The 54,604-nt window shown below is 38.4% G+C and overlaps 2 protein-coding genes across 7 annotated transcripts; both read left to right on the top strand.

Annotated features, from left to right (window-relative positions):
• The first annotated feature begins 850 nt into the window (after positions 1-850).
• LOC306870001 (FSD1-like protein) lies at positions 851-37,731 on the top strand. 3 transcript variants are annotated; one of them, XM_079417009.1, is made up of 14 exons: positions 873-975; positions 13,166-13,261; positions 13,791-13,922; positions 17,678-17,779; positions 18,262-18,284; positions 20,118-20,239; positions 24,895-25,104; positions 25,191-25,289; positions 25,727-25,856; positions 28,187-28,222; positions 29,638-29,735; positions 34,038-34,289; positions 34,999-35,087; positions 36,697-37,731. In XM_079417009.1, exons 1-14 carry the CDS (start codon positions 961-963, stop codon positions 36,880-36,882), a joined length of 1,590 nt encoding a protein of 529 aa, XP_079273135.1. In that variant the 5' UTR covers positions 873-960; the 3' UTR covers positions 36,883-37,731. The 3 variants fall into 3 exon arrangements, with proteins under 3 accessions (XP_079273136.1, XP_079273135.1, XP_079273134.1); XM_079417010.1 differs by lacking the exon at positions 28,187-28,222 and having other exon boundaries at positions 851-975; XM_079417008.1 differs by lacking the exons at positions 873-975; positions 28,187-28,222 and adding an exon at positions 11,688-11,829.
• Positions 37,732-42,698: 4,967 nt separating this feature from the next.
• fktn (fukutin) lies at positions 42,699-52,482 on the top strand. Of its 4 annotated transcripts, none has more exons than XM_079416594.1 (10): positions 42,699-42,820; positions 42,989-43,152; positions 44,744-44,800; positions 45,228-45,428; positions 45,561-45,838; positions 46,478-46,610; positions 46,738-46,867; positions 48,672-48,805; positions 49,694-49,818; positions 51,987-52,479. In XM_079416594.1, exons 2-10 carry the CDS (start codon positions 43,033-43,035, stop codon positions 52,177-52,179), a joined length of 1,371 nt encoding a protein of 456 aa, XP_079272720.1. In that variant the 5' UTR covers positions 42,699-42,820; positions 42,989-43,032; the 3' UTR covers positions 52,180-52,479. The 4 variants fall into 4 exon arrangements, with proteins under 4 accessions (XP_079272720.1, XP_079272719.1, XP_079272722.1 ...); XM_079416593.1 differs by having other exon boundaries at positions 42,714-42,820; positions 51,966-52,480; XM_079416596.1 differs by having other exon boundaries at positions 42,719-42,820; positions 44,744-44,762; positions 45,289-45,428.
• The last annotated feature ends 2,122 nt before the right edge of the window (positions 52,483-54,604 follow it).

Below are 54,604 nucleotides of genomic sequence, written 5' to 3'. Positions count from 1 at the left end.
CACTGTGTGGCAGTAGATGTTCATTTTCTCTGGATCAGGTCTCATCACTGCTCTATCGGGACTCCTCGACTGGTCTTCGAGGAGAGCAAGGGTGAATGAATGCTCACTGATCTTCACTGAAGCGTGTGCTGTTTTTTACACTGTTCCAGATGGCGGTTTTGTTGTGTATTGATTCAAGTTAATTATGTGCTGGGTAGATTTAGACTCCTTATTTGTGGCTATACTATCCTTAGCTGTTTAAACGTGCTTTTGTGTTGACAGTAGCTTATTTTTTATTTTTGTTGAATAATATTTATTGATTGTTAGATAACTTAATTAATTTTCTTTTGGTTGCCGTTGGTAATTTTTGACAAATCCAACATCATCTTCAGATGTGACTTTTTAACTCGTGACATTCAGTGATGCTCAAGTTTTCATGACCTCCAGACTTGAACATTGTGGTTGGATATCCTGCAGATGTGAATAATAAGCTATAAAATAAGCCATTGACTTCCATTTTTTTCCATAATGAAAGTCAATGGCTATATCTGTTTGGTTACCAACTTTCTTCAAAATATCTTCTTTTGTGCTTTGAAAAGAAACTCAAACAGATTTGGAATAACCTTTGGGTGAGTAAATTATTACAAAACTTTCATTTTTGGGTGAACTGTCCCTTTAAACATACTTCAATCAATATTTTAACATATATTGACATTATGTTTTATGTGTACAGCCATTGGAGAAGGTCCCCTGGTGTGTAACCCGACCAGGCTCCACCGGTGTAGTCCTCCTCCGAGACGAGTCCACACACTTTGGTGACGTAATGGCGCATAGATTGCTGTATAGTAGTCCTCTGTGAGCGAGACACACTGCGCATGCTCAGTATCCTCCTTGTTCCAGAGGGAATCATCGAGCGCCTTCATTGCTGGCGACATTCTCAACAGTTCATGAGCTGAAGTCAGGTCTTCTGCGATCCTCGTAATGGACTCTCAGAAAGTAAGTGGCAGATATTTAAAGTGTTTAGATGGAATCGAATAGCTGAAATGTCCATTGTGATGGAATCATGTGTTTATTACTCTATCATATCGCTTTTATTCGCAGCACCGTTAATAATCGCCCGGCTCTGGAAATAGACCCTGCTTTACATTCATACCAATGAAATGTAAAACGAATATGCACACAGTGTCAACTGGTCTTGAGGCCTTTATGAATTGACATTGGCGTTTTAAAAATAGTGTTTGACCTGTAGGCAGCTATATTCATGAAGAGCATTTATATTAGACCGACTCTGGCACCCATGTGTTTTGTGTTGCCGGTTGTACAAATGTTACCTTTATGTCCCGTTTTATGAGCCCTTGTTACATAACACGAATGGGCTATATTCTGTGCTATATATAAATTACAGTAGCTCAACGTTGTGTCCCATTCTATAAAATATGTTATGTTGATCAACGATACAGATTATGAGAGAGTAAAATGACTAAATATTAACATTTAACTGAAAACACAGGTTGCATGAGAGTAGTAGGTATTGCATGTCATAAGTTTTTATAATTGCAGAGCACCTGCGCTCCCATGTTTACTTAGTAAAAGTAGATAAAGAGAGGGGAAGTGAGGAATACATAACATGAACAGAAACAGATCTCTAAACACACACATGGCATTTAATTCCTGCTACTCTTCCACATTGTGTTATGATAGCTGTGATAGACCTTCGAGGAAGCAGTCGAAGTCATCTTTGTCTTGAGTGTTTGCATAGGTGTGTTGCATCTCTGTATATTAGTGAATGCTCTTACTCTCTCCTCACTCAGCAGTATTAAATGCAAGTCATGTTGAGAAGTTTAACATGGTGTGTAATGACTAGTTATAATGCAGTAATTATTATGCTGCTTTTTTGTGGTCATGTTTTTATTATTGGATAATTTGGGAGAGTGTTGTATGTAAAAAACCCTGGAAATACACGTATGTGCATGTTTGCTGTATCAGGGCTAATCGAGGAAGGGAATAGCACACGAGTGCAATCTGACTGTATTGTCAGGAAGTGGGTCATACCGTTGTGGGTCTTCAAAGGAGTCAGATTTCAAAGGCGATGCAGGGTGTAACATTGGACTTTTCAACGGGTGGCCGTTGTGTTCACCTGCAACTCAAAATCCATCTCATCTGGAGTCTGGCAGTCAGAGGAAACGTGAGGGGATCAGATTGCAGCCCCTGAAAGTTAGATCAGGTTTACTGGCCTCCATAAACTCCTTAGTGATAAAGTGTAAGCATGTGAATCTATTACAATCTATTGGTTTCTAATTCTGCACTTCAGGGTGTGGATCTGGTGTGGTCAAAGAGCAAATTACAGATAGTTTGAATCAAATCTGACTTATATGTTTGAACTAGGTCAGCTATGCCCTCTCGTGTTTCCCTTTGCACTTGGCTGTCAATAGTTTTATGTTGACTAAGCTTAGAGTTGTAGAACTGCAAGCTGAATGTTACAGACAGACAGTTTCAAGTGTGTGAAATCTTTAGCCATTTTAAAACTCATCTGAATGGCAAACATCCTCAACAGATCGAGACAAACACCAGGGCCTGCTCACATGATGTTTATTTGGTTATTTCTTTGTTTTTCTTCACACATCACATGTCTCATTGTCTCATATTTCATCTCAAGCATGTTCTTGACTACAAGATCTGTCACTACTTTCATTGCGACTTTAAACATGGAATAATGAGTATTTGGTAACATTTTATTTTTATTACGTTATAGAACTAACAGTAGTTTATGCATAATTACATGCAACTGACTGACCCTAAACCAAACTGTAATCCTAACCAATATAGTAAGAGACTTGCTCTCCTCAGCAGTATTAAATGCAAGTCACGTTGAGAAGTTTATCATGTTGTTAATTAATATTGATCAGTATTTAATTGTATAATTACACTGTAACAAGGACATCTTCAAATAAAGTGTAACCAAATATTTATGATTGATTTTCATAGTTGCAGATCAAACATTTTGGGTCTGGCACGAAGGTAGAATAATAAAAGCATCTGAAGAGTAGCAAAAGTGTAGGATGAGGGCATAATGAAAAAAACAGTATTGCTATAGATAGTATTACTTTGTTCTTCATATAACAATAAATTCAATTGAAATCCCTCAATTTGAGAAACACGATTTTGTGATTTTGTGTTAAGCACCAGACGCATTCAGCCATAATGATAAGCATTTAGAATAAGTTCAGATGCATCTTGTGCATTCCTAGCTTTGATAATGACAACAACACAGTTGATTACTTCTGTTTTTGGAAATGCAAGCTGGGACAAACCCAACTAGTGTAAAGGTTGTGTATTTGATGTGTCTATATGATTAGAGTCTGAATCTGAGAGCAGTCTCTCTGGATTAGGCCCAGAAGCCTTTATCCTTAACTAGCACTCTCTCTACAGAGTGTGGTGTGGATTTGAGGGAATTAGGCACCGTCTCACCAAAATAGTATGCTCTACGTCATTCAATCTCGACCCTATTGTTGACTTTGTGTATGTATCTGTACAGTGCTTGAAAAATGGTCATCTCTGTGAAGAGTGTGTGTTATTAACCCCTGTGAATGTTATGTTTTTGTGTTTTATATTGAGAAGAAGTAGTTGTGCAGTACATTATAATTAGAGTTATATTGTGGCATAGCCTAGCATATGAGATAGCCTACATTTCATATCTTGCTTGTGCTACCTTTTTGCATAACGGTGTGATCTCCAACATACATAATTTCATTACAAAACAACTGGCTACCTCAGCAAAACAATTTCGGTGAAATATGTGAAAGCTTGAAAATGCAGATTCACACATCTGAAAATATTTTGAAATTTGTGAACACGCTTGCGTATTTATTGTTTTTCATTTGTATATTGTATTGTGTGCAAGTGAGTATGTATCTTTTTTTTGTAAACATCCATACTGATAATATTATGACTCCATATGTTTAGTGTAATATATAGATATTTTATATAAGAAATAAATCCATATTAGTTCATTGAGAGTGATTGTCCTTTCTGCTGAACTAATCCCTCAGCTTGCTTAATCATGACATGCTTCTCTCTCACAGCATCTGATCTGATAAGCATTTACTCCTCTTTGTTATTCATGCATATTGGGTTTCTTTGACCAGCCTCTACTGCAAGCACTAGGCATTTTGTACAGAAACCTGTGGATGTAGTATCAATAATTCAGTGTTGGTAGGGTACAGGTATATATAGCAGAAGCAACAACAACTTTAAAAGTACCAGTTACATTTCTGTTTAACATTCTTCCCTAAATTCCATGACAATTCTGTCATTATTTATTCACCCTCATGTTGTTCCAAATGCATATGACATGCGTATGCGTATAATTGCTGTTGCTTGACAGAAAACAACAGAGACATGAAACAGTAGCTCAAGACCTTGTCTTGAAGGTTATTTTAATTGGTCATAACTTCTGGAGAGAAGTCGTGCAAATACTGGACACTAGAAGCTACTGCGCACACTATCAAACAGAGAATACTTTGAAAGGCTGTGTGTTTGATTTGATGCATACACTAAGATTGGGATGGAAGACCCAGGGCAGTCATTGCCCATTTCCTTGACTGAAGTTGCTGAGGTAGTTAAAAAGTCAAAAGAGTGGCAAGGTGCAGGGTGTGGATGATATTCACCTTAACATACCGGAAGGCCCTGGATGTTGTTGAGCTGCTATTTGTGGATGATGCTATCCTGATGGGGTAGCGTGCGTGCACTTGGGTGGTTTGCAGCCAAGTATGATGATGTTCTAGGATTTCATCATTAGCAGGCTTATTGCTCTCAGTGAGGATTAGGGTTGGCTACCGAAACCCGGTACCAATGGGGCCTTTCGCACTGCTTTAGTTCCAGAACTAAAAGTACAGTACTAAAGATTTTGCGCGAACTATTTCCCAGTACTATTTAAAGGGTTGCATTCGCACCGACAGTGGGTACTTAGAAGTGACCTAAGCCGGTTGACAGCGACGTCATTTGTATGCGGCGTTCAACAATATAAACAAAGAACAACGTTAACAACAGGAGGATGGAGGATGCTGTGATCGGAGCTGTGTTTTTGTCGTGTCTTGTCGTTTTGTGTGATGGCACCCTCTGGAGTCCAGTATGAATGAAAAAGACATCATGTGTTTAGTGCTAATGGCCAATCCAAATATTAATTATTATTATTTTTTTTATTTATTAGTTTTTTTATAAGTATCGGTTCAGGCACCGTTTAGGCACCGGTACCATTTTAAAAGTATCGATTTGGCACCGGTATCGAAAAAACCCCAAACGATACCCAACCCTAGTGAGGATGTGAAGCACATGCCCTTTAACATCTCTAAAGAGACCATAGTCTAGTGACACTTTCTAAATTGGAATGACTGCTCACAGAATCTCACAAATGCTAATACAGTGGTTGCACTTTATTTAACAGTCCTGTTCTACGTCAGTGTACTTATTATAATAACTTAGTAACCCTAAAGATAACCATAACCTATGCTATATAAGTTATTTTCATTGTAAAGGCCCTTGCACACGGAGTCCGAAATTTACGCATGCGTTTTTTTCGTATTCGTCATCCTAAAAATTTCATCACGCACAGAAACCTTGCACACTGAGTCCGATGCGTATTAATTAATCGTTTGCGAAAAAATTCGCAAAACGGTACTAAATGTGTCTTCAAGCAGAGAGGATGATTTTGTTGTCCTTAAAAAGAAAGAAAATATTGGGTCCATCCAATCCTGATATATAGAGAGGAAAGAGAGCTCTTATTAAGGAGCAGCGGGATTATCACGGGCAATTCAAAGTTTACTTCAGGATGTCAGGGGCTCAGTTTGATGTTTTGCTAGTGATACTAGAGCCACATATTAAAAAGAAGACCACCAATTTCTGTGAACTCAGTGTGCAAGTATCTTTCCAGTGCTTTGTGCTGCGAGACGAAGTGGATGAACTTTACAATCGCCAAAATGCTTGCTGGATGTGAAAAACATCTCATCCGAAGGACCCCGTCACTATAATGGGGCGTTAGGACCCACACAGATCACAGGGTGAGACCCCCCTGCTGGCCTCACTAACACCTCTTCCAGCAGCAACCTAGTTTTCTCAGGCGGCCTCCCATTCAGGTGGGCAACCAGTCTTGGGCTACAGGGTGATATGGCTGCTGGCTATTCATACAGCATTTCTTACATTCTCACAGCAGCGTGCTTAGCAGATCTAGTCCTGTACTAGTACTAGTAGTCTAGTTCTAATCTAGTACTAAAGTTCTCTGTGCTAACAGGGCATTGTCCGTCAACAGTCGGGTCTTTGTGACGTCACTTTGTGTAGATTTTGCGAACGAAGCCTTGTTCTGCGACACTACGACACATGATTTATGGGGAATAAAAAACGAGTGGGAGGAAAAGTGAATTTTTTTTACATAATAGGTCCCCTTTAAGATGCTCTGAATTACAGCGACTTACCTGATCCACAAAGTTACTGGATCACAAGCTTCTCCTTTCGCTTATTTTCCTCCTTTGACCAGAGCATTGTCTCCCTCCACTTAAATTTGATTAGCTTTGCATTTAGCCATGTCATAGAAACCTGCAGCGGTGGCATTACTGCACTTCTCCTTAAAGGGACCATATGGAGAATTCAGAAGCCTATGTTATGACACCGGTGGGCATTACATAAACTGTAGCCTGTGTGCACATACTTTATAATGAAGTGAGCAAGCATCATCAAAATTTTTTTTTAAACTAAACTAGATTAACCAGCATTATGTTGGCAGATGAGGAAATTAAAATTACACTCTTATGATAGCTTGTCTATAAACTATTTATGAGACTACAGATTGTATTTGACTCTGAGATGAAAAGAATGTCTTGCAGGCAAATTCTCTAGCACTGCATTACCTAGAAGAGCCAGCATTTGTTAGCTGCACAAGTTCACAAGTGGAAGCAATCCCAACAGTGAACTTGCAAACTCTGCAAACTTGTGATGGTTCACTAGAGAGCAATCAGATAAAATAATGCATCTGTGCTGCACACTTCAAATGACCAACTCCCATCTCTTATAGCTCCCTGTCTGTGGTAGCAGTTATTGACCTGGTATCAAAATTAGTTAATTTTTTCAGGGTTTATTGATCTCTGTTTGGTGCTATTAGTTTTTAAAGACGGTCTGTATTGTATTTCTGTATTGCATAGCAAATAAAAACCAGTGTTATTCCTCAAGCAGAGCATCTGAGAAGTTTCCACATGAGTAGCCATATGGGACACAGTGAACAAGCCTTAGAGGACAGAGATGAATATATATTAAATAGGTCAAAATTCCTCTGCTTTATAATAGCACAGCAATAGCAAAGGCATATGAATAGTGTTTTAAAATATATTAAAATATTTATTTTTAAAATATATATAATTTGTGATATGGGATGCAATTAACTTGAGATTGATGTGTCATCAAATAAATGTGGACAAGCAACGTATCCTTTGGTCATTAGACTTGAGAACTGAAATAGCACAATTTCATTAAATCCTGCTGAAGATCGTCTTTTTCTGGTCTTCTCTGCAAGTTTACATTACTAGGTATTCCGTTTACAAGTTTAACACAAAAGTAGTGTGTTTTTGACTTACAGAGAACATGAAAGAGATTGAAAATGTATGGATGAGCCCTACGAGTTAGCAGTGTCCCAATTAAAAAAAATATTCCAAAATGGCAAAATACACGGAAGGAAAGGTGGCTGATCCATTAACAAAGTTGATGTTCATATACTGAACAAAGTTGAGGTGACAGACCTCTGCAAGAAAGACTTTGCAATACAGAATGCTTAGATATCATCTAATTTGCTATGTTTTCTTGTTTGATTTTATTTACCGCTTATTTGTTGCACTATGGGTTGGAGGTCCTGGGGCATGTTATAGGGCAGTGCATTTTGTATGTTGTGTTTAACTTGGAAAAAAAAAAAACAATAAACAAAATGTTCAAAAAAGGACTTTGCAATAACTGCAAGAAAGGTCAAAAATTTAGAAAAGGCAAAATTCTCAGAGGTTCTCCCTAGCACCAGTGCAAACAAGAGGGGCTGGAACTGGAAATAAGAGAGTTGGAGGCTCAAGAAGTGCAATGCATATTAAAAAGCTGGCCACATTGCAAGGCATTGTCCAGGCAATGTGAGACCTCGTCAAGACTTGTGTCATGCAAGTAGAAAAATGTGAGACATGCAAAATAAAAATGGGTTATCAATGTGAAAAAGTAATTGCCCCTAAATCTAATAACTGGTTATGCCACCCTTTGCAGCAACAACTGCAATCAAGTGTTTGCGATAACTGGCAATGTGTCTTTCACATCGCTGTGGGGGAATTTTGGCCCACTCTTCTTTGCAGAATTGTTTTAATTCAGCCAAATTGGAGGGTTTTCAAGCATGAAAGCACTGTTTAAGGCAGTGGTTCTCAACCCGCGGCCCATGGGCCGCAAGCAGCCCGTCACGAATCCAAATGCTGCCCACCATGCTGAATGTTACAGTCTATGTGCTGAACACAATTAAAAAACAACTTTCAGTTTTACAATTCATTTTAGTTTTACATTACTTTAAAAATTTACTAAACAAATATAAGCTATAATGTTTTTATGTAAAATAATTTAGTTTTTCAAATATTATTTTCAGACATGAGCAGATCTAGCCTATGTACTCATGTAATCAATGTTACGCATTTAATGAACACTTACAAGCACACACTTTGGCAGAATTCAGTTCAAATAGTCATCAGCAGCCATTAGTTCTGTAAAACTGAGCATCAGAATGGACAATTTTGTTAAGGGAGAAAACGAAATGTGGAAAATGCCAGTGAAGGAACGCATTCAAACAAGAATAGTCGCAGCATCAGCAGTGAAGAGAGTACTTTCGGCATCAACTTTCGGTTTGCCCCCCGCCACTCACTTGAAGATGTTCAGGTAAAAAGAAACACCCATAGACTACTACTCAGCAATCATCCTTAATTACAGAAATGTGGCAAAACATATCTGGAGAGAACCTCAGATTATTAAATTCGAAAATGCTTTCCATATTTGGATCAACATAGGCTACATTTGTGCACTTTCTGTAATGTCGCGTGTCAAGTCATGCTTCCGTGCGCAGCAGAATTTCACAAAATCGGTCAGCTCCCGACAGCATCAGGTGTTTTATTAATGGTGAGTAGAATTATTTATTTATTTATTTTAATAAATGTAATCGTTTAGATATCCTAATATTTAGGCTATAAATAATATTATAAATCTGGTTGTTTTGTATTGATGACGTAATATGTAAATGACATGCATGCGGCCTGTGAGACTTGCACTTGGACCATAGTGCGGCCCGGTGGAAAAAAAGGTTGAGAACCACTGGTTCAAGGTCATGCCACAGTATCTCAATCGAATTTAAGTACGGACTTTGACTTGGCCACTCCAAAGCCTTAATTTAGTTTTTCTTGAGCCAGAGGTGGATTGCTGGTGTGTTTGGGATCCATGTCCTGCTGCATAACCCAAGTGCGCTTTGAGCTTGAGGTCACAAACCGATGGCCGGACATTCTCCTTCAGGATTTTCTGAAGGAGAATGATTTTCATAATCAAGATATTTTTTGGTAAATGTGAGACAAGCCTTTGTGTTCTTTTTGGTCAGTAGTGGCTTTTGCCTTGGAACTCTCCTATGGATGCCGTTTTTGCCCAGTCTCTTTCTTATTGTTGAATCATGAACACTGACCTTAATTGAGGCAAGTGAGGCCTGCAGTTCTTTAGATGTTGTTCTGGGTTCTTTTATGACCTCCTGGATGAGTTGTCGTTACACTCTTGGAGTGATTTTGGTAGGCCAGCCACTCCTGGGAAGGTTCACCACTGTTCCAAGTTTTCTCCATTTGTGGATAATGACTCTGACTGTGAGTCCCAAAACCTTAGAAATGGCTTTATAACCCTTTCCTGTCAACTATTTTGTTTCTCATCTGTTCCTCTTAAATTTCTTTAGATGATGTGTTGCTCTTTAAGCATGCTTCAGTTTGTCAGACAGGTTATATTTAAGTGATTTCTTGATTCAGGTCTGGCAGTAATCAGGCCTGGGTTTGGCTAGTGAAATTTAACTCCGCTTTCTACAACCCGAATTCCGGAAATGTTGGGACGTTTTTTCACTTGAGCCAATATTTTATTCACAATAGAACATAGATAACATAACAAATGTTTAAACTGAGAAATTTTACAATTTCATTCACAAAATGAGCTCATTTCAAATTGGATGCCTGATACAGGTGTCAAAATAGTAGGGAGGGGGGCATGTTTACCATGGTGTAGCATCTCCTCTTCTTTTCAAAATAGTTTGAAGACGTCTGGGCATCGAGGTTATGAGTTTCTGGAGTTTTGATGTTGGAATTTGGTCCCATTCTTGCCTGATACAGGTTTCCAGCTGCTGAAGAGTTTGTGGTCGTCTTTGACATATTTTTCGTTTAATGATGCGTCAAATGTTCTCTATAGGTGAAAGATCTGGACTTCAGGCAGGCCAATTCAGCACCCAGAGTCTTCTAGTGCGAAGCCATGCTGTTGTAATAGCTGCAGTATGTGGTTTTGCATATGTCAGAGGGGAGCATATGTTGCTCTAAAACCTTTATATACCTTTTAGCATTCATAGTGCCTTCCAAAACATGCAAGCTGCCCATACCGTATGCACCCCCATACCATCACAGAGAGGCTGGCTTTTGAACTGAACGTTCATAACACGCTGGAAGGTCTCCCTCCTCTTTAGCCCGGAGGACACGGCATCCGTGATTTCCAACAAGAATGTCAAATTTGGGCACGTCTGACCATAGAACACTTTTCCACTTTGAAACAGTCCATTTTAAATGAGCCTTGACCCACAGGACACGACGGCGCTTCTGGACCATGTTCACATATGGCTTCCATTTTGCATGATAGAGCTTTAGTTGGCATCTGCAGATGTTACGGCAGATTGTGTTTACTGACAGTTGTTTCTGGAAGTATTCCTGGGCCCATTTAGTAATGTCAATGACAGAATACCGATGAGTGTCGTCTGAGGGCCCAAAGACCACGGGCATCCAACAAAGGTCCCTCGGCCTTGTCCCTTATGCAAAGAGATTTCTCCAGTTTCTCTGAATCTTTTGATGATGTTATGCACTGTAGATGATGAGATTTGCAAAGCCTTGGTTTTTCAGCCCTTTGTTGCCCCCCTGTCATTTGAAATGATCTCATTTAGTGGATAAAAGTGTAAAATTTTTCCTTTTAAACATTTGTTATGTTCTCTGTATTCTATTGTGAATAAAATATTGGCTCATGTGATTTAAAAGTCTTGTAGTTTTCATTTTATTCAAAAAAAATGTCCCAACATTTCCGGAATTCGGGTTGTAAAATAATGTGGTCAATCACAGATCTTTCATGATTTAACAGGAGGGGGCAATTAATTTTTCAGGTAGGGCCAGGTAGGTTTGAACAGCTTTTTTCCCTTAATAAATGATTCATCATTTAAAAACTGTATTTTGTATTTACTTGCATTATCTTTGTGTAATATTAAAATTAGTTTGATGATCTGAATCTTTTAAGTGTGACAAACAGGGCCTGAAATTAACACCCGACCACGCGCCAAATGCGGGTGAATTTTGCAATTGGCGGGTAAAACTGTCAATCTACCTGCCACATTGGCGGGTAGCCAATGAGAATTGAGTTGTTGTTTTTTTGCGTCTGTTGTTTTGTTTTTTTTTAAGTCTGCCTTTTCGTTGGATTTTAGCTCAAGGTACAAACGAACGGCTGAAACGAACAACCAACAAAAAGATGAGGATGAGTCAAAGAAAAGTAAAAGACAACGTTTTAATACAAAGTGGCGACAACGGCAAGGTTCGTGAGTGGCTGATTTATGACCGCAGTACAGATTAAATGTACTGCAGTGACTGCCGTATGTATGGCTCAGAGAAAGCGAAGTCAAATCCTTTTGTAATCGGGACTAAAAACTTAAAATTAGAAGCAATTAAGGACCACGAGTCATCAAAAAGCCACCTACACACAATAAGTTGCTAAATATCAAAGACTGCGCTTCCGGAGGAGACCGCTGCGGTCAAGGCACTGACGTCCATGAAAGCAGCGCAGTTTGAGAAGATGCGACTCCTGTTTCGGAACGATCACGCGATCGGCAAGAACATGATGCCCTTCTCTGACTACGTTTGTGTGTCACAGATGTGTGTGCGTGTGTATGTTGGGAGTTGGGAACCAGTCAGAAAATGTCCGGTACCCAGTAACTTTACCAGTAATATTCATTTAGTTCTGCTTAACGGTTCCTGAAGGCTGTAATTAACAGTTGCCAGGAACTGTCTACAGACTAAATCAACCATCAACACAGCCGTGTCCGTGTGTGATGTGTTTACATACGAGCTGCGGTAACTTAGGTCTAACTTATATCTGTTGAGTTAGCACGGTGTGTGTGTGTGTGTGTGTGTGTGTGTGTGTGTGTATACCTGTTTTTCTATCCCTGTGTGACTATGACATATGACTATGTCTGTGACACAGCAAATCAATGAATAAAAAGATAAAAAATATATAGTCTAAGAGTTATTACTTATAATGATTTCGTTAATAACTTGACAGCACTTAAATGTGTATTCTTACAAGTTAAAGAATAATGTTTGTGTGATTTCTATTTTTCACCTTTATGAGGCAAAAAAAAAAAAAAAAAAAAAAAATGGCTGGTAAAAAGTTACTGTGGCAGGTGGATTTTTAAATCCACCTGCCACAGTGGCTGGTGGTCAAAAAAGTTAACTTCAGGCCCTGGTGACAAATATGCAAATAAATAATTAAATAAAAAACAGAAAGGGGGCAAAAATCTTTTCATGGTATTGTGATTGGCACTCTTCTATGCCTTCCCATATCGGTGCATGAACAATATGGCTGATGCTGTAGTCAGAATCTTTAATTGTGATAGAGTTATCTGGTATTTAGATATCTGAGCAATCTCACAATTATTGATGCCAATTTAGTATCATGTGAAACATGAATAAAAGGCTAACTAATGTTGGTAAAATATTCTCAAGGAATTGTTGAAGACAATTAAACAGTAAGCAATAAAATAAGCACAAAGGAACAAATGACAAGCAATAGGACTGATACAGTAAATACAACAAAACAAAGAGACAAATGCTTAATGAGCATCAGTATGATTTGTTTGTTTGTTTTTTTGCAGGATGCCTTACAGAGGATAATTGCCACATTAGCAAACAAAAATGAGGAAATCCAGAATTTCATTGAAACGCTGAATCACACTTTGGGTCGAGTTCAGGTGAGTACACTAAAAGCACTCGAAAATGAAGTTACGATATACAAACTCAGCAACACTGTATTCCACTGCATACATTAGCTACTGTATACAGCAGCAAATCTGTTTACACCACCAGAGTTGTTAGGAGGTATTTCTAATCCTGGTGGCTAGTAACAAATGTCATTACCAAACAAGTTAATCAAAAAAATGAAAGATTTCTCATATTCTCATAGTTTTGGCTTTTTGTCATAATTATGATGTCTATTAATTTAATTTCTTATCTCTGATGATGTTGTATCTCATAATTATGAATACGTATCTCAACTTTTTATGTCATGACTATGATCTACCATAGATTTAGCATTTTAGCAGCATTGGAAAGTTGCCTAGCCTATTTGAACATGAATGAGTTTAGGTCACATTGTTACTGCAAGTTTCTGGTGGTGTGAGTGGGTTTGGCAAAAAAAAAATCCTTTAAGTTTTAATTACTTAGTAACTGTGGTAAACTGATTTTGGTTTCCCTTCATTTTTAAATTTTGTCATGTTTCAGGTCAACTCCACACAGGTGGTGTCGGATTTAGAGGAGGAATTTGACACGATTTACTCCATCCTGGATGAGATGAAGGAGAGTATGACAAACACCATCAAACAGGAAACAGTCCGGAAATCACATGAGCTTCAGGTAACTATCTCAAACAACTTTGGGAATGGCACATGTATTTACACGTAGTAAATCTCCAAACTATTATAGAATCAACATAAGTAATTCAAATAATATTTGTTTAATATCAATCCTAATACAGACTCTTCTTAAAAGGATAGTTCACCCAAAAATGAAAATTATCCCATTAATGTGCGTATGAGAGTTATAGGAAGCTAGATATTACGGTTTATAAAGTTTTAAATATAGATATTTTTCCTACACAAATGCATTGATTCACTTCAGAAGGCCTTTATTAACCCCTGGAACCATGTGGAGTACTTTTTATGATGGATGGATGCACGTTTTTGGGCTTCAAAATCAAAAGCACCATTAGAAAGATTTTTATATTTTCTTATGTGAAGATCAGCATTAGTACTAAGAAGATATGTCCGTGAATACCTGATGATTTAATAAACCATTCACAGTTTCGTTGTACCGGCTGCACTTACACCTGCACACCATTATCAGTTGCCTGATTTCGGGAAAGATGTATTTGTAATTATTTTCAAGACTTAAGGAGCCTATATTAATCACAGAAATTAATACATTGTTTTCCCCAGCCCTATACTTATATGCTTATAAAATAACACTAGCACTGCTCATATTTCAAGCAGAATTATAGACTTAGTTTTAGCATAACTTTGATTGCATGTGCATGCAGTCAGAGGTTTTGTTTAAGTTTCTGATAAGTGTGTGTGTGTGTATAGTTAGCTTTGGTTGGGCTGGTGATGTCATGGTGCTGTAATGGCAGTATTGTGCCCAGCCCTCTAAGTCCACTGAACAGGAACAATACCAGAGAGAGAAATGAGCTCAGATAAGTGATTAGCCATCAGCACCCTTCCCATCCTTAACCGCATAACAGTACGTAAACATGCCGGCTGTTGTTCATTACTGACAGCAGCGGGAACCTTTTATAGGGTTCTTTTTAAGGTTTTTGTTTTAGCATCCGTGTGTCTTTCATGTTTATGTTCTTCAATTTGTAAATATGGTTGATCACTTTTTATGTCCACATGAATCAGTCTTATACACCACTGTCTTAATATTTGTCATTGACATGGCTAGACATGGCTTTCTTCTTCCTAAATTGACCATTATTGTAATAGCCTTTTTTTCTTTTTATACCTATTTCAGAACATTTAATATTAAGGATGCACTGCTATAAACATTGTGATTACCAGTGTGATGGCAGATATGTTTTACTATTTAAGTTTACTAAATTAATGTTATTATGTACAGTAATTTTATTATTGTCAAGTCAAGTCAGTATTATTTGTATAGCGCTTTTAACAATGCAAATTGTGTCAAAGCAGCTTTACATCGGCTTGATATAAAGCTGGGGGGCTTTATATCAGCTTTACAGTATTTAGACAGGGAAATAGTTTGTCGAAATAGTGTCCTTCTCCTCTGGCCAGACAAAATCAGCAGTTTAAATCTAGGCTAAAGCAGAATCAGATTGTGCAAAGGACTCATCTGGTTCCTGTGGTCTTGTCCCGATGGCCGCCTTGGAGACAGGGTCTTCACTGGGGATCAGTCTCTGGGGCTCATCTAGGTGTCCTGGCTGTAGAGGTCATCTCTAGGTGCTGATCCACCATCTGATCTGGATACAGTCTGGATCTGGGTGGCTACGGTGACCTCGGAATAAGAAGAAAACAGACTAATATTAGCGTAGATGCCATTCTTCTAACAATGTAACAAGTACATCGGGTATTTTGGGAAGTGTTCCCGGTTCCGGATGACCTAATTAATGCAGCCTAACAATCCTTTAATGGATTTGAATTATAGAAATGCAATAGTGTATTATGTGTAAACCAGGTTAAAGAGATGCGTCTTTAATCTAGATTTAAAGTGACAGAGTGTGTCTGCTTCCTGAACAGTGTTAGGTAGATTGTTCCAGAGTTTGGGCGCTAAATAGGAAAACGATCTCCCGCCCGCAGTTGATTTTGATATTCTAGGTATTATCAAATGGCCAGAGTTTTGAGATCGCAGCGGACGTGAAGGACTATAATGCGATAAGAGCTCACTCAAATACTGAGGTGCCAAACCATTCAGGGCCTTATAGGTAATTAGCAAGATCTTAAAATGTATACGATGTTTAATAGGGAGCCAGTGCAGTGTTGACAGAACCGGGCTAATGTGGTCATACTTCCTGGTTCTAGTAAGAACTCTAGCAGCTGCATTTTGAACCAGCTGGAGTTTGTTTATTAAACGTGCTGAGCAACCACCCAATAAAGCATTACAATAATCTAGCCTCGAGGTCATTGAGAGCATATGTCGTAATTTAGATATATTTTTAAGATGGAAAAATGCAGTTTTACAAATGCTAGAAAAATGTTTTTCGAAGGAAAGATTGCTATCAAAAAGTACGCCTAGGTTCCTAACTGATGACGAAGAATTTACTGAGCAGCCGTCAAGTATTACACAGTAATTTCGGTTATTACATGCAAACGTTTTTGGTCCAATAATTAACACCTCTGTTTTTTCAGAATTTAGCAGGAAGAAATTGCTAGTCATCCAGTTTTTGATATCAACTATACATTGCGTTAGTTTTGCAAATTGGTAAGTTTCATCAGGTCACGAAGAAATATAGATGATATCTCCCAAGGGTAACATGTAAAGCATGAAAAGTATTGTATTAGGTTGACTTAATTTTGGCTCTCATTGCATCATCAACAAACAAAGGTTTTAAATTATACACAGAAAGTCAGCAAAACCATTTTTTATAGTTACAATTTCGGAAGCTGTCATTCAGTTACTGTAGGTTTACATGTGAGCTCACAAATACTCCCATTTTAATCAGTTAAGTGTCCTACACTACACAGTAAATCTGTAATTTACATGTGTCCCCCTTTTTTTTTTTAAATAGGAGTTTTCATGAGAATGCGGTAGTGTGTGTTGGTCAGGGAGCTTGAGCTGAACAAACCTCTGGTGTCGTGAGCAGATTTCTTCCAGTTCAGTGGACATTTAGGGTAAAGCTTTTTAAGTAATGTCATGTTTCTATACAACTTTTATGCACAAGTAAAATTGAAATGTAAAACGAGAATCTGTGGATCAAACCACTTAAACCTCACACCTCCTGAAGGATTTGATTTGAGAATTCTTAATAGCAACCTATATGCTACTTTGACTCCATTTACCGACAGTTGGATGACTCGTATCACAACCATGAAATTTATCTTGCTCAATAACAACAGTGACAGTTTCTGTGCTCAGCAGATATGAGATGGGTCTTTAATCCGGCACAAGTGGTCACTGAAGATGCATTGGAGACAAATGCAATTGACATTGTGTTACAGCTGTTCACTTGGGATCAGATCACCCAAAGTAGATTCAGGTCTTAACAGGTCCTTAGTGGTCAGGATGTTTCATTGAGTTGCATTAATACCGTAGGTGGTCTTTTATAGGTGAGTCATTGCATCATGCACTCAATTGATTTGTTGAAAAACAGATTAATTCATGGATTCAATAATTGACTGAGTGTGTCATTGAATAATTCACTCATGCAGATTCATTCAGGAACACCACCGCTGGGCTTTTTTGGAGCATTTTTTTTTGTTGGTGCATATTTAAAAAAAATACCTTTATTAATTTTCATTCCAGTTTTAATTATTTTAGTGAAAGCTTTGTATAGAAAAAGATTATACTCTCTGGATTAGAAAAAATAAGACAAGATATATTCAGCTAACACAAATCATTTCAAAAACACTAATAATGATCAACCTTTGTCTCTTCTTCAGAACCAGCTGACCCAAAGCACCAATGCATTAGAGAGTGCAGAGGAACTTTTGGAGTTTGCTAATAATGCGCTGCACATTACAGACGAGGGGGAATTCACAAAGGTAGACATTTGATGCTTTTGATAAAGGATACTTGCAACTTAAGGCATCATTTATTTAATTTATTAAAATACTGGGTTTGTTGTCTTTTCAAATTTCCATTTAATTTTCTGTGGCTCATTTAAAAACTGCAACCAAAGAATGCCAAGAATTAAACAAGAACTACAATACTAATCCTACTTATTGTCTGGAACTTGATTTTTATGCAAATGCAAATGAAAAACAGAAGTCTATATTTCTATCATCTGTTAATTAAATGTGAATCTATTAAAAACTCATATGTATATAAAAAACAATCTGTTAAACTGCTCATCAACTTGTGCTTTATATGTTTAAGATCCTGATTTGCCCTCTTTGTGTGCAATTCTGTGGTTGTGCATATCCAGTCCAGCACTGAGTCGAATTGCATGCTTACACTTCACCTGCATGGCAATACTAACGACCTGCTCTTTTTTCCTCTCTTCCTCTTTATCTTCATCCTCAAGGCTGCCAAACAGATCAAAGATAGGTACAGTATATGTTCCACTCTCTGTATGTGGTTGTGTGACCACTGCATGACACATACATTCAAATAGTTTGTTTTGCACTGTTGATCAACCCATGTGTGTGTGTGTGCAGGTGTCTGACCCTAGGTTGGTCTATGTGCCTTTAAGTAGGTCATTCAGACACATTCATTAGGATTTCATGTAATATAGCCTGATTATTGGAAGTGGTAAGGCTTATTACACAGTTCTAAATCGTGATGAAATTATTCATTTATGCAATGGGGATGTCAACTAAAACTATGGTGTGTTAAAAATGAGTAAGATGAATGAAATAAAATCTGCTAACAGATTATATTTTACTGCTATCCAGCACCTGTTTCACACTGCATGAGCGAGGCATGAGCGGTATGTGAGTAGCTTTAGTTATTTGGCGTAGGAAACTGCTATATATAGTAATAACAAAAAATATATATAAAAAGGTTTTGAGATGGGGTAATTTTTGGAACTACTACAAATTTGATTCTCATGAAATAATTTGTTGAGGGTGAAAACCTTACACCACATTGGTAAATAATTTACATAGACCCCACCCTTTGCGAAGGCTGTAATATGGAAAGTGAAATGAATACACACTGCTTATGGTTTTATGACTCTGAAGCATGCAAAAATTTTGTTTTTTCCTGCGAAGGGTTGGAAAATGCAAGGAAAGTTATATAGTTTGCAACTGCTGTAGCTACACAGAGATCTGAAGCACAAGTATAAATCACTTGATCAGTGGGATCCAAATGTCGGAGAGCATGTAAAAATGTGAATATAGCATGAACATAGGTCATAGAGTGCTGCAGCGATGACATTTTTGTAGGCCAACTGGTATGTTTGCATCACCCTGGTATTTTTTCCAATGGCCTTTGATTATTTCTGAAAATAAGGTCTGTGACCAACAAAAGTTTATTATTCTTACACGTTGTTTATCATGATAATTACCAACGGTCACCAGAAGTAAAAAACTAAATGTATGCTGTAAACCAAAGGTGCACAAACTTTTCACCAAAAATCAAACTTGATTAAAGACAGAGGGCTAAAAGTAAATGTTGCATTATATCCATTTATATTAACATTTATTTATTTGTTCTGTATGTTGGTTAGCATGTTCTCTAATGTTAATGTTAAAATGCAAAGAAAATTTAGAAATGAAGAAATGCTCCAATTACATGTTTTTTATTCCAGTATGGCATGATATGATGGTATGGCGGGCCAAATGAAAGGTCATTATGCTTTGCCCCTCAGGCCCGGGTTTGGACATCTGTAGTCCGAACTAACTAAACCACGGTTACATGACTTTTCAGTTTCACCACCAGTTAAGCGTAAAACAACTCTTTCAGTCTTTATTTAAAAACATTTTCCCTGAAAGTTAGAGTTAGAATAGTTTGCAGGACATGAGCATAAACACAATGAGGCTGTTGAAGTGAACTAGTAAGTAGATGATTTTACCTGCTTGGTGACTGGTAGTCCCATTGAGGCACTTGTTAGCAAACGCCTTTTTAAGACAAGTAAAGCATTTAAAAATCATAAGGTATTACTGATGTATTTTATGTCATAGAAAAAAACATGAAACTTGAACTTGAGCTTGTTTTCACCACAGACCTTTTTTCAGGCATTTAACCAAAAACCCATTAAAAAATGTATTGATTCGGGACAATGAAATCAGTAAAATGCTAACTCTTTTATGGGTTTTGGCCTACAATAATCAATCATCAATGCAACACTCTACAGATCGAAGTTCTGAGCAATGAAACGACTCAACTTAACTGTAGTTATAACAAATATATCTAAACTATTATATTTTGCTCTTTTAGGGTCACAATGGCTCCTGCCTTCCGATTGACTATGAAGCTCAAAGCCACAGATAATATGACCCACCTGATGGTGGACTTCAGTCAGGAGAGGCAGCTTCTGCAGGGCCTCAAGTTCCTCCCTGGTAAGCTAATTACTAATGTTATCTAGCTGCTTGTATTACAGGATCAACCCATCTTGAGTTTGAACCTACAACCTAAGACTTTTCCAACCCAGCATCTGCCATCTGTGCCTATGTTACTAAACCTGTGATAGAAGAATCTACCTGCTCTGTAAATATGATGATTATAATTCTTATCTTCATAGAAATGTTTCCCCACCCAAAGGATATTAACATTCATTTAAAGGAATGTTATTGTTATGTTTACTGAAACATCAAAAATATGCCATTTTACATATTAAAAGTATAAACGTAATACTCGGATATTACATGTGACTGATGTGTTGGCCTGACTACTTTAAAAACCTGTTAAATTACCTCCAATCTTTTGTTTCATGCCAGCTAAATAAGTAAACCCTGTCACTTTTCACTGGTACTCAGTACAAAACTTTAATAATAGAGTTATTAAAAGAATAGTTCACCCAAAAATTAAAATAATGAATATACAGTAAGTCCTACTGTATTGCACGGATCTAATATAATGTTACACATCAGATGTTTTCCCTAGCTGTTCCCCAAACATTCACTTAAGACATCACAGATTATGTTTGCGTGAATAGCCTACTTAAATACTGTAATTCTGTACAGTATGTGTATATTTATCGGGATCTCGTGCTGGCGGAAGCGCCTTTATGTGCGCCATTCATATGTGAGTCAGCAGCAGCGCAAGAAGCGAGCAGCAGAGAAAAAGGTACTCCTTTTAGAAATTGTACAAAAAAAGATACATTTAGATGTTTAATTTCTATTTGGAGCATTGGGGTTACTAGACGAGGGCTCATTTTTGTGAAAACCTTAAATTCAATCAAAATCTGCAAAAAATTTTCTCTTTTTTTGTCTGTAGCTCAAAATTAGCCCTTGCGCATTCCGACTCATTTTGTCAGCACGGGTCACATATGAGTTTGTTTCTTCATCATAGAAATGTAGCATTCGATCTCTTGCTCACTAGTGGATCCTCTGCAGTGAATGGGTGCCGTCAGAATGAGAGTCAGTCCAAACAACTGATAATAACAACACAATAATCCACAAGTAATCCACATGACTCAAATCCATCTATTAACACCTTGTGAAGTGAAAAGCTGAGTGTTTGTAAGAAACAAATCCTTCATTAAAACGTCTTAAAGGTGAATTTGTTTATTACAAACATGCAGTTTTCCATTTCACAAGATGTAAACTGATGGACTGGAGCGGTGTGGATTATTGTGATGTTTTTATCATCTTGGACTCTCATTCTGACGGCACCCCTTCACTGCAGAGGATCCATTGTTAAGCAAGTGATGGAATGATGGAATCAAGTACATTACACCAAATCTGTTCTCATGAAGAAACAAACTTGTCTACATCTTGGATGGCCTGAAGGTGAATAAATTTTCATAATTTTTCATTTTATTAAAATGCATTCATGGCAGAGGACTATAGTAAAGCAATATGCCCCGTGAAGCCGTGGTTTACAGTGAATTTATAACAGCTAAGGGGCGTTGTTAGGCACAACATGAAACCCCCTTAGCTGTTATAAATTCACTGTAAAACACGGCTTCACGGGGCGTATTGCTTTTATAAAATGGTTTCGTATTTGTTGCAAGGTTTCACAAAATAAAACAAAGCAAATAAAATGTAATAGTATTAATAAAAACATTATTCTTCTGCCAAACAATGTAGTTCCTCAGAAAAGGTTGTGGTTGCAACAAAGTGGTTGCAGAGCAACACAGATGTAATCAAAGGTGTATGTTTGTAGAGTAATTTACAACAGCTTCTAATGCAGCTCAGCCAATCAGAATCAAGGACTGGAACTATCCATTTTATAATAAGCATTAGTTTTCAGTGTTAAAGTTCAGTGTTAGTTTTAGAATTGCTTTATCAAATGATTCAGTGTTCTATTTGCATACGTTATGATAAGCTCTACTGATTTGTGGTTCATTGCATGGAGTGACTGCACTGAACTGACTGCTTGTTTCATCTGCTGTTCACATGTGTGTAATCATGCGTCAAGATGACTCTCTGCACTTTTGTGAGTCACTCTGGCTTTCGGGTCTACAAATGCACCAAATCCAGACAAAAAATGTTTTTTAAATAGCACTGAAAAATAACACCCCTCTCAGCTCTATCATCACAGTACAAGAAGAGGATATACTTGACTAAGTGTTTCAGATATCAAATCAAGACAAGTTATAACTATTCTCTCTGTCTAATCACTGATGTGCCTAAGTCTGACAACCCCTGATCTAGACTATATTCTGATTCTCTGTTTTTAAATATCTCTCTGATTCTTTGATATGACACCATTATAAGACAAAATTCGTGAATATTAATTTGCTGACACTGAGGTAATCTTCCAAGACTGTGCTAGCTTAACATTTGCACGGATATTTTTTAAATTAATATTAACAGTCATTTGGAGATTAAGTCTGTATAGAGAGCTCATCTCTGATATGTCAAAACTCAAGACATGATTCATTTAGATAAAAATGCACAAAACCATTTTAACAGATAAAATTGGATTTTTCTTAATGGAAGTTGTGATTTGTGACGTTCGTTCTTTCACAAGCGTAAGTAAACAATTTATTTAACAGCTTATATTGATAACCAGCCAGAATACAGAAACTCAAATGTGAAGTTTACTTTGATATGTTTTACCACACATTTTCCACACATCTGCCTTTTTCCTTTTAAAAACGGCACTTTTCCCTGTCTGAAATGCTATAGGCTGATAAAACTATAGTGAATTATAGCCAATAACAGAATTGTGTTTTTAATACAAATAAATCCTTTTTTATTATTAGTTGATGGGCATGTGGGCTAAAAGTGGGTCACCTACTACTGGCACCTCTGGCTCTGATACTTGGTGACCTGACAGCGTGTTTTTTTTTTTTGTTGCTGGATAGGTTGAGCAGAGTTCATTTAGAAGCATAAAACTCAAATCTGTCCCCAGTCAACCTGAGAAGCATGGAGAGAGGATCAGAGTTACTGTACAGTGTAGCTGCATTAGAAGAAGAGAAGAGTGGTGTTATTTATGACTGGATGTTATCTTTGGACAGGGATCTTTAACAGGATATTTAGGATACGAGACAATCTCATATGCATGACATGATTTCAGAGTATATTTTTACTCTCTATATCTCTACTCTCTGTATATGCTCTGACCTTCGTTCATCTTCGGAAAACACATAACGTAGTAAATACATCGGTAAAACAGTCCATGTGACATCAGTGGCTCAACTTCAGTTTTGCGACGCAAAGAGAATACTTTTTTTTTGCGCAAAGAAAACAAAAATAACATAATTTACTCAACCATTCTTCTCCCCTGAATTACGTCGTCTGCCATTTTAGAGAGTATCACAATGCATACGCACGCTTTCTCCTAAATGTAAACAACGCTTAATACGCAGATTACGTTCATGCGCACGCTGTCCCCCCCGAACGTAAACAACGCTGATTACGTCAAATATGTTCTTAGGTACTCTCTTTGCGTCGCAAAACTGAAGTTGAGCCACTTTACATACATACACATACATTTTACCGATGTATTTACTATGTTTATGGACCTGGGAACATTTCAGTTGCGTTGCTGTTTATGGAGGGTCAGATAGCTCTCAGATTTCATCAAAAACATCTTAATTTGTGTTCCAAAGATGAACGAAGGTCTTACGGGTTTGGAACGACATGAGGGTGAGTAATAAATGACAGCTTTTTCATTTTGGGGTGAACTAACCCTTTAACATTTGAAAACATTATTAATTCAGAAAAGTAATCAAATGTAATCAGTTACATTACTTTAACAAAGTAATTGAAATAGTTACATTATTTATTACATTTTAAATAGAGTAACTTGTAATCTGTAACCTATTACATTTCCAAAGTAACCTTGCCAACACTGTTGATTAGACATGCTTTTTGGTTATTAAATTATAATTAAACCATTAAAATGGAATTAAAAATAAATTGAAAAGAACTTGGGGGAAAAAATAAAACAAATTTCATTTCAAGCTAAATAAAAAAATAAATAACCTTCTTAAAACTAATGTTTTGGATCTAAGACTTTTGGACATTAAGGGTACATTAAGTAATTTGCTGTTGAGTTATAAAGATCTCTGCACATTCCTGTCTGTAAATATTCTAAAACAGTTTAATGTAGCTTTTTGATCTCAGGCATTCCTCCCTTTTTCAAAAAGACAATCTAATTAAATGAAGTTGTAACATGCATTATGACTGCCCATATTTGTTGAGTCACTTTGTTGTAATAAGGAGAAAGTAAAATACAAGCTGTTGTTAAAAACCAGGATAAATGACAATAAGATGTTACCTACCTGTAATGCCTGTAAACCGGCAGTGTACAAGTAAATGTAGAGAATTGCTGTTTTTGTTTTGAGCACTGCAACTCTTTGAGCCCTGCATAAAACACTGCCTATTTAATGGTGAAATTGGTCATAAAACACTAAAATCTGACTGATTGGGTGCAAAAAACTTACAACTTACAGGTGCAGACAACCTAAGTGGACCTCAAAGACATAAATATGTATGCCAGTATATGAATAAGTGGACAAAAACATTTATGATATGACTCCTTCAAGGTAATAAATGTGAATCAAAATTCTACATGCCCTGTTCTGATCTTCTGCACATAGTGCCAAGAGCTCCAGAGATAGTGCTCGGGGACTGTCTGGTCATAGATAATGATGTGACCGTAACCTGGAGAATGCCGATGGAGGACAGCAAGATTGACCATTACATCTTAGAGTACAGAAAAACCAACCACGAGGGTCTGCCGCGTGTGAAGGATGAGCAGTGCTGGGAGGTGGTGGACAACATCAAGACCACTGAATACACCCTACAAGGTGCTGACAGCACTGTTCTGCTCAAAATATGTTACATTTCCCACTTTTGTGCATTAGGAAATCTGATTGCTCTTTTCATTTGACAGGGTTAAGATTTGACACCAAATTCATGAACTTCCGGGCAAGAGCATGTAACAAAGCAGCCGCAGGGGATTATTCAGATCCGGTCACCTTGGAAACTAGAGGTATTAAAGCATGCAAAATCATATGTACATGTGTATATATTAAAATTTTTGTGGTCAGAAAGATTTTTAATAGAAATTAATACTTTTATAAATCAAGGATGCATTAAGTTGATAAAAAGTGAGAGTACAGACATTTATTATGTTACAAATTTTTATATTTATTATGTTATGTTTCTTAAGCATCAAATCAGCATATTATAATTATTTCTGAAGGATAATGTGACACAGAAGACTGGAGTAATGATGCTGAAAATTCTGCTTTGATCACAGAAAAAAAATTACATTTTAACATTTATTACAATAGAACAGTTGTTTTAAATTTTAATACTATTTCACAACCTTACCAACCCCATTTTTTTTTATTACTAAAAACATATGTTATTGAACTGTCCTGTTAGTATTTCTGTGATATTGATGGTCGTGCCTCTCTGTGTTAGCGTTTAACTTCGGCTTTGACTCCACGTCATCTCATCTGAATCTGAAGCTGGAGGACAGGAGCGTGGAATGGGATCCTCAGGGAGGAAAAGGGGTAGACAGCAAAGTCAAAGGGAAGGAGAACAAGGGCAGGTAAGAAATTTAAGATACAGCATCATTCTTTCATTGAGTCAGCCATGGATGGGATGAAACATACATGTTCTTGTACTCTCTGATGAGATTTTAATATAGTTTTAACATTTCTGCTTCATCACACTGAAACCTGGTGTGTTTTTTCAGGTTTGTGTGTTTTCAGAGGTTTTCTAGTACTGCTAGTACTTTGGCTGTTAGTCATTTATTAATCAACACATCAGTTAGTATAAGGCCCTATCTGGAATGTGTTGTTATTGTTAAAGGAATAGTTCACCCAAATTCTATCATTAATTACTCACCTTCATGTCGTTCCAAACCCGTAAGACCTTCATTCATCTTTGAAACACAAATTAAAATATTTTTGATGAAATCCGAGAGCTTTCTGAACCTCCATATACAGCAACACAACTGACAAGTTCAAGGCCCAGAAAGGTAGTAAGGACATTGTTAAAATAATCCATGTGCTATCAGTGGTTCAACCGTAATGTTATGAAGCTACAAGAATACTTTTTGTGTTCAAAGAAAACAAAAATAATGTCTTTTTTTTCTATGCTAATTTAAAATGAGTCTAAAATAAATATGCTTCATACATTTTACAACCTGAATTCCGGAAATGTTGGAAAGTTTTTTTAAATTTGAATAAAATGACAACTAAAAGACTTTCAAATCACATGAGCCAATCATTTATTCACAATAGAACATAGAGAACATAGCAAATGTTTAAACAGATAAATTTTACACTGTTATCCACTAAATGAGCTCATTTCAAATTTGATGCCTGCTACTGTTCTCAAAAAAGTTGGCATGGGGGGAACAAAGGGGTGAAAAAGCAAGACATTTTGAAAAGATTCACCTGGGAGAACATCTAGCAACTAATTAAGTTAACTGACATTAGGTCTGTAACATAGTTAGCTATAAAAGGGATGTCTTAGAAAGGCAGAGTCTCTCAGAAGTAAAGATGGGCAGAGACTCTCCAATCTGTGAAAGAGTGCTTAAAAAGATTGTGGAATACTTGAAAAACAACGTTCCTCAACATCAAATTGCAAAGGCTTTGCAAATCTCATCATCTATAGTGCATAACATCATCAAAAGATTCAGAGAAACTGGAGAAATCTCTGTGTGTAAGGGACAAGGCCGAAGACCTTTTTGGATGCCCATGGTCTTTGGGCCCTCACACGACACTGCATCACTCATCGGCATGATTCTGTCATTGACATTACTAAATGGGCCCAGGAATACTTCCAGAAACCACTGTCGGTAAACACAATCCGCCGTGCCATCTGCAGATGCCAACTAAAGCATGTCATGCAAAAAGGAAGCCATATGTGAACATGGTCCAGAAGCGCCGTCGTGTCCTGTGGGCCAAGGCTCATTTAAAATGGACTGTTTCAATGTGGAAAAGTGTTCTATGGTCAGATGATTCCAAATTTGACATTCTTGTTGGAAATCACCGACGCCGTGTCCTCCGGGCTAAAGAGGAGGGAGACCTTCCAGCGTGTCATCAGTGTTCAGTTCAAAAGCCAGCATCTCTGATGGTATGGGGGTGCATAATCCATACGGTATGGGCAGCTTGCATGTTTTGGAAGGCACTATGAATTAGGGCTGAGCGATACATATGCTCCCCTCCAGATGATGTCTATTTCAGGGAAGGCCTTGTGTATTTCAGCAGGACAATGCAAAACCACATACTGCAGCTATTACAACAGCATGGCTTCATAGTAGAAGAGTCCGGGTGCTGAATTGTCCTGCCTGCAGTCCAGATCTTTCACCTATAGAGAACATTTAGCGCATCATTAAATGAAAAATACGTCAAAGACGACCACAAACTCTTCAGCAGCTGGAAACCTATATCTGGCAAGAATGGGACCAAATTCCAACACCGATACTCCAGAGACTCATAACCTCTTAGCCCAGACGTCTTCAAATTGTTTTGAAAAGTAGATGAGATGCTACACCATGGTAAACATGCCACTCTCCCAACTGTTTTCAGACTCACTTTGTGCATACAATTGTAAAATTTCTCAGTGTTAACATTTGTTATGTTACCTGTTCTATTGTGAATAAAATATTGGCTCATGTAATTTGAAATTCTTTTGGTTTTCATTTTATTCAAATTTAAAAAACGTCCCAACATTTCCGGAATTCGGGTTGTAATATTGTAATGTCTAAATTCACTTTTAGCATTTAAAATGACTGATTTTAGTTTGCAGTGTTTTAAATTATATCAACAAAGTAGTGTAGCATTGGCAATAACATAAAATAATTAGTTTTTTAACATCAGTGCATCCCTAATAACTCCCTGCTCTTGTTTTTCCTTTTCTACCAATCAGCAGTGCACATTTCACCAATCTGAAGAATATGTCAAGGTGACCGTGTGTCTCTTAGCAGTGGTCTTTAGCTCTTTCTGACAACAATAAACCAAGCGCTACTGCTAGCTTACCTAGAGCCCTTTAGATCAGCTCCTCTACGGGCATTGTGTTCACAAAGACAGATCTGCGCAAAGCGTTTTATGAAAAAGGATTACAGATCACTGCATAACTTTAATCTACATGTTATCTTTCAGGAAATTTACATATTTGTTCCAAGCTTACAAAATATGAATTATTGATCGTTTTAAGGAAATGCATCTTCAATTTTATTCTAAATTCAATATCTTACTTGTGATCCTTATTTATGAAATGTCTTCTTCTGAGGGGTTTTTCTGTGTTTCTAAACTGAGTGCTCTTATGGATTTTGCATGTGCTGGCTGTAAGTGTTACTGAAAGTAGTTTCAATAGAATATAAATAGAATTATATTATATAGAATCATCAGTTCTGACAATGATTCTGACCAAAAACTCAACCTGTACCTGACGTCTTTGCCATCTCTTCTCTCTTTAAAACTTGCCTTCTTCTTACTGTGTTTAAAAGAAATGTTATCAAATGATGACCTAAATATTCGTTTTGCAACATTTAATCAACTTAATTCTAAATAAAAAGTTGCTTTTCCATGCTCACATCCTTATGACCGTGGTGAGTAAGCTTTCGTCTCAAATCACCGCTCTTATGCTTTTCTCATCAGTCATTCCATTATGGCAAACAAAGTGCACTGAACAACATAAATTTTGCATGTAATTACACCAGTCATGTATTGTAACTAAACCATCTGGTATGTCCATCATTTACAATGTGTGGGTCGTCCTTCACCGGCCAGCTGTTCATATGCTAATATGCGGGATCTTACATATGGCTAATGGAGGAGGGGAGATCATGACCCCTGCACAAAGGGTTTAATCATTCCTTTTCATAATATTCAGAATTCAGAATTATTTTGTGTTAAATAATAATACACTTATTTATGCACTTTGTTGAATTCTACATCAAGTACACAACAAAATACACAATCAATTGCCAGTAGTTTTCTTGCCTAATTGATCTATACTAGCTAATTCGTAGTGTTCCGATTATTAAGACATATAGCAGTTTTGGTGTTTTTTGTTGCAATAAATGTATTGAGTAGCATTGCATCATTTGTGCTGCTGTGGCTAACGTTATGTACTACTTTTCCATTAATTTCTCCATTAGATTTTTCATAGTTCTTTTCCCACCCCCATCGGCTGTAGGCATCACAAACAGGGACATGCTGTGTTTGATAACTAACTGACAGAGATTCTTCTCTTCCTCTTGCTCTTTGTGTGTTGTGGGACTTGGAGTTTGTGTTTGCGCATGTTTTGATGATTGATCTTTGTACTCAACCCAAGTGTGTTTGTAGTGACTGTCTGTGTTTCTCTGATGGTTTCAGAAGTGGAACTCCATCTCCTAAAAGAACATCAGTGACGCGCTCACCTGCCCCGAGAGGAGTCAGGGATCGCTTCACTGGAGAGTCCTACACAGTACTGGGTACCAAAACAGCCTTAGTAATCCTAGTGTCTATGCAATTCATCAATTTTGGGAAAACTATCCCTGTCTCTTAAAAGTTGGGGTTAAAAAGGCAATTAATATTCAGTTATACCATTGATTTGATGGTACTGACAACAGATGCGAACAAAACTTGAATGGATTTTAGTTGAATAATGACACTATTGTACTCTGTAGAGCTGCTTTGTAGTTGAAATTGAAGATGTTTCCATAATTTATGAGTGATACTGTTTTGAAACAACATTGAACTAATTTGAGCTGGATAATGACAATTGTCTTCTGTAGAGCTGCTTTACTGGCTGAATCAAATTTGTTTCATAATGAATGAACTTTGCAACACTGACACTGTTATTGAACTAAATTGAATCAATATTGACTCTAAATTGTCAAGTCAAGCCACATTTTGTATAGCACTTTATACAATAGTTATAAGAAACACCTTAGTGGTGCAGCTTGGACACATCCTCAGTAATGAACCCAGGGTCACAGGGTGTTTCGGGTCTTAGATCATCAGACACCCTCACCTGAGCGACCCAGCCGGGGATGATCAGACCCCGACTTGTGTCCAAGCAGTACACCAAGCCATACGTCGCCCCTTTTGATCCACAGCCACCTAGAGGCTTTCTCCGCTGCCTCGCAGATGTTTCTGGTGGCTTTCCTTTCTTGAGCACCTCTGATTCCAAGCAGCCTGAGTGATCGGTGCAGGCTCTGTCCTGGGAATCCTCTGCAGCCAACCTCAATTGGCTCACAGCGGGCCCTCCACCCCTTCCGCCTGCAATCCTCCACCAGTTCCAGATACTTCGCCTTTTTCCGCTCAAAAGCTTCCTCAATCCTGTCTTCCCAGGGGACTGTAAGTTCCAGTAGCACCACTTGCTTTGTACTCTCTGATGTTAAGACCATATCTGGCCTGAGTGTTGTGCTGGTGATGTGGTCTGGAAACTTCAGTTGCCTCCCCAGGTCCACCTTCTGTGGATAACAGACCAGCTGGGACCTTTGGCTGTGCCTGTGGCTTCTCCCCGGCCCTGACGAAAACAATATTTGGCCTTACTAGGGGCTGGTGCTTACTTTGCTGAATTCCGGCACAGATGGTATCAGCTACTGCCTTCAGCACCTGGTCATGGCGCCATCGGTACCTCCCCTCTCCCAGTGCTTTCGGGCAGCAGCTCAAGATGTGCTCCAGCGACCCTCTTGCAGGGCACAGAGGACAGGAAGGTGCTTCCGCTAGCCCCCAGCAATGCAGATTGGCTGGGCTCGGTAGGACATCATACACTGACTGGATCAGAAACTTGAGTCTTGCTGGCTCTGACCTCCAAAGTTCTGACCAGGTGATTTTCCGAGTCAGTGCATGTTCCCAATTGATCCAAGCTCCCTGCTGACGCATAGCCACCGTTTTACTGCGCCGCTCCTCTTCCACCTCTGCTCGGACCTCGCCCTGAATCATCTGCCGTCTGTCCCTCCCCTGCGCTCTGTCATAGCGCGGCGTTTTATGACAGCCGAGACCTGCTCGCCCAACCGCCACAGACCCTACTAGCACACCATGCCGCAACCTTGCCTCTGCCTGCTGGACTGCCTCCTGCGCCCTCCACTTCCTTCCAGTCCTGACCTCTATGCTTGCAGAGGAGACTCTGGTGTCGGCTGAATCTCTGTACAGTAACACCTCCCTGGCTCTTGTTACTTTGAATTCCTCTGTGAGGCCTGAGAACGGGAGCTGGAGCTTGTTGGTGTGCCCATACAGGGCAATGCAGCTCAGGCTCTTCAGCAGGCCCAGCCACCTGCGCAGGAACTGGCTGATGTTTCTCTCCAGGGTCTCCACCGTTGTTATTGGGACCTGGTACATCAACAGTGGCCACAAAAGCCTTGGCAGAATGCCATGCTGATATATCCAGGCTTTAAATTTCCCGGGGAGGCCTGCCCTGTCCACTGCTGCAAGCCAGGTTTTCAGCTCTGCGTGCATGGCCTGGATTGCTACTGTGTCTCTCAAAGTCGCGTCAAAGAGCTTCCCCAAGCTCTTCACCGGCTTCTCCGTCAATGATGGTATTTGGAGACCGTTCATATGGAAGCGGAATTTGTCCTCAACTCTCCCCTTCCTCAACACAAGGGACCGGCATTTAGCTGGCTTGAATGTCATTCTCGCCCAAGATGTTAGCCTTTCCAGACCTTTAAGGAGCCAGCGGCACCCTGGCACTGATGTTGCTGTGACTGTTAAGTCATCCATAAAGGCTCTGATTGGCGGTTGGCGAGTGCCAGATCTGGAGAGAGGCCCTCTGCACTCCACTTCTGCCGCCTTGACAAGCATGGTCATCGCTAGGGCAAACAGCGTCACTGATATGGTGCAACCAGTGATGATGCCTTTTTCCAGGCGGTGCCATGCTGATGTTATAGATCCAGATGTAAATCTCATACTAAAACTACTGTAATAGTCCTGTATGAGATCTGTGATCTTCTGCGGAACATGGTGCATCGTCAAGGCTTTTGTCACCAGCTTATGGGGAATTGATCCATAAGTATTTGCCAGGTCCAGCCAGATGACTGACAAATCTCCTCGGTTCTCTCTGGCTTCTCGGATCAGCTGGGTGACCACTCCAGTGTGTTCAATGCAGCCTGGGAAGCCTGGAACTCCTCCCTTCTGCACGCTAGTGTCAATGTAGGAATTCCACAGTAGGAAATCGGTCATGCGATTGGCAAGGATCTTGAAGAAGATCTTGCCCTCTACGCTAAGCAGTGAGATGGTACGGAACTGCGAGATTGTCACTTGCGTTTTCCTCCTTTGGTATCCACACACCTTCGGCATGCCTCCACTGCTTGGCTACCCTGCCTCTTCGCCATACTACCCTGATGATTCTCCACAGCCTCAGCAGAAGTCTTGGGCAGTGCTTATACACTTTGTATGGCACGCCACTCGGCCCTGGTGCTGCACTAGTCCGTGCCGCCCTGACCGTGTTCTTGACCTCTGCCAGCGTTGGCTCTTTGGTGTTGAAGATTGTTTCAAAACAGTGTCAAAAATAGGCAAGAATTTTGCGAAGTTCTTCAGTGATGAAACAAATACAATTTCAGCTCTAGAAAGACAAGTTTGCCATTATTCAACTGAAGTCAATTAATGCTCAATTCAGATTAGTTCATCAAATTATGAAATTAGATTAATTCAGATATAAGCAGCTCTACAGAAGACAATGGTGTCATTATTCAGCTTTTAATAACTGATCTGAATTATGACATTATTGTCTTCGGTAGAGCTGCTGTGTAGAGGAAATGGAAGTTGTTTCATCATTAATAGACATTTTGCAATATTGAGAGTTTTGAAACACTGAACTGAATGGAGCTGAATAATGAAACTCTTGTCTTCTATAGAGCTGCTTTACAAGGCAAGTTGAATTCATTTGATAATTAATGGTAATTAATTAATGAACATTAACACTGATATTTATGGTGAAGCTACTCTAAAGCACACTGTATTGTATAAACTAAAGCTAAAGGAAAGTTCACCCAAAAATGAAAATTTGATGTTTATCTGCTTACCCCAAGGGCATTCAAGATGTAGGGGACTTTTTCTTCTATAGAGCACAAACAAAGATTTTTAACTGTTGCAGTCTGTCAGTCATATAATCTCAGTCAATGGTACTCACGGCTTTGAGAGAAAAAAAAAACATACTTAGACAAAACCAAATTAAACCCTGCGGCTCATGGCGATACATTGAGGTCTAAAGACACGAAACAATCGGTCTGTGCAAGAAACTGAACAGTATTTATATTGTTTTTTACTTCTGATCCGCCGCACGGTCCAACTGTCCTGAGCGCGTACACAACAGCTGGCGCGTGACCCCTCTTCTTCTTCTTCTTGCTTTACGGCGGATTGCAGACTTATAAGTGCATTACTGCCACCTATCTCTCAAATTGACCATTGAGACTCCTGATTGGGATTGTAGATAGTGTCAATGGACAGGGTTTAATTTGGTTTTGTCTGTGTATGTTTTTTTTTTCTCTCAAAGCAATGAGTACCATTGACTGACATTATATGACTGACAAACTGCAACGGTTTGAGTTAAAAATCTTCGTTTGTGTTCTACTGAAGAAACAAAGTCACCTACATCTTGGATGTCCTTGGGGTAAGCACTAAGCAGATAAACAATCAAACTTTAATTTTTGGGTGAACTATCCCTTTAAGTTATAACCAACAAATACTACACATCCACACAACAGTGGTTGCTGGAATAATGGCACTTTATTGACATTGTAATAAATTGAAGACTGTTTTAATTAAACTTATGTGTTTGTATGCATGTTTAGGTGACACCAGTATTGAGTCTGGCCAGCATTACTGGGAAGTGAAGCCTCAGAAAGACTGTAAGTCCTACAGTGTCGGTTTGGCCTACAGAAACCTTGGGAAATTTGACCAGTTGGGGAAGACCAACACCACCTGGTGTATCCACGTCAACAACTGGCTGCAGAACTCATTTGCGGCCAAACACAACAACAAAGCAAAGAATCTGGACGTCACGGTACCAGACAGCATAGGAGTCTACTGTGACTTTGATCGGGGTAATGAACAAAATCTGATCTAAATTGGGAATATCTGTATAGCACTTTTTTATTTTATCATATTTGATGGCATATTTCTAAGGCCTCTGAATGATCAATATGATCAAAGTTTTGCCGGAAATCCTTTTGTACACAATCTACTACATACCTTCTGTCGTCTGATTGAAAGTTTGTAATTTTTTGGCAAGTATAAGGCCTTTTAGTATAATCGTAAAAATGTCCACCTTTTTTGCTTTGACATCTTTTTTTATAAAGTAAACATTTTACAATTTTACGTATTTTCACAAACTGTTTTTGTTGGATTAATTTCAAGAAATTGTTCCATTTAAAATAAAAATCGGACTATTTTTTCATATGTCAGGCTTTACAGGGTCAAACACTGTATATATAAATTTTTTGTCAGATTAAATTGATTCAGTAGCTCACACTTGATTCCTTGTTTCTGTTATCCATGTCTTTTGTTATTATGGGTAGCTTAAGTGTTGTATGTTCATGTCATGCTCCATTTTATCTGACATAGTCTTCTATAGGGAACATTATAGCCCACCCTCGGGTTTCTCCCATGTGCAATCAGATACCTACAGATTGAGTTTCTGCCATTTCCATTCATGCTTTTCTTGTGAGCTGGTCCATGCACTACCTGAATAACTGCAGCAAGTAAATGTGACTGCTGCTATTTATTAATAGCTTCATTTTTTTTTTTTTTCAGGCCAACTTTCCTTCTATAATGCTGAAAACAAACAATTGCTTCATACTTTTAAAGTGAGGTTCACCCAACCTGTTGTGCCAGCTTTCATGGTGAGTTAGAGTACAAACATTTTATTTACACATGCAAATATGGGTTATTCTAATGCAAAACCATGCTCCAATTTTCATGTATAAAAAAAGATTATGCAATAGAATCAGGCAACAGGGAAAAATGAAAAACACTATAAGTGAGTGTTGATTGTTTACAAATAGTAGGTTTGTAATAGGATAAGCTTGTAATAGTCATGTGCTGAAATATTAACACCACTTCATCTCAAAGCTAATGATAAAAAATAAATAAATGATGCACTGAAAATTATGATTTACAATTTAGTGAAGGCATGTCATTATTACTATAGGATTAGGGTTTGGTTTAGAGTTAATTACGCATAATTTACTGTAAGTACATTTAACATGTATAACAAAGACACTGTAGAGAAAAATAAAGCGTTACTGCAGCTGTTTTATAACTATAGTAGTGGTAGTGTGGTACTTTGGTAATTGCCAGACATAATACATCTTTGGTTGTTTGATTGTTGCTAATGTTTCTTTGTCAAAAGATTAAAGATTCCTCTTCACAGCACTAAATACCTAAACAAACTGAATGATAATTTAAGGGCTTCACTCTTACATTTAAATGTGGTTTTGACTCCCAAAAGGCATTTGTTAGACCAGTAGTGACTGTCTTTATGAATGATTAATTAAATCACTCACTCAACAGGATCACTTCATTAAATGACAAATTAATAAATGATTAAACATTATAAATGAATAAGTGACAAAAAATGTGGCTTTGTGGTTAAATATCTAGCCTTATGTACTAATAGTGACGTTCAAACTTTATAAGGGGTGTTTTATGGGGTGTTTTATAAATTATAAATGATATTAAAGGAATAGTTCACCCAAAAATGGAATTTGCTGAAAATGTACTCTTCCTCAAACTCATCTACACCTTGGATGGCCTGTTTCTACCTGGGAACAGATTTGGAGAAATGTAGTATTACATCACTTGCTCACCAATGGATCCTCTGCAGTGAATGGGTGCCGTCAGAATGAGAGCCCAAACAGCTGATAAAAACATCACAATAATCCACACCACTCAATTACATAATTCAACATCTTGTGAAAAGCCGTCCATCAAGGTGTTTTTAACTTTAAACCATTGCTTTCAGCTAAAATATGAGTCCGTAATCCATGATAACGCTTCCTCCAGCTAAAAAGTCATCCCATCTGAATCAGGAGAGAAATATGAACAGGTCAAACACCAAACATGTAGCTCTATTTTGATGTGAGAGGACAACAGGAGATGAACTTTTTCACCGGAGAGAGCATTATTATAGATTATGTACTCATATTTTAGTTAAAATGCCCTAATGATGGATTTCTTTAATACAACCATGCAGCTTTTGGCTTCACAAGATGTTGATGTACTGGAGTGGTGTGGATTGTTTTGAGCTGTTTGGACTCTCATTCTGACGGCACCCATTCACTGCAGAGGATCCATTGGTGAGCAAGTGCTCTACATTTCTGATGAAGAAACAAACTTATCTACATATTGGATGGCCAAAGGGTGATTAGATTTTCAGTAAATTTTCATTTATAAAGTGTCTGCTAAACGAAGACTGGCTGAGTGTCCTGAACGCCTGTGTTTGTATTTCAGGTGTGGTGTGGCGGTCTGACTCTGTCTACAGGCCTGCAGATACCCAGTGCAGTAAGAAGCTTCCAGAAGACAGAAAATGGTCTGGGAGGATCGAACAGCAGTATATCTCAGCAGGACCCCTCAGTAGCCTGTGATATCTGCTTCTACGATAAACTGCCTTCAGTAGACAGTTCCCTAATGCCGTGACCCGATTTCCCAAAACACCTGAAAAACGAATCAGGAAACCATTCTGAAAACTGGACACTTCCGAAGACCGAGGCATGTAGACTTCCAGGACAAAGAGATCATCGCTGCAGCTTTGACTGGCAGAATTTGGAGAGACGTTTCCCTTCACGTTCCTATGAAGAGAGGCCTCGTTCTCTTTGACAGACACTTGCTTTCATCAGGAGATGTTTGCATCAGGAAAGCTAGTCGCTTTATCAGGGAGTAGTTGAGTGCACTTTCTTTACTAATTTTAGTTTGAATGATGACATGCTTTTTTGAGTTGTTTGTCCTTCACTAGTTGATTCTCATATTATTTTAGTTTCGTTTCGTGTAGTGTGTGTGTGTGTTAAATCCTTTCTGTGGTATTTTCTTTTTTACATTAACTGTACTCTTACTGATATTGAACTCTGTAGATTATCCTTCAGCTGATGATTTTGAAACTGGAAAACTTTGCACAAGTGTAAAAATGATAAAAGCTGCTTTTAATGTCCCCTCATGGTCATAAACTATTATATCTGGATCATTTTGGATGTGGGCTGTACAGTTTTGTCATATAAATGTGTCTTCCTGCTTTATGCTGATTTTTAAGTCATTTTAGGTCTTTTTGTTTTTAATAGGGTTAAGAGTTTGTCAAGCGTTTGTGCAGAAAGTAGTAATAATCAAACCCCCGTCTGTTTTTATGTAACAATCCTTATAATGAGCTTAAATCCAAACATTAAAGCTCACCAAAGAGTTCTGTTTGACTCAATGTTGACTTTTTCTGCCTCTGGCACCATCTGGTGTTGTAATCCCGAAACAGCAATAAAGTGGATCACAGGCAAATTAATTAACAAAAATGTGACACCCCGTTACAATAATTAAAGGAAAAACGAATAAACAATCACGAAGAGTTCAGTATGTGACAAGTTAATAGTGAATCGCTAAAATTTTTAAAGAAGATGTATTTAACCCTAAGAAGAAAAGCCAGAGCTCTTACTATGCAAGAAGATACCAACCTCCGCGGCTCTCTCGCTTATGAGGCATAAACCAATAACATTATAGCCTTGACTTCACTGAATATCTTTCGACGTTTTGCGAAAGTCAGTCACTATTTGCGGATACCATAGAAATGCATGAAAAGTGCCATAAGCGGAACATTACCTGTTGCAAAATTGTCCGTGTTTTTTATTTCGTTGTAAACTCGTAATGTTGCTTACTGAAAAAGTAGTATTTAACGACAAACTCACTAAAGATTAACACACAAGTTCTCATTTAATTAAGTCTCCCCTCTGCTGACATCCATTAAAAATTGTCTTTTTTTAACAAACCTTGAATGCCACATAAATATACAAAAGAATAAAGTTTTGCAAAAGAAAAATAAAGTATTGAGAGAAAAAAATACGTTTTGCAAACAGAATTGCAAAAATTTTAAAAATAATGAATTGCAGAGTTGTAAAAGAAGCTTCTGAATTGTGATTCTATTTTATCTCTGCAACACATATTTTCCATGCTCAACTACTAATTCATTTGCAACGCTCCATTTATTTAATTTATTAATAAAAATAAAGCTCGCGATTTCCCTTTGCGCTTCACTTTTCTGCAATCTTGAGCAAAAAAAAAAAAATGTTTTGCAAACAAAAATAAAGATCGCAAAATAAAAATAAAGTATTGAGAGAAAAAAAAAGCTTTGCAAACTGAAATAAATAAATGCAAAAATTAGAAAATAATTAATTGCAAAAATCAATGAGAGTTGTAAAAGAAGCTTATGAACTGTGATTCTATTTTATCTCTGCAACATATTTTCCATGCTCACACCTACTAATTAATTTGTGTTTCAGTCAAGCGTGAGCTCGCGATACCGTTTTCCCTTTGCTTCACTTTTCTAAGGGTGCTCGCTGCAGAGCCATATGAGAGGATCTGGAGCTCTAGCTCCCCCTCGCTGGAGGTAATGGGTGGAGATAGACACCTAACCACACCCTAACCCTACCCCTTACCTATCACTAAACATAACTCCACCCATTACTTCACACAGAGGTGGAGCTGGACCTCCAGAGAGGGGGAGCTAGGGGTCATTTGGCTCTGCAGTGGAGGTCCTCACTGCACAACACAAGATCCAGAGAGTGTGGTTGGATCTAGATCCAACTCCTCCCATCTTACATTTACCTAAACCTACCCGTCTCCACCCCCTGATCCTTAAACCCACTCATCCCCACCCCTAAACCTACCCGTCTCCACCCCCTGATCCTTAAACCCACTCATCCCCACCCCTAAACCTACCCGTCTCCACCCCCTAGATGTAGATCCAACCCCGCCCCTGCAGTGAGAGGCTACTGCTGCAGTGAGCAGTACTTGGTTTTCTGTGCGTTTCACTTCATGGCACTATTTTGATGTGGGGGGTGGAGTCAAGAAACTGGGGCGTGTTCAGTGCCCCCCCCCCCCCCCCCCCCCCCCATGTCATTAGCTGGAGACGCAGATCGCAACAGGTTCGGGTGGATTCCAGGTATGTAAAGTTGATCTTTTCCTTTTATTTCACTAACATTAAAATGTGTGTTGTTTTGTTGACTATATGCGATTACTGTCAGTCAAGTGTTTGAAATAACTTCATTTTGTGAGCTGATGTGCGGTTTTTGTCACAGAACGAGGCAGATAATATATTCTATACGGTAATAAAGACTATGGATTATAAATATACTTTATTATTTTGAAAATGCCAGAGACGGCTTGAAGAACACAGCTAAACCATATGTTTATTGTTGTATTTATTGTTGTATATTTAAATAAATAGCCAGATCGCAAACAGATTCAAATAACCCACGCAATCTTGTTAATAAATGACAGGATTCAGCTATATATGTATATAAAGCCTTGAATCACACTGTTACATTCAAATCTGCCGCTGATCCAGAGAGAGCAGTAGTTATATGAAACATCTTTACAAAGTCTTTTGTATCGTTATTTCTGTGTTACAAACATTCAAATAATCACAGAAGTAGGCCTACTGGAATTAAAGTTTATAGTTCGAATATAAACACTGCTAAGCGATCAAAATAGAATAAATTTTGAAAGTGAGGATGCTTCGAATAAAGATTGTATAAATTACAAGGTAAAGCCAGCAGGTGGAGGCATGCGGCTTAAAACAAAGACTATAGAGACTTTGCTTAATATTAGATTCGTTCTAAAAATGTTGATTCATTCAGGAAAGAAACAAGTTAAGTCTTTATGAGCAAGTCATGAGGTTATGAATCATTTGTTTAACTTGTTTTAATCAATTCGTTAAATATTGTAATCTATAAATAGACTTAAGCAATTTTTTTGAAACCAGTAAATTGCATGTTATTTTGTTTAGTCGTCTTCTTTTCAGAATTATGGTGGAAGAATAGTGATATCTATTTTAAAAAAAATTAAATATTGATACAACATAGTTAATATAAATATAAAAAATAATACTTCTAAAGAAATTTGAGAACTATATTTGCTCGAGCGTTTTTAGTTTTAGCATTTTGAGTTTGTTCAATACTGTTTGATACTTAGATAAGTAACAAACTATTTCTAAATCAGTAAATCTGCAAATATTGTCTTAAAGTCTGATGATGCAAATTGTAATTTGTGGCCCTTTGCATTTTATGTAGTTTAAATGCGGCCCGCTTGGCCTCTGAATTCGAGTACCCCTGACTTAAGCTGGTCTTTTTCATATTCTATGTGTACTCAAAAATATCATGCAAAGTCTTATGAAATGTATACAAAGCACTAAATAACTAATTGAAGAAACTGTTATTTTGTAGGTCAGTGGGCACAATGATGACACCAGGATTGAATTGGGGCGTATGGTAATGGTGAGACTGCTCTCCAAACTGCAGTATGGAGTTATGCAGTAACTGCAGCAGCAGTCATGAACTTATTTTCATCACATCCATTCATAATCAAAATACTTTGCCACATGAAGTCCTTAATGAACTATCCGACTTAAACACAATGGAGAGCCAAATTGAAAACAACAGTGCACCCATAACTGCCCTAGAAGTGCAATTTGGAGCGAAGGGACCTCCAAAGTTTCTCCAGAATCTTGTCACGTGCTTCTCGCATTGTTTGTAAAACTTTGTTTTACATATTCAATAAGAATAAAAAATCAAGAAAAATTGATAAAATTACTACGAATGATACCTCATTGTCATCGTCAACCGCAGTGGGGACGAAGAAATGTTGGCACAATCCACAATGGTCTTGCAGGATGTCCACAAAATTGTACACTTGAAGACCTTTTCTGAGTTGCTTCAGCAAAGGGATCAGACGCAGGGTTGCATGCAGCACAATAGATCTGAAATACACATGATATACACTCATCACCCACACTCTGAATAAATTCTAGAGACTGTTGTGGCTATCATCATAAATCCATTGAGATCAGCATTTCCAGAAATACTGAAACCAGCACATCAGGCACCAACAATCATGCCAAGGTTCAATTCACTGAGATGACATTACACTGTGTACTTAACGGTTTAGTAAACTACAAACCCATCAAGCATAGCAGATTATATTATTGAATTAAAAGCTATGGAGAAATGTAACTATTCAATAACATTTGTTTGTTATATCTGTAGAAACAATATATTTTAAGGTTATTGCAATATATGTACCCACAATTAAAAGAGCCTGCAAGTGTTAATGTAAGGTTGTTGTGCCCTGTTTCATTCTCTTCTTCCACCTGATATAATGAAATGCATTCTTTCATATATATTTGCATGAATATATATAGCATAAATATATTTAAATACAAATGGGTGTTGTGCAGGCTAAGTAAGAAATGTATAAGTAATGTTTTTTACTACCTTTTGAATCAATTCAAAAGGTTCCACATCATCTTTAGTGAGATTCGCTTCATCCAAATCTCCTGCTGAGAGATAATCAAAGCACCACTGTCTCAAGAAACGGGAGCTGGTCCACAAGACTAACACCTCTCCCCTGCAGTCCTGAAAAAGCACAAACATACACAAAGATCAATCCTGTTAAAACATAAATAACACGTAAATACAACACGTAGAATAACTAAGATTAAAAAACCTGAAATATCCCTTCTCCAGATCACTTAAGGAGTGATCTCTCTTCAAACTCTGGTGTCATTGATGCTCAAAGAGGCGTTTCTCAATCTCACCAATCAAATCTAGATCCAACCACACCCTCTGGATCTTGTGTTGTGCAGTGAGGACCTCCACTGCAGAGCCAAATGACCCCTAGCTCCCCCTCTCTGGAGGTCCAGCTCCACCTCTGTGTGAAGTAATGGGTGGAGTTATGTTTAGTGATAGATAAGGGGTAGGGTTAGGGTGTGGTTAGGTGTCTATCTCCACCCATTACCTCCAGCGAGGTGGAGCTAGAGCTCCAGATCCTCTCATATGGCTCTGCAGCGAGCACCCTCAGAAAAGTGAAGCAAAGGGAAAACGGTATCGCGAGCTCACGCTTGACTGAAACACAAATTAATTAGTAGGTGTGAGCATGGAAAATATGTTGCAGAGATAAAATAGAATCACAGTTCATAAGCTTCTTTTACAACTCTCATTGATTTTTGCAATTAATTATTTTCAAATTTTTGCATCTATTTATTTCTGTTTGCAAAGCTCATTTTTTTTCTCTCAATACTTTATTTTTATTTTGCGATCTTTATTTTTGTTTGCAAAACATGTTTTTTTTTTTTTTTTTGCTCAAGACTTTATTTTTCTTTTGCAAAACTTTATTCTTTTGCATATTTATGTGGCATTATATTGACTCCATATTAAAGAGGCTCTGCCACAGCTCGCCTCCAGACTATTTTCGCAACACGTTTTATAGATGTCCCTCCTAGCGCACGGTCGCAGTGTGCTGTGAATCTGAGGCAAAAACGCAGGCTGAATAAATAACTGTATAAATGATTGTGATAAAGTAGATATTCAGCGTTTTCCTGCTCCTGGTAAGTATAAGAAGCCATTCATTATTTGCTGCTTGTTTTACTTTGGATTCTGTGAATGCAGAATCTTGTTATTTTCTATAATAAAATAATATATTCTGAGATCACGTTATGCAGATTTGTCACCCGGTATGTAGCCTATTTATGTTTTTCTCATCCCTCTGCTCTCAGCTGTGTCCGTATGAGCACAGATATGATCCTCCTGTGTGTGTCAGATGTTAGCAGCAGGACTAATGGCTAGAATAAACAGGACATTTGTGTTGACTCTCCTCATCGTTGCCAGCTCCATATTCCTCCTCTTCCAGCTCTTCAACTTCAGACAGTATTCATCAAAGGTGACAAGACAAAACCACTACAAAACCTCAAACATTTTACTTTACTCTTCTGAAAAAAAAAAACATTGAGAATTTTGATCAAAGGTTTTAGACTAATATAAAATATTTATTATATAATCTAATTTTCATTGTGACATTTTTTTCCTATTATACAATTATTCCTATTATTCTCAATGGCAGTTTCCGTTTCTGTATTGCATTGATATTACTGTATTAAAAACTCTAATAATAATAATTATATATACACTCACGGCCACTTTATTAGGTACACCTGTTCAATTGCTTGGTAACACAAACTGCTAATCAGCCAATCACATGGCAGCAACTCAATGCATTTAGGCATCTAGATGTGGTGAAGATGACTTGCTGAAATTCAAACTGCGCATCAGAATGGGGAAGAAAGGGGATTTAAGTGACTTTAAATGTGGAATGGTTGTTGGTGCCAGACGGGCTGGTCTGAGTATTTCAAAAACTGCTGATCTACTGGGATTTTCACGCACAACCATCTCTAGGGTCTACAGAGAATGGTCCGAAAAAGAGAAAATATCCAGTCAGCGGCAGTTGTGTGGACGAAAATGCCTTGTTGATGTCAGAGGTCAGAGGAGAATGGGCAGACTGGTTAGAGATGATAGAAAGGCAACAGTAACTCAAATAACCACTCGTTACAACCAAGGTATGCAGAACACCATCTCTGAACGCACAACACGTCGAACCCCGAAGCAGATGGGCTACAGCAGCAGAAGACCACACCGGGTGCCGCTCCTGTCAGCTAAGAACAGGAGACGGAGGCTACAATTCAACACAGGCTTGCCAAAATGGGACAATAGAAGATTAGAAAATCGTTGCCTGGTCTGATGAGTCTCTATTTCTGCTGCAACATTCAGATGGTAGGGTCAGAACTGGGCGTAAAGAACATGAAAGCATGGATCCATTCTGCCTTGTCTCAACGGTTCAGGCTGGTGGTGGTGTTATGGTTTGGAGGATATTTTCTTGGCACACTTTGGGCCCCTTAGTACCAATTGAGCATCGTTTAAACGCCACAGCCTACCTGAGTATTGTTGCTGACCATGTCCATCCCTTTATGACTACAGTGTGCCCAACTTCTGATGGCTACTTCCAGCAGGATAATGCACCATGTCACAAAGCTCAAATAATCTCAGATTGGTTTCTTGAACATGACAATGAGTTCACTTTACTCAAATGGCCTCCACAGTTACCAGATCTCAATCCAATAGAGCACCTTTGGGATGTGGTGGAACGGGAGCTTCGCATCATGGATGTGCAGCCGACAAATCTGCAGCAACTGCGTGATGCTATCATGTCAATATGGACCAAATTCTCTGAATGTTCCCAACACCTTGTTGAATCTATGCCGTGAAGAATTAAGGCAGTTCTGAAGGCAAAAGGGGGTCCAACCCGGTACTAGCAAGGTGTACCTAATAAAGTGGCCAGTGAGTGTGTGTGTGTGTGTATATAAAATAAAATATTCTATACATACACGCACACTGTCACAGCGATCAAAGTCATATATTAAATCCTAATTTTGTTGGCTGATTTCCTGCATATAATGACATTAATTCTTTCACTGCAGAATGGACTTGACGTGTGGGGTAGTAAAAGATATCTGTCTGGAAAAGAGGCACATTGGGTAAGTGAGATTTTGAAAGTAATGATAAAAAGATTTTAGTATACAGCGCTAAATTTGTCATTAGTGTTAATTTTGTAGCTTCTTCTACAATTTACGTCCTCCTTATAACACACCTGTCACATTCTCTATCTGGGATGTAAATTTATTTTTATTTTCGCTTTCTTTTTTTATATATTAGTCTGACTAAAATCTGCCTACCCAATTCATCATATTTGCATGTTACCATATAAAATGTGCTGTCAGTGTCAACTCCATGACTATGTTGACTGTTGACTTCACTCCTGCCTCTTGAAGCCAGAAAATTCATCATCCTTTTAGCGAACAAATTTCAAAAATGAAAACCAATAAGACAACAGAATGTTTCATCTCGGATATAAGGCTGTCATTTGCTAATATTTTGTTTTGCTTTTTATTTTTTGAAATCTAGCATTTGTTGAAGAAGTTCCTGGGGCTGGTCCATAAGTTTAAATTGCCTGTGTTTCTGGTAGACACAGCGTCTCTGAACCTCCTGTCCCAGGATGCAGTTCTCTACAGGGACAGTCAGCTGAAAGAGCCCCACTGCAGTTTCCTCTGCACACACAGGGACTTCACCACCTTTGCACTTCTCGGAAACCTCTGGAAATATGATGTGAGGAAATCAAAATCCTCTTTTAGGCATTTAAGGAAGATTTTATTTAGATCTTCACCTTTTTCCCCACACACATTGTTCATTCTAACAATAGAGCATACACAAAACTAATACTTCTCTATATTTATGCAGGCCGCCTTACTGGATGCAGCAGCGGAGAGAGGTCTGGAGCTGCTGGAGATTCATGGGAAAGACCCCAGACTGATCAGCATGGATGATCTGACAGCAAAAGAAATACCACTGCACTTCCTGTTCCGCTTTAACAGCCGTCTGGTTCATGTGGTCGTTCTGTACGAGCGCAGTGGGAAGTACCTCTGGCACGGCCCTCTCAGGCTGAGAGGCAGTATGGACCGGACGTTCGGCCCTTTTGGAAAACTGGACTTTGGCCGTCATGCTGGTGCCTATGACAGGTGACGCCATGATTATTACATGTACACAGAAATGTCAAGTAAAGTAAATGTCTGATAAAAATATCACAATAATCCACACCACTCCAGTCCATCAGTTAACATCTTGCAGCTGAAGGATGCCTGTAAGAAACAAATCCATCAAGACAATTTTATCTTCAAACCGTTGCCAAGAGTCCTTTATAGTCTCTAATATTGTGTTCTCAAGTCATTCCATCAGAATCAGGAGAGAAATATACACAATCAAGCACCGTTTACAAGCCAAAACAGTTCAAAACATCCCTAAACAAATATGTGGATGGATTTTGATGTGAGTGGACAACAGGGTATGAACCTTTCACTAGAGGAAGCCTATTTTAGCCAGAAGTGACCATTTATAGTTAAAACGTCTTGATGGATTTGTTATACAAACACATTCATTGATGTACTGGAGTGGTGTGGGTTGTTGTGATGTTTTTATCAGCTGTTTGGACTCTCATTCTGACGGCACCCATTCACTGCAGAGGATCCATTGGTGTGCAAGTGATGGAATGCTACATTTCTCCACAGTTTCCACAAAAAATGTTTAAAAAAATGCAAATTCTAAGGGGGGAAAAAATAAGATTTGACACACATTGTTTAATTTCATGACTTTTTTTTCAGGCCAGAGCTCATTCTAACCACTCTTGATGGCCTTGACGTAAGAATCCCCAAAAACTACTCTGGTTTCCTCTATGAGCATTCCAGCAGTCGCTTTCTGGAGTGTCGCTGCAGAGAAGCCAAGGCCTTTTACCAGGTACTGTTGACTGATGGGAAATAAAAGCCAAATGTGTAGGATGTGTTTGAATGTCTTAATTGGACTGTTTTATCTGGTTTAAGCATTGAATATATATTGGGCTCAGAGTCAAAATAAATTTGTGCAGCTGTATCCAGAAGACACCTCTGCAGAGGCTATGGACTTTAGGATGAGGGCTAAAAGTCTGCTTCATCTTGCTTCCAAAATCCTCTCTGTGCTTGGAGTTCCGTTCTGGCTCAGCAGTGGAACCTGTCTTGGTAAGAGGCTCTCAACGTATGTAGTGTTAGGAAAAGTTACTTTTAGATGTAATGCATTACAATATTGCTTTACTCCCTATAAAAGTAACTAATTACATTACTTTTTATGTAAAAAACCCCCCCAAAAAACTTCCAGCTGTGCTGCCACTCTGAATTGCATGAAGAATAAGACCTAGGAGAAGAAAGTTCATCACTCTTCAGCAATAAAAAAAAAAAATCAAATTATGTTTATCTAAAGTCATGTTTGCTAATTAGTATGGTTGAATTGGATTCTTATTAAATGGTCAGTAGCAAAGACATTGGTTAATTAAATGGGAAAAATACATAAAGGATATTTGTGTTAACATTTAATTATTGTAGGTTTGCGTCATATTCTGAGTTTGCATTTCACAGTTTTTATTCATTTGAGGAATAATGTAACTGTTTTTGAGATGCGGAATCATTAGTGCATGCGTTTATTACCACTCGCCTTGACTATCGTAACGCTCTTTTTCTCAGGCTTACCAGCTCACTCCATCTTTCGTCTGCTGTACATTCAAAATTCTGCTGCTAGACTATTAACTTCCACAAAAAAATCTGCTCACATCACCCCTATTCTATTTAATCTTCACTGGTTGCCTGTATCTATTCATGTACAATACAAAATTCTTCTGCTCACCTTTAAGGCACTCAAAGGTCTTGCTCCTTCCTATCTTTCCGACCTACTCTCTTCTTATACTCCATCTCGCTCACTCCGGTCTTCTAGTTCAGAACTTCTTTGTGTGCCTAGGTTCTGCATATCTTCAATGGGCGGCAGATCCTTTTCTGTCACGGCACCCAAACTTTGGAATTTGCTTCCCCTGCCACTCAGAACAGTCACCTCTTTCAGTGAATTTAAATCAAAACTTAAAACATATTTGGCAAATGTCCACTGTAATTGTTTCTTTGTAATGAGTATTTGTTGTATTGGTGTACCTTGTAGAGCGTCCGTGAGCCTGGGAAAGGCACTATATAAATTGAACATAATAATAATAATAATAAGTGAGGTGAGTAAATGCATGGTCACATTTAGTCTAGAACGACAGTAACATCATGTTTACACCGCAAACACAATGCCTCTGCACTTACTCCCATTTTCTCTCAACATGGCAACAGAAGAGCTGAGTCAATAAAGGGGAAAAAGTAACTACCATTACTTAATTGAAAAAGTAACTCAGTTATCAGTTATTATAAAACAACAAAAAATTTTGTTTTACTAGTTAGTTGAAAAAAGTAATCTGGTTATGTAACTTGTAATGCGTTACCACCAACACTGAAAATATGAGACTGACATCAAACTCATAATACAATGGATCACAGCCAATATATTGAGCCTTTTGTAGGCTTACTTTAATTGTTATGGCATGATAATGGCGCATTGAGGCATTTGTGTTTCCATTTTCTTTTCTCTGTATTTAACTTGTCTGCCATATTTCAAAAGGAAACACAAAGTCCATTTGCAATTGCATTTCCAATGTCTTACGAGTTATGACTCTGTCATTTTGAATAGAAAATCACCCATTTGCTGTTTCACTTTATCTGCGCTCTGCCCCAACCCTCACAAAATTTAAATGGAAGCACAATCCCATTTGCACTTACATTTCCGATGCCTAGTAATATGTTCAGGCTGTCCTCGACCTGCGTGCCAAATTTCTTAACTTTCCTATTGGTTCTATGGGCTGCTATAGATTTTAAGAGCAGACTAATAAGAAACACAGACAGATCTAATTTTACACAGTCGGTGAGTAATTAGATTGAACAACTTCTCCTTTCCCATGCCCCACAGGTTGGTACAGGCAGTGTAACATCATTCCTTACAGTAAAGACGTTGATCTGGGCATTTGGATTAAAGATTACAGGCATGACATCACTCAGGCGTTTCAGAAGGCTGGTCTTCCACTGAAACACAAGTTTGGGAAGGTAAGGGGTGATTTATTTCCTGGAAAATAACATTTCTGAATGCTTTGTCAGTTCTTTAGCTTTAAAACTGTTCAGAATTGCTGAAACAATCCATCTCGATCTCCAGAAATTGGGTGATCTGGATGGACTCGTCATAGAAACACTGTAAGCACAGGATGTAATTATGCAACTGTGCAGCAATAGCTTGTCAATGGGGCAGTACCATGACAGGTAGACTTATGAATTCTAAAAATAAAACTGAAATTAGTGCATTGACTCATTGGAATTTTATTTTTTTTCACAAAACTGTAGCTGTAAAGAAAACACTATTTTGTCCTATACATGTATATATTTGGTCAGTAAAAATTCTATAAATGTGTTTTACTAAAAGATTTTAAACTCAATTTAAATCAAGGTTTTTCTAATTGTTACACTAAAAATGTTTTAAAAATTAGCTTAACATTTTTAAAATCTGTTTAAAATTTATTTGTTTTAATCTTTTTTTTAATTTGACTGTAAACCTAGATCAACTTTAATCCTGCAGCCCTGTTACATAAAACTCACAATTTTCACAAAATGTATAAATTTACTGTAAAGTTACATTTTGTGTCTAAATGCCTATTCACGTGTTCCTTGAATTCATTCAATTATTTCATATGAAAATCATTGTCATTACTATATTACATCAGCAAGATTTATAGAGCTGATTTTCAGTTTTGAAGTTAACAAGATTAGTCATATTGGATGTAACTCTAATATATATATATATATATATAATGATTTTTGACAATTAAAGGGATAGTTTACCCAAAAATGAAAATTCTGTCAGTAGGATTGATCGATTTGAGGACAAATCAAGACCCAGACATTTGCTGACATATTTTCACCCTTCCTTTATTTGAATTTCAGGTTGAGGATAGTTTGGAGCTCTCCTTTCAGGGAAATGATGTGAAACTGGACATTTTCTTTTTTTATGATGAAGGTGACATTGTCTGGAATGGAGGCACCCAGGCAAAGAGTGGCAAAAAATTCAAGTGAGTATTAGAAAGTTTTCTATTATCAGTTAAACATTTGCTTTCAATCAGGGATGCAAACTCTTCAGGGGTGAAAAAAGTTTGTGAAAATTACATGAAATTACCACTATAACAGTAGATGGCTGCAGAGGATCATTCATCAGCTCATTTTCCATTTCCTAATATAGGTTTTTCGCCTTTCTTTTTTGTTTCAGGCTTGGTTCATAAAATGACTATAATAACAATTTAAAGCACTTTTATTGTACTGATGTATAAAGTATAGCAACTGTAAGTCTCATGCCATGTAGATGATGGGAACATTTCAAGTTGAAAATAAATAAATAAATAAATAAGCCCAGACCAAGGCAGCCTAGAAGTTTTAATTATTTAAATTTCAAAGTAGTTAACTATTTGAAAATAAGAGACAAATTATATAAGGTAATTAGTATTGCTAATAATAATTATTATAAGTAAGTGATACATATAAACGTTTTTAAAGGGATATGAAAATTGTCATTAATCATGTCGTTCCAAACCCGTAAAAGCTTTGTTCGTCCTCGGAACACAATTTAAGATATTTTGTATGAAAACCGGGAGGCTTGTGACTGTCCCATTGATTGCATAATAAATTGCAAAGAGCTTGTGCACACAAAAAAACCCTACATGTGCATGCAGCGTAATGAAGCGAGTGGCTTTTTCTGATGGATCTCATATCTATAAGATGGACTTCCGTGTGAAAGGTCACAAACATTTGTCTCTTTACTAATTGTTTCTCAAAAATGCACTTAACATGAACCCGTAAGTACACACTGAAGTGCTGAAATGTCAGTAAAATGCCATCCAGCCATACGATGCTGCAGGAGTTCTTACAAACGGAGGGGGTTGGTAATGTACTACGCCAGGCCCACTGCCTATGTATTTCTGCTAAAATCTCAGTTGCTGTTGGCCATCCGGGATAGTTTAAAAGAATTCAGGTCTTATTTGGTCCATTTGGAAAAAGCACATTTATTTTAAATTAACCGAGACCCATGTCCGAAGCACTCATGGAACGTTTGGACCCGAACCTGCTCATGTCTCTGGTCAGATCTCGGGGTTTTTCAGATCCAAGTGGACCCATGAAGACCTCTACTATTCACAAGTCTGTCTTTTTTTTCTTCTTTTTTTATGGAACTTTGTGAAAATCATCAGTTTTCTGATTGCTTGTTGGTAATTTTGAATAACAAAATGCCTTTTCAAACTTTTTCAAGGCCATTTGGCCGATTCTCACAACATTTTTCAGGGAATCATTTATCTTCATCTTAAATCTATGTTTCATAACAAAGATTTCAAATGAATTTTGATTTATCGAACTGTTTCAAAGATATAAGTGACACATGCAGTGGGAAGAATAAGTTTGTGAACCCTTTGACAATCTCTGGATTTCTGCACTCAAAAAGTATGGATCTTAATTAAAAGTGAAATTTTTCAAAATTGTATTTGGTTACACTTTATTTTGATAGTCCACTTTAGACATTCTACTAACTATAAGTAACTTCGTAACCACGTCTCAATTACATGTCAACTAATTCTCATTAATTTGCAACTACATGTCTACTGACTCTCAGTAGGGTAGGTTTAGTAGAATAAGTTGACATATACTTGCAAAGTTTCTCATAGTCAGTATGTTGTATGTTGTGGACCCATCAAAATAAGGTTAGAAGATATTAAGCAGACAGTCTACTAATACTCTAATGACTGCTAGTTGACATGTAGTTGCAAAGTTACTGTTGTAGAGTCTAAAGTGGACTATCGAAATAAAGTGTTACCATGTATTTAAGACACAATCTTTGACAGGGCAAGCTGGAAAAATTAGGTGAACATCTGTGTTACAACTCGAAATGTAGTTAATTTCAGAAGATGAGACTGGATGTGTGGGTTGCAGAGTTGCCCTGCCCTTTAAATAAAGGCATACAAAGTCGGGTTACTGCCCTAACCTCAAGACATTCAAAAAAATGTTTCAAGATCTTTCTAATTTAGCTGTGTTGGTTATTTAGTCAAATGTCACATGTTCTTGAACCCCAGTACCTGTTGCAGAATATTGATAGAACTCAGTGGGTGGCACTAGTTAATACTCAGGGAAGTTGTTTGTTTTTTTAAATATATCTTTTATTTGTATTATTTACTGACAGATATGTGTTCCCACGATTCAGTCTGTGTTGGACTGAGCTGATGGAGCTAAAGGTCAGAGTTCCCTGTGAAACCGGGGACTATGTGATGGCCAACTATGGACCCAACTGGAACGTTCCTGTGAAAACCTGGGACTGGAAGACCTCTCCGTTCAACGTACAGGAGAATGGTGTCTGGCCTGTGAGGGAATGGGATGATGTCATCCAAGTTTACTGAAGCATCATGGGAGTTAATGTATTGAGTTATACTCCAGTTAATATGGGTCATTGCAGTTACCCTAAGCTACTACAAAGTCGAAAGTAAGCCCCTGTGGAAATGTTTCAGTGTTCTTTAAAAGTCTGCAGACATTGGCTGCCAAAAGGAATATTAATGTAGTGAAGAGATTTGTTTTATTAATGTAAATGATCCGGTAGTTTTAAATTTGATTTAAGAATGTGTAAATGAACCGCTTCTGTGCATTGTCCTGGGCACTATGTATTTTTTTTTTAAATTGAATAATAAACTACTGTGTGAACTATTTAGGCTCTTCTTTCTTATGAATATATTTTTTTTAATTGGTGATGTATTACTGATATATACAATTAAATGATAGCACACTCATTTGCTAAAATTAAATAAACAAATTGTAGATGAGTGGTTTGAGTGCCTCAGCAACCCTGGGAACTTGTCTGGACCATTGCCTCCTGGTAGGGATTTCTAAGCAAATTGGTCCCAGGTTAGAGGCCAGACAAAGAGTGATCCAACACTGCCGCTTATGACCAGGAAAGGGAGTGGAACCTTGATTACAGTAGGGATACCAGGGTCCTCTCATGGAGGCAGGTCTGGGAGAAAACCCAAAACAACATGGGCCACCTCCTTGTGGACTTACCACTTGTTACACAATGGGTGGCAGGTGGAGAGGGGGGCCCATGTAGACCTTGGATGCAGATGATTAGAGGATGTGTTCCAATAATCAAGAGATCCCACTTCAGCCTATGCCAGAGTGTTGGAAGAACAATGTGGATTCCATCCTGGATGTGGAAGAGAGGACCAACAACCTCCCCTAACAAGGATCCTGGAGAGGTATGGGAGTTTCCTTATCCAGTCTACTTGAGTCTTGTGGGATTGGAGAAGGCAAACAACTGCATTCCTAGGCGTGTCTTTTGGGGGGTACTACAGGAGTATGGGGTATCGGAGTTGCTTATCAGTGCAGCCCAATCCCTATACAACCAGTGTCTGCATCCTTGGCATTACTTCATGTTCCTAGGTGTCTTAGGGTGGCACTGCTGCTCTTTGCAGATGATGTTGTCTTGATGGCCTCAGTAATGTGACCTTCAGTAATTACTGGGGTGGTTTGTGGCTGAGTGTCAAGCAATAGTTTTCACGTGACGTCACATCCTTATAGGAACGCCCCCCTGGCGGGCAAAACGTCTCAGGTTACTTACGTAACCCATGTTCTCTGAGTTGGGAACGAGACGCTCAACGCTGCGTGGCTTTATGCAGTGGGAACGATATACCATACACGCCAAGCTAACGCGCTACCAGATCTGACCAGAACACAGCTGGCTCAAACAAAAAGAACCTGGGAACCAGGAGCTGTGTTTACATCAAGGTTATAGAACCTCACAAAAGTATGGGGAGAGGACCAACCTGCCGCCATACAAATGTCCTCCAGGCGTACCCCTCTAAACAAAGCTTGGGAGGAGGCCACCCTTCTGGTGGAAGGAGCTCTTATGTCTAGAGATGAAGGCAGACTGCGCACCTCATAGGCCAACGAAATAGCATCCCTAACCCAGTGGGATATTGTGCGTTTAGACGCGGATAGCCCTTTGCAGCCTGCACCAAAACACACCAACAGCTGTAGGGACTTACGCCACTAACTGGAATGGTCCACATACATCTTCAGGGCTCTAACAGGGCAGAGCAGATGAAGATCATCATCCTCACTTGAAGAGGAGGGAGAGAGAGCCTGCAGCACTACCACCTGTGAACGAAAAGACGTAGAGAGAACTTTGGGGACATAACCAGGCCTAGGTCTTAAAAATGCCTTGACCAGACCTGGAGCAAACTCAGTGCAGGACTCGCTGACAGACAGAACCTGCAAACCTCCCACACGCTTAAACAACAAAAGTGTAACCTTTAGTGTCAGAATCCTCACGGGAGCTGATTCTAGAGGTACAAAAAAAAGAGGCTCCAGCAACCCTTTCAGGACAACAGAAAGGTCCAAAGAAGGAAAACTAGGAGGACAAACCGGCCTCAAGCGCTTAACCCAACGCATAAAGGAGGACACTAAACAATGTCTACCTAGCGGGGCGTCGTCCGAGTCCCTTCTAGCAGCGATAGACGCAACGTAGACTCTCAGGGTGGTAGCGGCCGCTCAAGCCGAAAACTTATCTTGTAAGAACTCCAGCACTGAACCAACTGGGCAGTTAACTGCGTCCACAGCATGAACCAAGCACCAGGATTCGAAAACCCTCCATTTGGAGGAGTAGAGCTTCATAGTGGAAAGGACCCTGGCACTATTAATGGTCTCACGGACTCCATCTGAGAGATCAAAAGCTAAGGGTGACCTACAATCGGCCATACCCACAACTTCCAGATCTCTGGACATGGGTGCCAAATTCTGCCCTGGAGCTGACACAGCAGTTCTTTCCTGACTGGA

This window comes from Barbus barbus (assembly GCF_936440315.1).
Source record: "Barbus barbus genome assembly, chromosome: 5".
Taxonomy (NCBI): Eukaryota; Metazoa; Chordata; class Actinopteri; order Cypriniformes; family Cyprinidae; genus Barbus; species Barbus barbus.
The sequence above is the reverse complement of the archived record's forward strand: the minus strand, read 5'-3'. Positions and strand labels throughout refer to the sequence as shown.

Bases quoted from the DNA above. Each gene is read 5' to 3' on its own strand.
- LOC306870001 (XM_079417008.1), top strand. From the start codon at position 11,767: ATGAGGATGAGTCAAAGAAAAGTAAAAGACAACGTTTTAATACAAAGT. The intron at 25,105-25,190 runs GTGCTGACAGCA...TTCATTTGACAG, and splicing joins CACTGAATACACCCTACAAG to GGTTAAGATTTGACACCAAA. The intron at 29,736-34,037 runs GTACCAAAACAG...ATGCATGTTTAG, and splicing joins AGAGTCCTACACAGTACTGG to GTGACACCAGTATTGAGTCT.
- fktn (XM_079416593.1), top strand. From the start codon at position 43,033: ATGTTAGCAGCAGGACTAATGGCTAGAATAAACAGGACATTTGTGTTG. The intron at 43,153-44,743 runs GTGACAAGACAA...CTTTCACTGCAG, and splicing joins TCAGACAGTATTCATCAAAG to AATGGACTTGACGTGTGGGG. The intron at 48,806-49,693 runs GTAAGGGGTGAT...TTTGAATTTCAG, and splicing joins TGAAACACAAGTTTGGGAAG to GTTGAGGATAGTTTGGAGCT.